The 55,856-nt window shown below is 49.7% G+C and overlaps 1 protein-coding gene across 1 annotated transcript; it reads right to left on the bottom strand.

Annotated features, from left to right (window-relative positions):
• Nucleotides 1-2,882: 2,882 nt before the first annotated feature.
• NTNG2 (netrin G2) lies at nt 2,883-46,933 on the bottom strand. The gene is made up of 8 exons (XM_008491508.2): nt 46,699-46,933; nt 42,956-44,017; nt 26,686-27,329; nt 17,532-17,704; nt 15,925-15,951; nt 4,950-5,117; nt 4,449-4,583; nt 2,883-4,044 (listed from the first exon to the last, which is right to left on the bottom strand). The coding sequence occupies exons 2-8, from the start codon at nt 43,166-43,168 to the stop codon at nt 3,821-3,823; spliced, it is 1,584 nt and encodes a 527-aa protein (XP_008489730.1). The 5' UTR covers nt 43,169-44,017; nt 46,699-46,933; the 3' UTR covers nt 2,883-3,820.
• Between the last annotated feature and the right edge of the window lie 8,923 nt (nt 46,934-55,856).

The following is a 55,856-nucleotide window of genomic DNA, read 5'->3' as shown; positions in this document are numbered from 1 at the left end:
CCCAGCTCTGCTTTTATTTCTGAGCAAGAGCACTCAAGCACTTCCTTTGTACTTTGTTTTATTTACATTTGGGACTTTTCATAAAAGCCAATTATAGAAGAGGATCTGTTGGTGAGACCATTAATTTTATTACCACTTAATTGTTGGTTCTCGTGCTGCTCCAGCCTTTGAAAGACTCAAGAATCCCTCCTGTAGCTGAGATGCCTGCTTCCTCATCTTTAGAAAACCAAATAATACAAATAATATACCTGGGAAGTGCCAGTGGAATATTTTTTCCCATTTCCTTCCTTCTCTACCTCCCAGGGACTGTGCAGGCTCAATGTTTTATCTGGCAGGTGAGCAAACAGGCAGAAAGCCAGAGTGCTGGTGAGTGCTCTGCAGACTCAGCCTCTCACACCAGGCAGATTTTTGTTGCTTTGGGACTTTCGGTTAGTTAGATTTGTTGCTACAGTGACTGGGTAAAATCAGAGCTGAATGTGAGGTAAATAAGAAATTTTTTACTTTTTTTTTTAGGAAGAAGTGTAATTTAAAAACTTTTTCAAATGAATCAAAATCCTGCTGCACGCTGGCGACAGGATACATGGGAAACCTCTTGAAAGAGCACAAGTGGCTTTTCTAGGAAAGAGAAGTGCCTTTTGGTTAATCTTTCCATTAGGCTCATTTGACAACTCTTCCTGCATTAACTGATGTACAAAGGTTTCTTAAAGAAGATGAGTTTTGGGGTCTGTGGGGGCTTGCTGTGATGGTTTCTTTCTGTATGATTTCAAAAAGACTTTTCTCTTTGTGCAGACAACTCTGAGCTAACAGATGCCTGCAGTGAATGGGTCTTCAGTGCTGAAGCTTTAAATCCAGTTTCTTAAATATCAATTTAAAGTTTTGTGTGAGAGGTTTTTTCCTGTCTTGCAGTGGTTTGTGTTGATGATTGCAAGGTCTCCAGCAGCACTGGACAGGTCAAGTGCCATCCTGAACAGGTCCAACTTTGTACCCCAGCCTGCAGCTGAGCTGGACAAAGCCATGGGATGGGAGTCTGAAACTGCTTCTTCTGGCCCTGCTCTTGTTCATAGCCCAAAGGTTTCTGCTGTGAGATGGGGCACGTTCTGTTTGTCCTTTGCAGTTACCATTTCACAGTGGGCTTTGCTTCTGCACAAGCAGTAACAGCCTAAGGACTGTGGGTGTAACATGGAGGGTGGACTTGTGGTTTGGTTTGGTTTTGTTCCCCACCCCTCATCTTCAGCATTTTTCAGGTGTCCTTTGGGGTAGCTGCAGGAGGATCAGCACAGTAACTTTCTGCTTCTGCTTGAAGTTACAGAATGATTCATTAGAATTTAGTTTAAAAAGGTCTGAACCTTGCTGGCATTCAGGGTCTGTAGGGAGGTGGTACCTCCTCTGGAGCTGAGTTAGGAAGCCAATGATATTTTGGCTTAAAAACAAACAAAACCCCAGGCTCAACCAACACCATATCAACCAAGAAAAAAATCTCCCAGACCAAAACATGTTGAGTGCAGTGGTGTTCTCCAGCTGTCCTGAGCTTTGCTGTGCTCTTTTGAGATCATTTTCTATGTGAATTCAGTGCTGCAGCTGCTGCTTGGGACATTCCTGCTTGATGACAATAAAAGTGTGTTTGCCAAGGGTCTGCTGGGTGCAGAGTTTGGATGGGGTGCAGCTTGATGAAGTAGTAGATTTTCTGTTTTTCTAATATTCTAGAGAAAAACACAAGTGCAGGGAAAAGAAGAATGTTTCTTCACCTTCCAGAAGTGCCATTAAAGATCTTGATCCTGTTACAGTCTGTTCTATTCTGTTGCTTGTAAGAACAGTAACATGAGGATTTTAAATTTATTGCAGTCAGAAAAAAAGAGCAAATATCAATAACAACAGACAACAACCAACTGCATTAAAGAAAGGGAAGCAAGGCCTGGGCCAGCCCAATCCCTTAAAGACCAGACCCAAGCAGGGTGAGTTTAACCCTTGTTTATTTTATGGTGGATTAACTCAGTCCTGTGACCTGCCTCTAGGATGTCAAATGCTGTTTGAAATACACCCCAGATTTCTTTCTATTCTTTTAATGATGTGACAGTGTCTGCCCTGCATCTTCACTCTTGTTTTCTTCTCCTTTGGTTTTCCCCCTCTGCGTTCTGGGGGCATTGGCTTGTGTGTGAGGTCTCTGCCAGGTTAGGCTGGGAGATGCTGCAGGCTCTGGCACTGCCTTAAAGCTGCTCCCAGCACAGCTCCCCTGATCAGGATGGGCTGTAGGGGCAGGATGAGGGAGAAACAGCACTGAAACAGAACAGATGTTGACAGAGAAGCTCTTGGAGCAGCACTTAGGCAAGGACACCAGCCCTGGAAATGCCAGGGGAGGCTCAGGGAGTGTCGGGATCCCAGCATCATTTCTTGTCTCTGCTTTCTTCTGCCTCAGTTCATGTGCTTGAATGCCACTGCTTGCTCTGACAGGGGCATGTTTATAAGCCTTAAATGAGTTGATCTACTCCCTGTAAGCTCTGTGCTGATGTCCCAGGCTGTGGCTGCTTAAAGATATTCCAGATAAGCAGCTTTTTCTGCAAAGATGCATCATGGCATCAGCTGAGGGGGGGGCTGCAGTGGGTCTGGGCAGTGAGGTCCCCCTGGAGAAGCATCCTTGGGCTATCCAGCCTTCTCCTGCCACAGCCTCACTTGGAAATGGCCTGTCAGCACCAGACCAGTGCTTAATATATCATTCAGGTTTTGTTCATTGTCTGCACTTAGTAGTCTAACCTAGGTTCAGCAAAGTAATTAGGAGAAATAATTAATGGCTCTCCATGCTGAGGCAACTTCTCCCTCCCCTCTCCCTCACCATGTGGTGCAGCTTGGTAGTGACTCAGAAAACACAGGAGGACGTTATGAATCAAAAAAATAAGTCTTTACCTGTAATTAACTGTGCACACAAAAAGGAAAACGTGGTGATCAAGCAGCAATTGGTAGTTGCTTTACTGGAGGAGGATACACCAGAATCAAATGCTCATGGCAAAATGTCCCTTTAAGTCGTGGTTCTTTTATAACATTTAACCCAAACAAAAATAAGTCTCTATGGAAAAAAAAAAAAGTATCTGAACCATACCCTCTATGGACACGTGTGGATAAGACACTGCACTCCTCAGGTACCATGTGCCTGGTGGCCCCTGCACTCTCTGGAAGTGCAAGAAAACAAAACCCAGCAATGGAAATACAAAAATCAATGCAGCAACTGGAGTTGTAGGCAACAGTATGTGCGTGGCCAGGAGGCTGATGGTGGGACATGGGACTATGCAGCAGGAATGGACCAGAGTCCCCTGTTCCCTCCCTCCCCTTCCCTTCCCCTGTTGTGTTTCACAGGACTCTGGAGCTGTTATGGAAAGCTCCTTTTGAAACAGGACACTAAGAAGAGGATAAAATAAAAAGAACGCCCCAGCCTATACCAAAGTAAATAAAGTAAGAATAAAAAAAATACCCCTTGGATCACGGCACTATTTCAGCAGGGCCCCAGTGGCCCAGTCCCCACATCCCCCTGTGCAGAGCAGGGAAGCAGAGTCCCTGTGGGGGGCGGGGGGGGATTTGCCCCACGTCCCCGTGTGGATGGTGGCCCCGGCACAGGTTGGTGCAGTCCCTCACAGCTGCTGCCAGGAGGGGTTAGTGGGCAAGAAGTCATCCCTGGATTTTTCTGCGTTCCTCTCTGCTTGGAAAGTGTCCCAGGAGATGCTGTGAAAGTCCGAGGCTGAAGGCAGGCAGAGGATTTGGGGGAGAGCCTCCTGCTGCCTCTGTGTCCCCAGGGCCCCCCAGGTGACGTGGCTGAGCTCCCTCCTCTGGGCCCTCAGAGGTCCACCCAGCCACACAGCTGGAGGGTGAGCACCCCGAGGAGGAGGGTGCTGAGGCTGCTGTGCAGGCTGGGGACACCATCACAGTCCTTTTTGTCAGCTTCACACCGGGACTGCTCGCAGAGGATGCCCTTGAAGCCCACGGGGCAGATGCAGCGCTGGTTCTGGTAGCAGGTGCCACCGTTCTGGCAGAGCAGGAGCTCATCATCACAGACATTGGCTGGGAGGTGGGAGGGAGGGAAGGATGGCAGGTTAATCTGGGGTATGTTCGACTCCTTGGCTGGAGCAGAAACTAGGGAGATTTTGGCTTTCTTCCCTAGCTCTGAGGGGTCAAAGGAACTGATCCTTGTAGCACTTGTGCAGCCCCAAGGCCACGGGAATGGAGGGGAGTCCGAAAGCTCCGGGGACAAAGCTCTCAGGACACTTTGTGTCTGGGGGGAATGGCTGGGACCTGCTCACCACACACCTCGAGTATCAAGGGGCACCCAAGTGGGCAGGACTGAAGTTCCCTCTCTTGTTTGGACCTACCCCAAACCTCCCGCTTGGTCAGGGGGCTTGGTCAGGTCCCGCTGTGGTTCTGAGGGGCTGTGGTTCTGGGGGGCTGTGGTTCTGGGGGGCACTTACGGAAGCAGCCCTGTCTCCAGTAGTAGTTGGGCAAGCAGTCATCACACTTGGGCCCCGTGGCTCCCTCCCTGCACTCGCAGTAGCCCGTCTCATTGCAGCGGTCGTGCATGGAGCCGATCTGGTTGCAGTTACATTCTGGGCAAAGAAAGGGCTGTGAGTGCCTGTCCTGCCAGGGGGCTTTGTGGTGCCCCGACAAAGGAGCCTTTGGAAAAGGTTGGTTGTGTGTTAGGGGGGGCTGAGGGGCCGTGGTTTCATGAGAGGTTCAAAGAGCTCTCAAAGCCCACCCTGCTTTGGGGCTGAGCAGCTCCTGGTAGAGCAAAGCATCTGAATTGGGTCGGAAAGATGAGATCTGAGGTTTGTTTTCAAGGAGAGAACACTTGGCAGGCTGCTGGGACTGTCCTTGTGGACCATGTGGGTGGACACACCACCCTCCAGAGAGAGCCTGAACTGAAATCCACCCCACGGATCCTGCACAAAGCATCCCGTGCCCCTGGGGCTCACCTATGCAGACGTTCTCATCATCCAGCTCGGCAGAGCTGTTGCGGTAGAAGCCGAGGCGGCAGTGCTGGCAGTGCTGACCCCTCGTGTTGTGCTTGCAGCTCACACAGGTCACCACGTTCAGGAAATCGATGTAGCTGCAGCGGTTGGAGTGTCCGTAGCACTCACAGTCTGTGGAGAGGAGGAAAAAGCTGAGGAGCCGGCCTAGGAGCATCTCCCTCATTCCGTATGGAGGAGAAGAACCCCAAGGCTTTGGAGGAGAGCAGTGCCTGGGTGAAATGCCACGGCCACTGCCAGCTGGGGTGGGATGGGCAGGATGAGGGCACCCAGCAGCTGCTGGCCTGGGGTGCCATGGGGGGATGGGGATGGGGAGAGCAGGGACAGGGGTCCTGTTCCCTTGGCTGGGGGGAGGACAGGCAGGAGCCATCCCCCAGCTGTCCCATGACACCATCTCTTTAAGGAAAGGCACAATCATGGGAGCAGTGAGGCAGGTGTTAATGAAAGGTGGTAATTATCTGCCTTCTTAAGGAGCAAGAACTCAGCTGGGGACCTGGGTTTGGCTCTGGGGGCGCTGCAGGACCCCCAGGGGAGCACATCCCCCGCTGAAGGATGGAGCAGGAGGGGACAGAGGGTGTAGTGTCACCCACTGCCTCCAGAACAGGAAAGCCCTGGATAAGGCTGGAGCTGCTGTGTGCCCAGGTAAAACTTTGCTGCTCCTCAGGTTTTTCTCCCTCTGTGTCCCTTCTCAACAAAAATGTTGCTGGTTCTGAAGCCTGGTGACTCTTGGGTTAAATGCTTAAAATGAGCTGATGCAAGGAAATGCTGCTTGTGTGGGGTCTTTCTAGAGGATGTGAACAAGTGTGTGACCGTTTGAAGCAGGGCTGCCTGGCACAGCACAGGAGCAGCTCCTGTCCCCAGCACTGACCTCTCCTGCCTGAGGGCACATGTTAAAAAAAAAAACAACCAAATAGGTTTGATTTGTAGCCAGGGGAATGTGATTACTTGCTGCTTGTGTTTGCTTTTCCTGACTTGGGCTGGTGGCTGCCCAGCAGCATGAAGTTCAGGGTGCTGGATCTTTCTGCATTAACAGTGTCATGCAGGAGGAGAGGTACCTTGGTTGGCTTGTGGTCTGACCACCATGGGCAAGGGATAACATGAGCATGGATCATGTCAGCCAGGTCTGAGCTTCCCCAGCTCTCAGGGAGGAGGAGGGAGGGTTAGAGCTGGGGTTTTGGCTCAAACTGTAGCATATAAAATGTCAAAGGGTGGTGGAGGGATGGGAGGGAAGGATGCAGGCTGGCATGCACATGTGATTGCAGGAGACTCATGTCAATGAAATGAAGATCAGAGATGATGGAGCAGGGCAGAGGTTTCCCCATGGTTCACAGCTGTCTGCCAAGGAGCTGAGAGTCTGCTGTAACCTTCACCCCCTTTGAAATGACTTTTGCCACTTTGACCAATAAGTTAAGAATTTCAGCTCAGATACTTCTGGCTGCTGCAATCCCCAAGCATTGCATCACCCTAGGGATGTATCCCTACATACAGATAACCACAGCCTGGACAGGCAAACCCTCCCCAGCTTCTCCACATCAGAGGCTGCTGCCTCCCATCACCCATACAAAAACCTGGAGCCCTGGAGCCCCGTGCTCCCTCCTCTTACCTTTGTATGTTTCAATAGGAACCACTGGGCCAGAGTCTGTTTTGAGCCGGATGAGTTTTGAGCTCTTTGAGGATGCTTAAAAAAAATCAGAGACACTTTTCCTCACTGCTGAGCACCACTCCACGTCCTACCCTCTGCTATGAGAACAATGCCAGGCCAAGAACACCACTCTGGCAGTGTCTATTTCCCAGACAGCTGGGAGCTGCTCAATTACTCCTCTTCTTCTCCCCTCCTCAAAGTCTGATGCACAAAAAACCCAACACAGGGCACTACCACACCCTGCAGAGCTGGGGGCTGAGGCAGAGGAGATCCTCACACATCCCCCTGTTACACATATTTGGTGCCATGAACTGGGTTCTTCAGGACCCCACTTCTGCAGGTTTAAGCAGCTTAAGCAAATCTACTGACTGTGGCCTCAGTTGGTGGCCTCCATCACACCTGATGGAGGTGACATCAACCTGCACCCAAAAAGCTGCTAGGAGGACAAACACTATGGAGGTGGCATCTGGCAGGGCTTGCTACGGGGTCCTGCAGAGCATGTGGTGCTCCAGCACAGCTTGTCCCCACCAGCACCTACCTGGCTTCTTCCCCTGCCTCTTGCCTGCAGAGTTTGCTGCTCTCCCTGCTTTCCTCTTCGGGGCTGCTGTGTGAGATGATAAAAAGATTTCTGAGTGCTGTGGTGGCAGGGGACTCCCAGGGCCATACATCCAAACCCTCAGAATAAGAGGGATGCCCTGGGATGGTGCTGCCAGCAGGAGCTCTGTCCCACAGGGAATGAGCAGGACAGGGGAGGTAAAGGCCATGGCTTCCAAACCAAGTGGATGGGGTTTGGTGCTTGGGTGGTTTTCTGCTTTGGTAACTCTGAGTAAGGGGCAAGGCTGAGAAGTGCTGAGATCCCACAGGGTGTTTAGAAATGGATCCCAGCAGTTTTTGTGGCATGCCATCCCTTGTCCGGTGCTGTAATTCCTGGTGGACATCACTGGGTACATCCCCCTGTGCTGGTCACCTCCCCACAGTGACAGCAATGGCAGGAGGTGGCCATGCTGCCACCCCCAGGGCTCAGCCATGCCCAGAGCAGGCTCCTTCCTCTCTGAGGCTGCTGGGGCACTGGGACCTTCTCAGGTCTCCATGGCTTCCTTCTCATGCTGGACTGGACTGGTGTGCACACCCTCTTTCACCAACATGATCTCTCCAGTCCGTGGCTGTGACTGGTGACCACGATGTCCTATGGGACCATGGCTGTGAGGATGCTCTGCAGAGGGTTAGGAGCAGGGCTAATGAGGATGAGCAGAACTGTGAGGCCCCTTTGAGCAGGAGAGCAGGTTGGATCATGGTAGAGCATGCCAAGGACTGGTGGATTGTCCTTGCAGGCACTGGGAGAGAAATCTGCCCCGGGGATGGGAATGGCCTTACCTCGAATGTTTTTGGGAGGATCTGGAGGCTTTGGCTTGGGTCCAGGTTCTGCTGTGTTTGGTGGGCTCTGAACAGCTTGTGGTGACATCAGTTAGAGAGAACATCAGATTTAATGGAGAACCCTCTACTGCTTTAAAAAAAGGTGACAAAGGGACACTGGAAGCTCTAGGCAGGTATCTGGGGTGCACTGGTCTAAACATATCTGGCTGAGGATGTGTTGAAGCAGGACTGAGAGACAAAGGCTCCAAGAAATTTGAATCTTTAAGCTAAATCTGCAGATCACTGTCAAGACTCAGGAGCCCCCCTTGTTTAGCAGAAACTTCTGGCATCATCTGGCACTGCTGCCCATGGGCTGGGCCTGTCCTGTGCTTCTGTATCAAATACAGGTTTGTTTCTGTGAGCCCAGAGACTGGTCCAGAAGCACAACAATTCCAAAGAGCCTCAACATCAGCATTTTCTTCTCCCTGGCTGAGTGTTTCCAAATGCTGGGTTGTGTCCTGGGCCCAGCTTCAACACTTGTTACGTTCTGCACTGGAAGGGATGTTCAGTGGATGGGAAAGGGGAGCTGAGCACCAAGGGGACACTGCTGAAGCACATGGGAACCCTGAGGAGGAGAAACTTCAGCCCCAACAGCCAGCATGAAGCCTCCAAAGGTTCTCTCCAGGAGCAGCTCATGTGGGAGACCTGAAGCAAGGAAATACACAAGGCAGCATCTATGCTACAGACAACAGAGCCCTATCTATTTACAGAGATTCTGCTCTACAAATTGACTCTGGTCTCAGGAGATGAGAGGATTTCCATGCTCCTCCCTGTACACCCCAGCAGCAAGCTGTGAACAATCTTTTCTACCACTCTACCAATCCTCATCTTTCATGTATATGACTCAACCCTGAGGCTCAATCCAGACTCACCAGGCTCCCAGCTGCAGGGCGGGCACAGACAATCCCTGAGCTTTTTCCCAGGTGGGAGAAGGGGAAGAGAGGGACACGGAAAGCAGAGCAGTGGAGCTAGAAACTAAAGCATCAGGAGCTGGTACTCACTGGCAGGACCCAGCCTCGTGTCTCCTACCTTCTGCTCCTGGCTCAGCCTTGGCTGGGGGAGAGCTCACTTGCAGTGGGGCAGCATCCGACAGGCTGGTGTAGTCTTGCAGGAATCAAAGGGGGAAAACTGTGTTATACTGGGGGAGCTGGGAACCAGCAGGGAGCCCTGCAGTGCCCTGATGGAGGGGGAGAGCTTGGGAGGACAAACCTCACCCAAGCCTGTGCTGCACTGGTGCCTGAGTCTGCTTGACACTGGGGACCTGGGACTGGGGACCTGGGACGCCCTGGGGTGCATGAGAGCCCAGGCAGCCCCTGCAATGCAAAGGGCAGGAGGCATTGGTGTGCTGAGCTGCCCATTCTCAGCCCCACTCAACACGTGGCATTTTGCTCATGTATCTGCATAAGGAGCCTGGGGACAGAGCTGTTGCCTGGGTCCCCCTTCCCACAGTGAAATAAGGGAACTAAACAACACGGGTGGCTTAGGATCGAGGCACGAAGTCCTGGTTTCTAACCTAAACTTCTAGGTCCTCCTTCAGGATCTGCTTTGCCCTCAGAAAAAAACAGTTTAAGAATTTCTAAGCCATGGCTGAGAAATGAAACCTGCAAGAAGTTTGTAGGTCAGTTGTTTGATTGCCCTCCAAGCCCTCTCCTCCCCTGGCTCCATACCCCTCCCCGTCTCCTCACTATTGGTGGCAGTCTTCAGGTTTGCTAGAAAACAAACCAAGGGATAAAATTTTAAAAGCCATATTATTAATTTCAAGCTCCAGTTGGGTAACATAAGGAGGAGGAAAAAAAAAAATACTCTCAATCCTTGCCAAGTTTCAAAGGACAAACCCGAGTAGGAGAGAAATGTGATTTCCCAGCCTCATCAAGGGGATGATAAACAATGCAGGATACAAAAGAAAAAAAAGAGGTTTTCTTTTCTTTTCTTTTTTTTTTTTTTTTTTTTAAATGACAAGCTCTAAGAGAAGGTGATAGACATTGTCCTTCTCAGCTGGAAAGTGGAAACCAATTGATATGAGTATAGTGTTAAAGAGAATATGAAAAAAGCCCTGCGCAAATTGGCAAGGGTTTAATTAGAGTCACAACAAAAAACAGCCCTGAAGGCATTTTGCTTTTTAGTCATTCACATACACCTCCACTCAGTCACATTTACAGAGCCAGGAAACTTATTAATGCTCATTATCCAGAGAACCTTTCCCTTGTAGCTCTGGGATGTTTATGGACAGGTTTACATTTCAGGAGGGGGAGAGATTTTTTTCCTCCCCAGACCCAGTTGAGACAAATGGGAAGCACTGGGCAGCCTTTATTTTGGGGGCTTGTATCAGCCCCTGCTGGTCTTGGTGGGGTTCTGGGGAAGGAGAATAAATGGTACCAAAAAGTCATGTTCCAGAGCAGGGCACTGGGGAAGCAGTGCTGGAGCAGTGGGAAAGGGACCTGAAAAAGTCCTTCTCAAAACATAAACTCAGGGCTCTGCAGGGCTTATACAAACCCAGGCTTTTGCTGCTTTCTGCTGCTCTCCTAACCAAGCAAGTGGGGCTCAAACTGGTGATTTTTATTCTTTTTTGCCCAGAGGTGAACTGTTGAAACTGCTACAAACTGGGAGAGTAAATGGAAGTAGAGGGGGAAAAACCAACCATGCTTTATTTCTGGTTTTTTTTTCTTATTTTGACCATAAAATGTTAAAAAAAAAAAAGTAACAAATGGCATGGAAGGATTTGAAAGGCTTCAAGGAAGGCTTTGGAATAACAAAGTGCTGAAGGCGAAAGAGAATAGCACTTAATCCATCCTCCTTCAGGCAACTCAGCAATTTCCCTTCCTTTTCCCCATTTTGGCAGCCGTGACTGCCTTCAGACCACAGACCTTAAACTTGATCTTCTCCCCCTCTCACCATACATCAGGCCACTGGGCACAGGAGCATCCTATGAACATGACCACAGCTCCACCTTGACCACGGAAAACACCAAAGGGAGGGGATGCTTGGCAGAGAAAACCCAAATCCCATCTACTCCTCTGTGCTGCTTTCTGCCCTGCTGCTACCACTGGTGTGCAGAGGCACAGAGAAGAAGGGAAAACACATTGGTCTGGCTTTAAATACCTGTTGTTTTCTGTGTTTCCCTCACGGGCAGAGAGGCAGTGACCTCAGAGGTGGCTCTCATGGTGCTTGCTTATGGTGGGAAGCAGAAATTCAGAGAGCAAAAGACAATGTGTAAATCAGAGAGTGAAACAGCACAGGGATCAGGCAGAGCCCTAACAGAACTCTAAAAAAATATCTAAGCTGGCTTTAAAGCAAGGAGGGATTAATTTAATGCTTCTAAAATGCAGAAAGGAGGTTATGATGGAGTACCTCACTTTGGGGCTCTGTTGCTTCTCCTGCAAATGGAGTGCCAGCAGGACCTCCAAGGGGCACCTCTCTACAGGTGTTTCAGTCCAAGTGTGTTACAGTCACAGCCCCTTGGGGCTATTGTGGGACTGCTTCATGAAGTACTTTGCATTTTGCAGGACTGGAGGGGGAGGAATGTCTCTAGTCCAAAGCAGATCAGGATTAGGCTGTGCATGGTTCCCTAGGGCTGGTGAAGGCACATCCCAGACCTTTGGCATCAAACCCAGTGTGATGCCCATGTAAAAGAGCAGGTCCTGGGGCTGCTGGGTGGCCCTAACTTCTTATTTTTAGCAGCCACTCCAGGGGCTGTCTCCATCCCTGACCACACCATTTTGAGGTGAGACCTGGCTGTAGAGAAATACGGATTGGGGTTTGGATGGGAATGAGGAGCTTCAAGTTCAACCCTGACCATATCAAGCCAGAGATGTGGCAGCTGGACTGCCATTTATTTATTGATTTTGTCCTGTGTCATCAGTGAATGAAAGCATTACACAAACATTTTCTCTGTCTAGGAAGCATGTTTTGGAGAAGGAATAAACCCTGAGGTGCATGAAGTCTCTCTCCCAGGTCTCTAAGAGCAGTTTGGCAGGAGACAATGCTGTCCCCACCACTGCCCAACCATACACAGATGCCATCCTGCCCACCCCAGATTTACGACACAAGCACAAGGCAGAGCACTGCAACTCATACACAAGACAGGCACTGAGCACACCACCCACACAGACACAGAGCCTACAAAAAAAAAAACCCAAAAACCAACAAAAAACAAACCCAAAACCCAAAACAAACAAAAAAACCCCTAAAATGGTGCTACAGGTGAGCATGGATAAAAATCAAATGACCCCAAGTGTGTGGTGCAGATGTAGCCCTGATCCCTGTCACTGCTGGGGTGACAGCCATGGGGGAGCTCAGGGCAGGGGTGGCTGAGGATGAGGAGGATGAGGATGGCTCCTCCTGCACACATACACCATGGAGCAGGCAATTCCCAACAGTCATGAGACTTGCACTTTTTTGCCCAGGGTCACTCCAGCTCCATGGAAATTGAAGCTGAACCTTTGGCTTCCTGATTAACTACTCAAGCAGGGCACTTCCATGAATATATCTCTATTTGCATAAACATGCAATCAAATGTCCTCATCCCTTTGACTGGCTGCTGGCAGCTCCCCCAGACAGACGGTTACTAACATGCTGTGGGTGTAAAACGTCCTCTTGGGAAATATCAGGCCCAGAAAGCAAGCGAGGGGAGGGATGCGTGTCTAATTCCCCCACGAGAAGCTTTAAAAAATGTCCTGCTGTTAAGTTTTATCTGCTCATTTCCAAGAAGACAAGTGAAAAACGTTGTCTCCTTGTTCATGGGAGGAGGGAAGGAGGAGCCCTCAGGAAAAGGACAGAAGTTTTCCTTCACGGGGTGATTTTTGAAATTAGGGAAAGGCGTTTCTGGCTCCAGCTCTGCAGGCTCCTTGGCTGCTCCTAGAGAGGCTGCCTGGGGGTTTCAAAGAGCAGCTCTGCCCCAGGAAAAACTGCTCCTGAGGTACAGCCAGCCTGCATCCTACCCCTGAGCCTGCCCCAGGGACAGACTCCTGCCAGCCAGGCAGTGGTGGGGATGGATGTGCTGTGGTTTTATGGTGGGACAAGAGAGGATTCAGTGCTTTCCTGCTCCACCTTGTGCTGGGAGCTGTCAGAGAGCATCTCCTGCTGATGCACCAGCCCTGTGTGGGAGAATGTGGCCAAGTGGCTCTGGGAGGGGTGGATTTTGAAAACCTTTTCTGTTTGAAAGGAACAAAATGAGGAAAAAAGGGAAAAGTGTTTTTTTCCCTGCATCCAGTCCTGCTTTCACTTCTTGCTGCCTGCTGGTAACAGAGCCACAGCAGAGTGAGCTCAGCCACCAAGGGGGATGTCAGCCCTTGGTGTGGCTGTCCCCTGGCTTCGAGGTGCACCTTGCAGGCTGACTTTGCTCATGGTGACCATAACACCTGGCTCGTGTTACACACATCAAAGTTTACTTGGACTGAATAGAGGAGAAAAAAACCCAACAAAAGAACCCCCACACCAGAACTGCCCAGAGGCTGAGGGACATGAGCTGAGTCAGGGTGATTTTTATCCATGTCTCTATCATCCTACGGAGCAGATCACCAGGGCCAGCAGCGTGGCAGCCCCAGGGGGCTGTCCAGCACCACCGGAGGAGCCAGGATGGGAAAAAGCTGAAAAGAGGAGGCAGGCAGCAGAGAGAGAGGCACCCACCTGGCTGGGTGGTGGTGGAAGGTTGGGGGGTGGTGGTGGTGGTTGTTGTGGTTGTTGTTGTGGTTGTTGTGGTTGTGGTGCTGACCCTCTGCGGCCGCTCATATGCTGGCAAGCAAAGAGAAGAGGTGGGAGGTGGGAGGCACTTACTGGAAGGGGGGGAATCAGGGGTTTCCTCAGATGCCCGTGAGGCTCCTGCTGGGGCTGAACTGGTGACTGAACTGGTGACGGATTTCTCGGCACAGCTACAACTGGGGCACCAGGAGGATTAAGGGGATGCAGCTCGGGGATGCTGGATACAGGGAGCACGTGTGTGCGTGTGTCTGTGTGTGTCTGTGTCGTGTGTAGTGTGTGTGTCTGTGTGTGTGTGTGCAGTGTGTGTGTTATGTGTGTGTGCTTGTGTCTGTGTGTGTGTCTGTGTGTGTGTGTGTGATGTGTGTGCTTGTGAGTGTGTGTCTGTGTGTGTCTGTGTGTGATGTGTGTGTGATGTGTGTTCTTGTGTGTGTGAGTGTGTGTGTCTGTGTCTGTGTGTGTCTATGTGTGTCTGTGTGTGTCTCTGTGTCTGTCTGCGTGTCTGTGTGTCTCTGTGTCTGTGTGTGCAGGGCTGGAGGCTCTACCAGCTTACTCTGGTGGTGCAGATATTGGCTTAAATACTTATAGCTCTCTCATAAACTAATTGCCAATTAAGCTGGAAAGAGGAACCAGAGCAGTGCTGATGGGGTGAGGAGCAGGGGGGGGGTGCAGAGGAGCCCTGGCCAGGAGCTGGGATTCCAGTGCCTGGAGTCTCCGCGCTGGCTGGCACAGCTGCTGCTCCCCCTCTTCGCCATCCCCCAGGTACTGAACACCCCAGAATCATCCCCAGCACCCCCTCTCTGCAGCAGGGCAGTGGAATTGATGGGTAAGGTCAGCAAACCCCAGCAGAGTTGAGGAGAAGCCACCCCAGCTCTGTGCCCACCCCACTCCTCGCAACCACTCAAACTAAAATAACACTTGGGACACAAATTCCTACTTAACTTACACCTCCTGCCCTCCTGTCCTTGTTTGTCCCACTGCTTCATGCAGATTATTGTGCTTAATTTCATAATAGCCCTGAGCTAGTTTAAATACTTAATTTAGGTCACTTCTAGTCTCCTGTGCCAGCTAAGTAATCTCTCCTTAACTGGCCTTGGACACAAATCCGCCCTGTCCACCTCCTGCACATTGCTCCCACCACCCTCCAGCTTCTCCCTAGCACTGAAATGTGGTGGGAAACATTTTCCAGTGAGACAAAGGTAGCACTGAGGATGCCGAGCTCTGTTAAGAGGGAAAAAAAAATGTTAGCAAAATAGTTTTGACCAGAAAAGCAAAGAACATTTTGGACTATTAAAACATTTAAATTTTTAAAATCCTAAATTAAGGGACTTTTTTTTTTTTTTTTAAATTTCTAACAATTTAAATTTAACTGCTTAAAATCTAAATATGGTTCATTTACCCAGAAAAACTGCCCTCTGCTTTTCAATTAGGTGCATTTCTGTAATTGCATTTGCATTGCCCTGAGACTATTTCACCTCCAATTCTTTCCACGTGCCTGCAAACCAAAGAATTCATTATTCATTCAGCTCTCCGATTTGTTTCTCCTGGAGGGTAATTCTGAGCCACAGAACTCCAGCCCAGGCTCCTGCTTACCCCAAAACTCAAGGCTCTTTGATATCAAACTACCTCCAGCTTTGTTAAATCAGGAGCCCTACCACCCCATCAATCTTTCAGCAGAAATCCCTGCTGAGCTCCACTCTCTGTGCTCTCAGCACCTCACAGACAAATATTCATATACATACACGTGTACATACAGATGTACACACTATATATATATGTTTTATTATCCATAGCCCAAGGTGACCCAGCCTGGATGCTATGCCTAATAATTCAAACCCAGCCCTTTCTGCAATACTTTGGGGGAAAAGTTCACAGCAAGCACTGGTGGTTTTGAAGAGACTTTTTTTTTTTTTAATTTCCTTTCCAGCTGCCATTCTAACGAACCTCATGGGGGGAAACCGTGCCAGAGGAAGAGGCAAAATGAGGCTACTGAAGTCAAAGGAAGAAAATATAAGACTCTTTGACAGGACAGAAATGAGGCACAATTAGGGAAGACTTATAGCCTGGAAAACGATAATGCACAGAAAATAACAAATTTTTCTTTTTTTTTCCGAGTGACATCCACAAGGACCATGCACCGGGTGCCAGCATTTCAGTTACGTTTTTACTTACTGCCAAAGGCCGAGCCTGCAGCTGCACCTGGAAAACACAAAACAGAAGCCTGGTGACTGGGAGTGGGGCTCTGACGCCAGCAGGAGATCAAACAAACCGCAGGTAATTACCAGGGGTCTTGCTCGCAGGACATCAGTTTGCTGCAGCATCCTAAAAGCTGCTTTTGTCAAACTACGGAGGCAACCAGACAGGGCTGTCTGGGGTCTTGGCACCTCAAGCTTTTCACCTTTTTCTGTTAAGCATTCTCTTGGTTACAGGGCAGCCAAGCACCTCTGGGGTGCCCTGGGCTCAGTATAAAATGTGGGGTCTGACCCAGGGTGCTGCACTTGGGTTGGACACCCATCCCCTACAGTGCTTGCTCAACCAGACAAAGCCCATGGCTACAGAGTCACTTTTCTACAAAGCCACTGGCTTCAACCTGCCAGCTGAAGGCCACCAAGGTTCTGGATTTGGGCACCCAATGGCCACATCCCTCCCTCCTGTAACCAGTCTGAGCTTTGCATAAACATAAAGCACAGGACCAGGGATGGAAGAGGGGAGGCCACAAGGAAGGGAAGCTTCAGCCTCTGTTGCTGAGGAAGAGGATGCTGTAGGGGAAGGAGAAAGCAACAGAGAGTAGGGGCTGTGGGGGAGGAAGAAGAGTGAGTGACAGATGGGAGGAGAGAGGAATGGGAGAATAAAGAGCAGAGGAGAAAGAGAAATAGGAAGAGACACAGGGAATGGAGGGGAGGGAAAGGGAGAGAACAGCATGTCTGTGCCTGTCAACACCAGAAATTCTCCCAGGCTCCTTTGAAGCAATGCAGCCTCGTGGTGGGAGCTGACAAGCTCGTTCCCTTTCAAAGAACCTGCTCCTCTACCAACCCTGGCACACACAAAACATTCCCGTCACGGCCTTCGAAGCCTGAATTTCAGCTTTGATCATCTTAAAGCACATAAATCTTTCAAAAAATTTAGGGGGAGGGAGGGAAAAGATTCTCTTTGGTAATGCTCAAAGCTGCTGCTTGAAAGGCTGGTGTGGCTCTGTGACATTTATACAAGTCTGCTAATGTGGACTGGACAGAAACCCAGTGGAAACTGGCCCAGCTGTGATGTTTTCTGCCCCAATTCCCCTGCTTGAATGATGGTGGGTATGCATCCTTCCCCTCCTCTGTGTCCTGTCACTGCCTTTCTCCAGCAGACAACGGGATTAGCCTGGAGCTGCGCAGAGGGACCGCAGCTCACAGCGCCTGCCCTGAAATGGCAGCACAGAGAAGAGGGCCCAGAAAGCAATCCAGAAAGCAATCCAGAAAGCAATCCAGAAAGCAACCTCTGCTATGGCCAGCACTCAGCCCATGGACTACTTGGAAGCCAGATCTCTACTGTGACCAGATGCTGCCTTCTGCAAGGCAGAGCCATCAGCAGTGCCACAGAGACCTCTCCCTGCCCCAAACTCACCCCGCCTGTTCCCAACCATCATTTGGGCTCAAACCACATCTGCACCAACTACCCTGGGTACCAGGACTGAGTATCCCGTGTACCCTGGTACTCCCCCTTCAAAGCTGAGCAACCTGCACTGATGGGGAAGGACACAGAGCTGCTCCCCCGTGGGTGCTGTGCAGAGGACTTACAGGCATTGGGGGAGCCATTGGGGAGGGGCAGGTAGGATCCTGCTCGCCAGGACCTGGAGCGAAAGTTCTTCTTGCACTTGCCACAGTCCTGCCCCGTGGTGTTGTGCTCACACTCACACTGCAGGCTGCCCTCCTTGAAGGTGCACAGGTTGGCGTGGAGGTTGCATTTACACCTAGAAGAGGAAGACAAGGAGAAGAGCTTTTTGTCAGGTCTTACTGCAGCTCCACCTCAGCCCTGGCGTAGTCCTGTCCATGGGTGTGAAAATGTAAAGGTGAGGCTGGGCCAGTTCCCCCTTTCCTCTTCCTTCTGCAGGATTTTTTCACTGAACTTAGCTGGCAGCTGGTGTTGGGGTTATGGTGTCCATGTCCTTGCCCCAGGTGGATCTGCACTCTCTGTTCCAAGATGAGGGATTCTTCACTCCCACCATCTGACTGCAGAAGCACAGATCATTTAATGGTAAGTCAACATCTCCAGCTGAGACCCCAGTAAGGATTAACACATGCAGATATTTTTTATTTTTTTTTTCAGAAATCTGAGTGATCAGCTCAGATGTAGACATTTACTTGGAGGCAGAGAGGACAGCTTTGAGGTTTAGATGCAGAAGGTAACACTGGTGGGATTCAGCCCCTTGGCCCTGCTAAAATCAAGAGTTTTCTCTTGTGATGGGGTTGCACAGCACAAACCCTTTTCCCTACACACAGCCTGCAGTGACCAAAATAACACGGAGACAGAGCCCTCCTCAGAACCTGCCTTTTAGTCCCCACCTCATCAGAGGCAGCAACAACAAAACCACTACTCAGCAATTTGCTAACATTAACAAACTTTTAATGAGCTGTAGTGCACTACACAGGGAATAATTATCTCTGTGCACATTAATTCCTGATCCTCAGGCTCAGGAGGTGTCTTATGCATGGAGCCTGAGACCATAACTCACATGTGGCTCTAGTGACTCCTGAACCTGAGCTGAGGCCACCAGACTGAGACTCTGGGGACCAAACCCCCTCATTTCATTCCAGAGACTGGATCCCTAGAACAGCCCACCAGTTTTTCAGTATTTCATGCAATAATTTACACTTTTAGAAGCAGACCCACTAGAAAACAGTCCTGCTGTGCCTGCTGTGCCTCGGGAGAAGTCTGGCTGGGCAGAGCTTTGTTTTACAGAATTAATTTCACAGAGGATGCAGAGCTGAGGGGAATGAACCACTTGCAGAGGAGATGGAGGAAACCTGGCCTGCTTCTTCTCGTGCTCTGTCTGCTCTGGGATAAACAACCTGGATTAGGGTGAGCCTGCTCCCTCCCTGCTGTGGGTGCCACGCATGCCCACCACCTCCTGGAGCCCCCAGAGATGCTCCCCAGCCTCCTGCCTGACCCTCTGAGGCTGCCTTTGCTCTGCTCCTCCTCACGCATGGCTCGATAAGCTGACCTCATGTATCATTTTTTTTATTTTTCTCCTCCCCCTCCCCTCCCTTGTCCTTAATTCTAGCAAACCCCACTCAGAGGCTAAGCATAAGCAGGATGAAAAGAGTCTCTCCCCATCTCTGGCCAAGCAGGGGAGGGAATATTTGCATTCTCTAAAAGGAAGGAAGAAAGCAAATGTGGTTCATGGAGCAGAGGCAGCCACACTCTGCACGCTCCAGTTCAGTCTGTGTGTTAGGGAGAGATGGAGATGCTGCATCATGGCACTTACAGCCTCTGAGGATCAGTGCTCTGGGAATGAGCTGTGAATCTCAGTGTCTGGGGGAAGGAAGAAGCTTTGGCTGGTACTTCTACAGGAGGGACACTGAATCCCAGCTGCCCCATGTCCCCTCTGCCTCTGCTAAGGAAGGATTTTGGTTGCACCATCCCAGCCCTTTGGCAGAGGTGATGCCCAGCCCTGGGATGCTGCTGACAATGACTTTGAATTATTCAGCATCCACCCAGTGTGGCCTCCTTCTCTCCCTTCAAAACAAGCATAGGGGAGCAAAGCAGGCAAGAAAAGAAGGTTAAAGCAGGTCAGAGCCTCCCTGCTGCTGCTCTGAGCCCAGCCTGAACCAGAGCAACAGCTTCTGGGAGCTGCAGCTCTCCTCCCTCTGACTGCTGACAGGAGCCATCTCCAGGGTGAAGCCATGAAATGCAACTGCAGGGGAGTTCGAGAGCCCCAGGGGAAGGGGGTACAAGGAAGGCAGGGCCTGGCATCCCCCTTATTTTCTCTGAAGTCTGTGATGACCTGGAGGGCAGTGCTTGGCTCCTGGGCACAACAGCCCTGGGTGACCAGCACCTGGTCCCCCGTGGTGGCCTGGGGCATCCCTGACCACCCTGCAGCACATCCTTGCTTCTGGCATCCCCCACCATGGGCCAAGCAGACAGGTCAGGGGGCTTCTGCCAGCTCCAAGCTGCTGCCATGCAGGAAGGTGAAACCCACTCACTTTTCTCTGAGCTCCAGCTGCAAAACCAAGCAGCAGAACTCAACTGGGAAACTGAGGCATGGGTACATGCAGGGGGCAGTGGGACGTGCCTGGTGGAATGCACACACCAGTCCTTTGCTGCTGAGCAGGGCTGGGAGCCCAGCACCAGCTCCCAGCACAGCCCCAGCAAAGGCACCCACACAGTGGGATGGGGACAGGATGGGTGTCATGGATGTCCCCAAGGCACTGCATGGAGGGGTGATGGGCACTGTCCTTCCCAGGGAAAAGCCTCACTTTCTCATTGCTGTAAAGAAGGAAAATTAAGTGAAGAAGAAAGCAGAGGTATTCAGTCACCTTGCCTGCCTGTGCCCAGGGCACTGATGGGCCCTTTGCCACTGTGCTGAAAGTTTTGTTATCCAAAAGATCAATTTTACCAGGGAATTGCTTTCTGAGCTCGACCTTTGAGGGCCATCAATCTAAGCAGAGAGCTCTAACCCCAGCCAGCTGACCCTGCAGCACTTTCCAGCCCTATCAGTCCTGTCCCATTACTTGCCCTCCAGCAGCCCAGCCCTTGGGGTGAAGGTTTCCCTGCTGCTGGAGCTCAGCAGTTTGGCTTTAATCCCTTCTCCAGGTTTCTCTGCCTCCTCCTTTGGGCCTCCAGCCCCAGGCCAGGTGCTCACTGGTGGTAACAGTGAGCCAAGATCCAACTGCTGGAGATTGGACTAAAGGACATCAGCCCAGTCCCCTGGGTGGGAGCTGCCAGCTCTGCTTGCTTTGCTTCTCTTCCTTGGGCTGCCAGCCATGGCTGGAAGGAGGATGAAGGGAAAGGTTAGGAGCTGCTTAGTAATTAGGAGCTGCTCAGTAATGAGGTTTAACTTAGCAAGCAGTGGGGCAGACATGCAGGAGGCAGCCATGGCCCTGCTCCAGCAAAGTCCTGGGGGCAATGTGATCTCGTTGGGCTTTGGGGGTGATCTGAGGAGCTGGGAGCATTTCTCCTCCCTAACTTCTGGGTCAAAGCTCAGAGACACACAGCTGTTTCTTGGAAAGCATTCAGAGCCAACATAGCATCCAGCTGGAGGACAGCAGCCCCAGCAGGAGCTACAGCACCCACAGGCACCCTCCATGGGCTGGGGACACCCAGGTCCTGTGCCAGGCTGTCGGGAGGTGCACACAGAAGTGTTTTGCATCCATCAGGAACCAGCTCCCACCATTCCTCAGCAAAAGTGGCTGGAGCAATACCTGGCCCAACATGTTCCAGTTAGCACAAGGGGTATTTATGAGTTGATTTTACTGCAGGTCCTGCAGCTGCTGCTTCCCTCAGAGTGGTGCAGTGTGGGCTGTGGTTGCCAATGCCTCCATCAGGGAACATCAGAGAGCTAGGAGAGCCAAGGAAAGTTTACAGGAAAGTGTCCTTTTCTACTCTCTTTTCCTCTGTTTCTTTTTTGTTTGGTTGGCTTTGGTTTTGTTTTTTTTCCCCAGCCATAAAGAAGAGTTTGCCATCCCTGCATTTCTCCAAGTCAGCATCCTGGAGGTCACAGCAGTGAGTGGTTGGAGAGGTGTCCAGTGCCAGGCCTGTGTGCAAGGGAAGGAGATGTCTGTGCACAGGCTTTGAAAGGGAAAGGTGAGTGCCACAAACCCTCAGGAGCTGCACTGGGAGTGGAAGAACAGCCTCAGTCCTAGAACTTTCATGAGTAATGACTTCTGAAAATTATTTCTACCCCAGCTCTTTGCTTTCTTCCCAAGGATCCTTATGTGTTTTACAACCTCTTTTCTGTCCATAAGCCCAATTTGTAGAGCAGGGAAATGAGGCAGAGAAAGGTTAAGAGCATCCTCAAGTATGCTCAGTCTCCATGCACCTCTCACCCAGCCTCCACCATGGGGTGAATCTTGCCTTGCCCCAGTCTCCTTAAAAAAAGAGCCTAGGTAAAGACACAGGGCAAAAAAAGTCCTGTGGAGAATCACCTCCCCTCCAACTCTCCTTCCAGTCCAGCCCAGGCTCTCATCTCCACCCCATGCTCACCATGAGGATGCTACTGCACAGGGATGCTCTGGGATCCTGGTCTCCTTCTCCTGCCTCCCGGGCCCCTTTCCTCTGCTTTCCCCCCACCATGGGCTGGGCAGGGATCCCCTCCTGCTCCCTCTTGGTGTCAGGGAGCAGCAGTACCCGGGGTAGAGCTGCTAATGACTGTCATCCAAGGGAAGGCTTATGATAGCTCCCTCTGAATTGTTTGCTCTCACTGTAATTGATGAGCCTTTAATGAGTCTCCTGGGACCAAGTGTTTGAAGGGAGCTCTTTCCTCTCCCTCCCCAAGGAAAACGATGTTTCAACTGATCTCAGCTCTCGGGGAAACATGAATAACTCTTCTCCATCTCTCTGTTGTCACCCCCAGCCCTTGCTCACAGCATGCTCTGGCAGCTGCCTGGCCATGACTTACCCACTTTTTGCCTGCTCCTTTGCAAGTGTTTTGGCAGCTCAGCACAAGCCGGGAGCAAATCTTTTGGGCAAAGCAGGACGGGTGCTGAGCTTGGATTGTTTCTGGCCCATCTGTGCATGCAGAAGCAGGTAAAAATAATTCCTAATGGATTGGCCATGGAAGTAGCACCATCCTTTTTGGGAGAGCAGTTATATTAGGATTTGCCTTGCTGGGCGCTCACTCTGCAAAGGTTTGATACCAGCAGTGAGCAGAGCAGGGCTGGAAGGGCTGAAGAAGGCAACCAGTTGCCTTCATCCCAGGAGCAGGGCTGGGAGTGCAGCTGAGCCTGTAGCCCAGGGGCTGGAAGGGGAAGAAAAGCCATTAAAATGCTGTTTCTTTCCACTCAGACAAAGGAGAGGGGCTTCTGGGTTTTGCTGCTTTTTGCAGAGCCAAAAAACTGAAAAATAAAATAAAATAAAAATCCCTGGGTTAAGTCAGAGGCACACGTGAGTCCCATCAGTGGGTTTTCACTTTTGGCTGTGTGGTAGGGATGGATGAGCCCTGCCTGTGGGGAACAACCCTCCTCACTGCCCTTCAAAATGATTTGAGGTTTGGGTTACAAAGAAGAGACAATTTAAAAGATGCCAAAGTGGAAAGCACACTAGCTCGCTGTTCCCATTCGAGAGGCTATTTATTTTAAATAAGTTGACACTCACCAGCTGTCAAGATCCTGCTGACTGGTGGAACATTATTTACATTCAAAGCTGTCTTAAAAAGCAAACACGAAACCAAACTTTCCCATTAGGGGGTCGGGCAACAGAAGGGAGGAAGGGTGAAGAGGACATCACACGGATCTGTGAACACCAATATTTGCCAAGTAATGTGTATAAATGCTCTTGGTTTTTCTCCTGGAATGCAATAATGCCTGCAATTGAGTTCATTGGCCAAATTGAATTTGGGCTCCTGTAGAAGTCTCTTTATATAAAGTGCTTTAACATACATCACCTTCTCAGTCTATTGACAAAATTCTATTATCTGTTCAGGGCTGGATGCAACTTGGCAACAAAATCAGAAGGGAAATAAAAACCTTTACAAACCAAAGCCAGGGGCAGATAATAGGACCTTGGGCATCTCTCTCCAGGTATTGATAGTGTCACAAGTGGCAGGGGGAAGGTGGAGCTCTGGGTTTCTTGCTAACTCCCTCCCTTCCAGCCCGGCAGGTTTCCCTCCATCTTCCCGCAGTGAGAGTGAAAACCTTCAGGAGACTCAAGGAAAGCCAAGTAAAGAGTTGCTGTGCATTATCCTAATTTAACTATCTGACCAAGAGCAAGGTTTTGCTTGAACTTGTGCTGATTCCAGCCTGGAGGAATGCCAGGGAAATTCAGGCATCCAGCTCTCAGGGGCTGCCCAGCATGGAGGTGAGGATGGGCTGAGGAACTTGGCTGTCCTTGACACGAGGATGCTGGCACCTCCTGGGACCCAGGGCCATTCTGGCAGGAGCTGCAGGGGAAGGAGCAGGGCCGGGCACAGGTGATGTTTGCCCTGTTTTTTGTGGTCTTCCCAAAGCTGCTGAGCAGGGCTGGAGGCTGCAGGGGCATTGGGATTGTTCTCAGGAAATGTTTGGGTGAGCCCATGGCTGGTTTGGAGGTGATGCTCCAGCACTGGGGCTCAACAAGCATGGCTGAGGAAGCCCACACTCACCCAGATTCTTTATCCCAGCTCCCTGCCTGTCCTCCTTTGCAAAACAGCTGTGGAGAAGCTGGAAGGTCCCACCCTGCTCCTCTGGGAAGGGCATCAGTCAGTACTTGAAATCTAAAACCTTCAACAAGAGACTCCAGGAAGCTGCCTCCCTTCCAGAGACAGCTCTGTGGAAGCTGGTGAACATCTGTGGCTGCAGCAGCTTCATCAGCAGAGCCAGGAAAGAGGAATGTCCACACAGGACAAAGCAGCTGGGGACAGCCAGGACACCCCTGGTTCCAGCTGAGGAGAAGCAGAGTGAGTTGTTGTCACTGCACTGCCCTGGGGGACAGGGGAGCATTAGATGGCTTTCCCCTTCAGTTCTTCTGAGTGAGTAAAAGAGGTGCCAAAAAAATCCTCTGAAAGGCAATTGGTGAAGAGAGGAAGGGAAATGCTATTGCAAAAGTGGAAACCTCATCTTCCTGTTGGTGCCTCTGGCCTGACCAAAGCCCCAGAAGAGGCTGCACAGAGCAGCATGGTCATCAGCACCACTCCCTCCTCCTGCTCCCTCCAGGGACTGCTCATCACTGGCAGGATGGACAGACAGACAGACAGACCAAGCACACACTGGGGCAATGGAGAAGAAAGAGAGAAATCTTAAAAATCAGCCTAAAACTGATTAACTTCTGCTCAATCTGATTTCTCCTAACTGGATCCACATGTCCTGGCCACGGCATATTAACTTCAATTACAGCTTATTAATGTCTCTGTGATGTGAAGTGCCTCACTGAGCTCCGTGGTGACTGGGCTGATGAAGGGGAAAAAATTACTCCAAAGAGACACGGTAGGTAATGGAAGGAGAACCAGCAGCTTTCAGCACACCAGCCATCAGTCCTGGCAGCCAGGAAAAGCTCATTCACCCATTCCTGAGGAGGTAACCCAGCTCCGTGCTGCAGCCAGGAGAAAATGAAGCAGTGAATAGAGATCTGCAGGGAAAAGTCTTTCCACTTCCCTTCCCCACCCTGCCTGGCACACACACAAGCACACAGGCCAAGGGCTTGCTCGTGTCTATTCCTGTCTTGACTCCTCTGCATCTCCAGTTACTCTGCAGATCAATAGAGACAGGATGGAAGAAGGGAAAAAAAAAAGAAAAAAAAAAAAGAAAAGAAAAGAAAATGATACCAAGAAGAAGAAAGTGAGTAAAAATAAACTGTCAGCCATGAACGGAGAAATGGACCTGGGTGAAGGTTGTGGGAGGAGACACAAAAGAAGCCAATAGAGGAGACCCTTAAGCACCAGCCCATTGCACCAGCCCTGGCTGCTCTTTTTTTCACTAAGTTTGTAGGGATTTTATCTTTTGAAACAAGCTCTGCTGCTGTTAAATGGTATTAAATCTGGCCAGTGAGTTCAAAACACACCATGGGGGCAGGTGGTGGGGAAGAAGCCAGCTGAGCAGCAGCAAGGTTTGTGGAGAATCCCACAGCACAGCCAGAATTCAAAAGTACTGAAGGGATGTGTCCTGCACAGGGCAGGCAACAGGCTCTGGGGAGGAAGGCACGGGTGGTTCACCAGGAGTGTTTTAAGGTGTAACTTAAAGCACCCCCAGGGGCTGTAGGTGCAGCAAGCCCCTGGTTCTCTGCACTGTCACCTCCCTGCTTGGAAGCCAAAGGTCATTGCACAAGGGCACCAAACATTAAATCCTAATTTACCACTTTCCAAACTGAAAACTCTGTTCCAGGAAAAAGCTGCCAGCTGAGCCTGGCAACTCATCCCAACCAGGTGGCCACGCCAAGAGAAAGACCAACCCAGCCTCTCTGTCTGCTGCTGCCTGCACCCCTGCCTGCCCCAGGGCAGTGAGGGCTCTGCCACCCTGAAGCTCCCTGGACCCTGTTCCAAATCAGCCTCACTGGCTCCTGGAAAACATTTTTTGCTTGAAAGTCTGAAGCCAAAGGTTTGGAACAGGTACAAATGGCTCCTCTGGGGCAGTGGTGAGTCTGGTCAGAGAGGGGTAGGTGAGATGGTTCCCCTCTCACCTCTAAGTCCCCCACAATCAGCCATCTCAGCATTTTTCCACCTGACTTTGCTTTTTTGGTTGTTGTCATACCCTAACATATGGCATTGTACACAGACATGAAAAAAAACCCAGAAAAAACCAGGAGAAACAAACCCCCTCCTGCCTGCCTCTGCCCCAGGGTATGGTGGGGCTAACCCTAACCCTGACCCCAGCCTTGTTCTGCTGGAGCCAAGGATGCCCCAGGTGTGCAGAGCTGACTGGGGACTGGCAGTGAGCTGAAGTTTGTTGGGATGCACCTCATTCCTCACCCCCCATCCCAGGCCCACCAGCACTGCCCCTGAGATTTCTGGGCAGTGTCTGGCTGTGTATGCATGGCCTGGGACAGGGTATCTGAGAGGGAATTCAGATTCCAGCTACCCACCCATACCATGTCCCAGCTCCCCCCAGCACCATCTCCAGCGGGACACAGCCCCTCCCTTAAACGCAGCCTTGGAGGTGCCCCGGCTGTTCCCTGCAAGAACACGTCTGGTTTATTACTGATGCTGCCCTGCCTGGGGAGAAAGAGTATTAGAGGTCAACAGCAAGGCTGGTGGCTTAGTTTTCTAGCAGCAACTCGTCTCATCCCTCTGAGAAGAGACACCCAAAGAAAAAGAGCAGCTGTTACCTGCCAGTGACTTCAATGTTGGAGACAGCATAGAAGTATTTGTACAGGTTCTCCCTCTGCACATAGGTGCCCCCCAGGGCCGGTCTCAGCAGTCTCATCCTCAGGTCAGTGATGGTGAAGAAGTCTTTGAGCCCCTTGGCACTCTCCAGCCGGGTGTACAAGTTGTCTGTGTTCTTGAGGTCAGGGCCAGCAAAGATGGCAAAGCGATCCCTCACCTCAAACCGGACGTTCTTCTCTTTTTTGGAGCCCGCCCAGCGGGAATACTCCTCAGTGCAGAGCACCCTGTTGGCACTGGTGGTGGAGAGGTCCCGGACCCTCCTTGCTGGCATGCTGAAGGCCTCCATGCAGTCATCTGCATAATACTGGTAGGGGTGCCAAGTCCTCCCGTTGTCCAGCGACTTCTCCAGCATCATGATGGTAGGGCGGCCGTACTCGAAGGTTATCACGATGTCATCTGTCAGCTCGATGCTCTTGTTCCAGGACAGGGTGATGTTGGCCAGCAGCGGCTCCGGGTACCGGCGCCACGTCACACTCTGCCAGTACGTGGCCAGCCCTTCGTCCTCGTTGTCAAACATGAGTTTGGGTGGGTGGGCCAGGTCTGGGTTGGAGGCATCGCACTCGTCGCTGCACAGGTAGGGGTTCTCCTGGAAGAACAACAAATGTCACCAGAGGAGAAGGTGATGCCCGGGCATGGTGTGGGCACGTGGCTGAGCTCACCCCATCACTGCACCCTGGTTTTAGCTGCTTGTGTCAACGTTAACTGCTGGGCTGGGGCTTGCCAGGGTCTGGCTCTGGATGATGCTACTTTCTGAGTATGAATTTAAGACAGAGAGACACAACTTTGCCTCTGCTCTGAGGATGGCTGAGCTGTTCCCTTTGAAAGGTCCTTTGGGAAAGGGCTTTTCAATTTGGCATGGGGGCAATTTTCATAGAAATTTCTTTCCCTGAGACTGTCTCTGGAAAGCTTTGCTTAAGCTTGGCCGAGGTCAAAGCTGTCTTCACCCCCAGTCCCTTGCAGGAATTGAATGGTTAAAACCCCCAAAACTCTTTTATGGTCCCAAATGCTGAACGGGCATCATCCCCCAGCACCTCTAAAAGAGGGAAACTCACCAGGTAAGTGGAGCAAAGCACTTCTCAGGCCACCCTACCTTCTCCAGCTGCAGCAGGAGGCGCAGTGGTTGTCAGCTGCCCCCAGGGACCACAGGCAACAATGTCTGCTCCTACATCATTGTCTACAGTCCCAAAAGATGGAATAAAGGTCCAACCATCCCATTCTGCCCACAAGTGACAGTGCATGGCCAAGCTTGCATGTTTTGCAGGGACACTCGCACACCTGCACGTGTGCTCAGCTTCACTGAAGACGTATTGTCAAGGTCATGGACCAAATGCTGAAGTTTTGGAGGTGGGCATCAGGGATAACTGTGCCCATAGATTCACTTCTCATCAGTATGTCTGTTAAAGCCCTACAGCTCCTGCCTCCAGGAATGTGTGGGTCAGCCTTGCCTTAGGGATGATGCGGTGCTGTGTTACAGTAGGTGCCATCTGCAAAAAAAACCCTGCAACACACTGCAGAGCTATTTTGTACATGAAGCATCTCTTTGCTGTCACTTTACCTCCCTCTTGGACTCCAAATCCAGAGGATGGAGGGGGGAGAGGGATGGGTAGGCCAGGGGGGTCAGCTGTAGTGGGGCCCTGACGAGGGAAACAGAGTCACCTGGCAGAGGGAGGAGGAGATAAAGCACTTGGAGCTGCTCAGGGCTGATGGTTGGAGACAAGAAGTCTGAAACTCAACCCCTCTGAGCACCTACCTCCAAGGTAAGACCCCACCGGGTTTTGTGGTTTGGTTTGTGACTGTTTTGTGTATGGTCTGTTTTGTGACCTGCTTTTTGGGTGCTGTGTGTATGTCCTGTGCAAAGCAGGGGATCTGACTTGCCCAAATGGATGCTCTCAGGTGCAAAGTGTGGCTGTGCTTTGGATGCAGAAAACAACATGTAACATGAGGTGCTTGGGAAAATCTGAGCTTTGCCACCTCCAGCTGGGCAACCAAAAGTCCTGGGAGCTGCTTAGAGCTTTTGTGGCTGTAGAATGGACCTTGGGTGCCTCCCCACAGCTTGGACACACGTGCTGAAAGTGAGCAACTGCTTGCACATTGAGTAGAGGCCACAGCTCCAAGGAGCCTGGGGAAGCTCAGGAGGCCATAAATAATTTGGTCTCCCAAGCAGGGTGTGAGTAGCAGGCTGTAAATAAGGCACGAGGCTGCTCTACCTGCAGCAGGGAGAAAACAAACCAGAAAGCAGCTGATCTGTGCGAGAGCATCAGGCTCCTGTGCAGGGGATGGAGTGGTGGCCTTGGGGAGGAAAGGGAACAGGGCACAGCCTGGCTTGTCCTGTAAGAGTGTGTGTGATGGGGAGCAGCAGGAGCTGGTTGATAAATCAGGGCAAAACTCACACCATTTTTTTGTGCTGGCTTGCTCTCAAACAGGCGCCTGCCATGAGCCCTGTGCTGGGATTTGCTTCTCTTGTTCCAGCCTGAACCTGAAGCCACGTGTGGCTTTTGCCATCCCTGCACGTGCTGGGAGGAAGGGCTGGAGCTGCTGAGCTCTGGTGCTGTGCCCATCCCTGGAGAGGGGAGGCTGCTAAATGGGTGCTCCAAGGGGTGGTTGATGGTGGAGCTGGCAGTGCTGGGTTAGCAGTCTGGCTTAAAGGTCTTGTCCAGCCCAAATGATTCCATGGTTCAAAGTGAGCTACGGTTTTGTAATTTCTCCCTTTCTTGCAGCTGTGCTGACAGAGCAAGGGAACTCAATGGAGTGCTCAGGCTTGCTTGGGTGGGTCAGGGGGAAGGCTGAGGGCATCTGCCCAGGTGTTCTCCCCCCCTCCAAAGAGGGGTAGATGTCTTGAGCAAGGGGTGATGCCAGCTGGGGTGCAGCAAGGCTCCAAGTTGTGCTGGGACTGGGGGGGGGGTCCTCTCTCGCTGCAACATGCTGTTCCGGAGCAGGAATTACAAACCCAAAGATATTGACATATTTAATATGCTCTCCTGACTCGTCACGTTCTGAGGAATTATGTACCTCTGCTAATGAGACCCAGCTTCCTGTGGGGGGATGTAGATGCCTCTTAGCACAGCTTTACAGCAGTGGCTGATGGAGAGAAAAAAAAAAAATCCCCCTCGGATGAAGCACTGGGGGCTCTGAGCACATTTCCTGGGCTGAGGAAACATATTGTGTTGCAGTACAGCCCTCCTGCCAATGTGGTCATACAGATGGCTTAATAGGATGGTCCTGAAAAGACCATCCCGGGGTCTGTTTTCACCTTTTGTCTGAAGGAGGGTGCAGCAGTGGGGATCTGGTGGGATCTTGGTGGGGATCTGGCTAGACGCAGAGGCAGAAAACTCCCTGGTAAACCCTCCTGGTTGCTCAGAGCAGCTCTGTGTGATCAGGAGCCTGGGTGCATGGAGCCATCCTGGCAAAAGCACTTTTGTTGTGTGGTTCCCTTGTGTGCAGCAGCCATGGGGGCTGCCAAACCCTTGAGCTGGTGTCAGATGAATCTCCACTGAGTCTTTGCTGCGAGAGTTGTCCCCAGCGTGGCCAGGCGGGCCAGCTTGTTTTCTTTGAAGGCTTCTTTAAACGGTGGCCAAACTACTCAAGGAAAGGACTCTGTGACCAAACCACAATAAGAAAATATTACCTGGACCTCTAAAGGGTGGCCAGGCTGGGAGGTGGAACAAGCTTCCCAGAAGCAATGAGGGAAGCAACCAAGTCTGACAGGCGCGATGCCACTCCTGGTGCCCCGTCTGGAGGGACAGAGCTGGCCAGGCACGTCCCTGGCAGGAGACCTGGCGGGTCAAGAGCAGGAATGAGCAGAGCCAGAACTCTGCTTGTGTCCCATCTGCTCGTCCCAGAGATCAGGGAATGGAGGTGCCCAATCTCTGCTGCTCCTGAACATCCCAACCTGTACATCCCCCAACCCATAAGGGTGCTCAGCTCAGCAGGCAGTGAGCCTACGGGTGTCTTTACCCTCCCTGATGCTCTGGGGTGGCACAAGGCTCCAGAGCTTTGTGTGAGCAGAACCTAGTGTGAGTTCCAAACACAAAAATCACCTCTAAGTGACAGTACTGAAAGGTGGGGGAGAGCCTCAAAAGCCACTGAGTGAGTCACATCACTACGGTTTCCTCTGCTAAAATGAAGTGTTCCTTTTTGGTTTTAGGTTTATTGAATTGTCCTTCCTCCACGGGATGCTCAATGCATTTTTGGCTGGTGGGGTGGTTTGAAGTCAGCCGGGAGGGCAGGGGGGAGCGGAAACAGATGGGCATGCTTTGGCTGCTCCCTGGGTCCTGGTAAGATCAGTTATAGCCCTGTTGAAACAATTCCAGGTATTATTTTTGAATCTGGTTTCCTCCTCCAAGCCGTGTGTTCTCCAAAGAATCTGTCCAAAGTCTCAATACTTACATCTTCAATCTAAAAGTCAGAATGCATTAGCCAGGCAAACCTTGGTCTCAGAGAGCTTAAAATAAACCAGCTCACTTTGAGGCTCACACTATTATATCAGTTGTGTGTCCTCACAGCAACCAGATGTTGCAGGTTTCCAGCTCCCTAGATTCATCTTCTGGTTGTTTGCTTCTTCAGGGTGCACCAAAGACCCCTGGAGCCTTGCTTGGCCCCAGCTCAGCCCAAAGGGGCAAAGCCCTGGGGACAAATTGCAAAAGCCTCACTAAGGACAAGTCATCCCAACAAAGGTTTTGCCTCCATGGGACATCCCTGGAGTTGTGTCCCACTGAGTGCAGACCGAGACCCTTGGGCAGAAATGCTGCAAAAGGGACTTTCTGAAGGTGACAATGGTGACTTGCTCTTGGAGAAGCATTTCTTAGGAAACAAGATATTTCTCTGACAAGGCACAATGACAGGGGTTCAGGATGCTGCAGGGAAGCTGCTTCCCACCTTACTGGGGAAGGGGGGACATTGGGAGAAAACAGCTGCAATAAAAAGGCCCTGGTTTTACAAAGCTCAGCTGGTTTCTAGGGCTCTTAATAAGCATACAGAATTATTCCTCCTCCCCCCCCCTTTTTTTCCTCCCTAGAAGATAATACCATTTTTTAAGCCTCACAGCATAAAATGATATTTTTGTAGGTGAAATTACTTGATTAATCATTAAGCTGCTGAATATTTTAAACAAACTAGACATCTGTTGTGAGTGGTGAAAGCTGCACAGAAAGAAAAAGAAAAACAACCCTACATCTTTTAGGAGATCTCCATGCCAAAGGGAAGCTGGAAAGCAATTGCAACCATTAGCTGCACAATGAATTATAACAACACCCCCAAGATCTGGGCAAGGAGAAGTACGTAGATGATGTGAAAGTTTATACTGCTCAGCTAAGAGTGCTCACCACAGCTCTCATAACCTGGTGTGATTTGTTTAATAGTGTCTTTGCCCAGGGAACCCCCTGGAATTGCTTTGTTTTCAGGGGCCTCTTCTGCTTGATGAAATTGTGTTAGTTAAGCCAAGGCCTTTGCTAAAACCTAGGCTGCCCTGGGATCAGCGTTTTTAATTACAATCAGCCTCTTACTCAGAGTAAAGGCAAGGTCTCAAAAACTCGTGCTGGTTTTGGAAAGCCAACCTTAGTATTTTTTGTGGTTGAGGAAGGAGGGTGGAGATCCTTGGCTTTTTTGGTTTTTCTCAAAGGGGAAAAAAGTTCAGGGCTCTTCTTTGGCACAAAAATCTGCCCAACAGCATAGACCTCTCTTAGGTCCTGTCTTCAGTAGAGGGGACCTTTTCCCCAAGAAGTGGCTCTCAAACTGAACAAAAGAGCTCTCAGATCTTGGGTGTCTCTGCAAGCACTGACAATAGTTGGGACTGGGGGCTGTTTGGTCAACTCCTCCACAGCCCTGAAGACCCAGGTCTGGCTCCCTCTGCTTCCTGCAGACTTTGAAGTAAGATCTGCTTGAAGACCAGAGCGGAAAGGAGAAGATCTGGTGGCCACCCAAAGCTCTCTCTCTGGGTCACCATGGGGCTGTTATCAACAGCTGGCACCCTGTGGGAGGTAGAGGGACCATGGGTGAGGAGGGTCTGCATGGTGCTATCACCCTTCTCTAGAGGTGTTCATCCAGTTTTGTTGAGTGGCACAAGTAATTTGGGAGGAAAAACCTGCCCCTGGGTGGGAGCAGCATTTTGCTGGCTAGTAAGCTGGGAGGCTGCTGAGTGACTTCAGTGGAGCAGGTGATGGTACAGACACCTCCTCCCCTCCTTGTCAGAAGTACTCATGGCTGAGGAAACCTCAGTCAGAACCTCAACCACCACCCAGGAAGGGACAATTGCCCCATCCAGCCATGATGCTTAAAGAGCTTCTGAGTGAATCCCAAGTCCCTTCTGCTTCTCAGAGGGCACCTACAGCCTTTAATTTTGTGCTTAAAGGTCACCTGGTGAGGTTCACAAAGTCCCTGTGTTGCCTGGCACAGCAAGAAAGTCCTTAAGTTGGTATCAAATTTCCTCCAGATCCTGCAAAACAACCACATCGGCAAAATCCCGGTGTGCACCTGATCCCTCCTGCCCCGACAATGTCCCTGCTGGGGGCTGATGCCACCACGGGTGTCCTGCAGTCTGCCCTTCCCCACACACCCTGTGTGGCAGTGGGAACAGGAGGGTGCCCATCCAGGGAGGGCAGCAGGGCCACCCCCCTCCATCCCTGCCTCCTCGGGGTGCTCTGGCTCATGTTCCTCCAGAGTTTCATCCTCTCCCCCTGCCTTTCCCTGCCCAGCACCCAGCTGGACCTGCTCACCCAGGAGCATGAAGGATAAAGTTCCAAGGATCATCTTGGTGTCTTTGCTTTCCTGCTCCTTCATACTCCTGGTTGACACTAGGGCTGGAACACAGGGCTTGGCTTTGCCTCCCTCCCAGCTCTGCTGGGGCTGGCAGGGATCTCCCATCCTGGGCAGACTCTGGGTTCACTTCACTGCCTGCCAGCTCCATGAAATGACCCCCAGAGCAGGAGAGATGCTGTCCCCAACCCTGGTGACAACACTCTTTATCCTCCCTACTGACAGCAAGTTAAATTATTTTCTGCAGCAAAAACCCTTAACAAGGACCACACCGAGCAATTGGTGTTTTGGGAAATGTCCTTGGTTTTTCTTCCAGTAAAAGCTCTAAGAGAAAATAGTGTTTATCCAGGAGAAAACACAGGCTCATCCTGACATCATTATGAGGTATTTTCACTCCTGCTGCCTCTGACATGAGGGGTCAGCTGCTCTCTCTGGATTTATGAAAAAACAAAGTGATTTTATGATCAAAAATAATATTTGTGGATAATTAAAATTCATGCTTCAGGGCATAAACCATAACCTGCGAGTGGCCATGATGGGACTCCCAAAGAACTGGAAAATACTCTCCAACAATTAATTTCCACTCTATTAGTGGACTGGGAGGGATCAGAGGGGTGAAACAACAGTAATTAATTCACAGTGATTGTTTCCAACAGCTGGCAAGTGGCATAACTCATGGGCAGAGATGCCTGGGAGCACGGGAATAACTGGGGAGGAATACAAAGCCCCTCTTGCACCAAAAAACCCCATGCTGACCCTTGGGTGAGCCTGCAGGAAGGTCTGTGCCCTCCTTGCTCAATGCTCAAGGAATGCCAGGAGCTGTTGCCTTCCATGCAACACAGATAGGACTTGAAAAACCTGGCAAACATCTTGGGAACAGCTTTGCCTGTGCCCCTTTGGGATGGTCTGCAAAGACACTGGGGGGGATCCGAATGCAAAATGGGCCTTTTGGAAATGAAACCTGCAGAGCTTTCTTCGAGGTGATGTGTGTTCTTCTATTTAATTTTTTTTTTTTAAGTAAGTACTACTCTGGTGAAATTATGTATGTTTTAAACAGTCCTGAAGTTCTCATCTCCCACTTTTCCCAGGGGCTGCCTGTGGGGCTGCTGCCCCACTCAGATCCTTGAGAATGCTTCAGCAAAGCCCTTCCCTGCACATCCCACAGGCAGGCACAGCCCCAAGCCATAGTCACAGCCCTTGCACATTGCTCCCTTCTTCATGGTAACCCTCCAAAGGGATGTTTGGAAACAATCCATGTGTGTAGGCAGGTTCTGACAAGAAATCCATGGTTTGGTGACAGATTAGAGAAGCTGTGGCTGCCCCATCCCTGGCAGTGTCTTAGCCCAGGTTGGATGGGGCTTGGAGCAACCTGGGTTGTGGGAGGTGTCTCTGACCATGGCAGGGGGGTTGGAACAAGATGAGCTTTAAGGTCCCTTCCAAGCCATTACCTGTCTGGGATTATTTCACAGCTTCATCTCTTCAGGTGCAGGGCAGCTCTGGCTGGGAGGCAGAGGGCTCCAGGGCAGGGAATCTTGCAGGGATGGGATGGGATGGGATGGGATGGGATGGGATGGGATGCCCAGGGTGGGCTACTGGGGTGATTTGATTAGTCGTGTGCCCTTCCCTTGCATCCTCCCTCCCCCAGCCATTTGCACGGGGCTCTTATTAGGGCAGCGACAGCAAAAGGGGAGAAAACCATCCTCGCTAACAAGCTGTTTGCTGTTTATGAGCAGGTAAAGGCAGAGCTGGAATGAATTATTAATAGGGTGGAAATGGGGTCCCTCTACAGATCTGCTCTATTTCTGGCTCAGCTGAATGTCACTCCCCCCTGGCCGTGGTTTGGGGGATTGATTGCTGCTCTGCTTCCTTCCCCTTCCTCCTGGGTGGGAGCTTGCCCGAGCCCAAGGTCACCCCTGGGCAGGGGTGTGAGGACACTCAGTGCCTGCCTGCGGGGTTCTGGAGAGTGTGAGTCAGCACAAAGCAGCTCTGGGTGAGCACACACCAGGATGTGCCCAGCCAGACATTTTACTTTGCTTTTTGCCTCTCCCCCTCAGCCCCAAACAGATCCTCACTCGCCAAACCCCCTGCTGCTTGTTTGAGGCTCTCAGGCTCCTTTGCAGGAGGGATTCAACTTGTAGCTGTTGCTCTTCCCCCTCTGTTCTGCTTCCAAATTCAAGAAGCATCTTGTTCATATTTCATCCTAGCTCAGGACTCTGCCCTTCTCCTCACCAGATGTGGGGAAACTGTGTCAGACAGGGTGGGAATGCAGTGTCCCACCTCCAGGTGTGGAAACTGAGGCAGGGAGGGACTCCAGGAGCAGGTCTAGGCTTCACCACGAGCATGGGAGGCTCCACCTTTCAGAAGACGGAGCTCCCCCCAGCCATCTGAAGTTGGGCAAAGTGGTGGGGGCTTCACCCAATCTTGATGTGAGAGTCAAGGCAAACCATGAGGGATAATTTCTCTGCCCTTCCTCTGCTTCGTTCCCTCCATGGAAAGGGTCTGAACTCATCTTTGTGCCATAGTGCAATCTCCGACATCCAGGAGGGAAGCAGCCTCTCCACCAAGGGAGGGTCTGGAGGGAGGTGCTGTTTGTCACGCACAGGATTGACCCAAGTCACCTGTGCACCCTGCAGCACAGCCAGCACTGCCTGTGCACAGACACAAATCCCCTCACGCCCACTCTGGCTAAGCCAGAAACAGCCAGAAAATCTGGTGCCATGATCATTGCAGGCTGGAGGTTAAAATTTATCCCTGACCACAGGTGACCTCCCCAGGAAGGGCCCTGAGCACCCCACTTGCAGGGTGACCTTGGGGCAGCACTTCCATTGCCAAAGCCCTGGGACAGCCCCATAGCAGCTCAGCTCCTGCTGCCTCACACCTTGTCCCAAAAACCTCATGTGGAGCCAATTTGTGTGCAGCACAAGGGTTAAATCCACCCGGAAAATTCCACTCCTAAGCAGATAATCTCATCTGTGCTGGGCACACACACACAGAGGCATCTCTGGCAGCCCAGCCTCCCATGCAATAATTTTTGAGCAGCTCTTTCTTTGTGAACTGCTAATCCCTGGTGAGCTGCTCTAACCCCTCCTGGCACCCAGGGCTCACCTCCCCGCCTGGGCTGCACCCCTCCAACTGCTCCTTTTGCAAGTTTGTGGATTACAGGGTGACCTACAGCCTGAGATCAGAGGCTGGTGACCCAACCACCCTGCACCCAGCAACCCCAGGCAGGCATTCAAACGTGCAGGCAGTTAATCCCACCCACTGCTGCTTCAGATCCACTCCAAACACGGATTTTCTGTACCCACGAGCTGCAAGTTTTCCTCTTCCCAGGACATTTCCCTGAAGCTCATCCACAAATTAAGCTGCATTCTGCCCCATCCCTCCTCACCCTTGCAGCTTGCTACAGCTAGGTACCTGCAGCAGTGACCGTGCTGCTGGGCTCTGGGTACATTATTGATTCAGGACTGAGAAAAATGCTTAGGAAGTAGGAAAAGTGTCCTGCTCTCTAAAAGCTTGTGCGCCTTGCAAGCTCAATACGTGCAGCCTTTGCAGAGAGACTCGCTACGCCACTATTAATATTTTATTCTCCAAGAGAGGCCCTGATAGTTTGAATGGGGGAGGGCAGGATGTGGAGGCTGGGAGTGGGAAAGGGGAGGGAGCAGAGGTTGCTGTGGTCCTCAGCTGGAGATGCAGATCGCCCCCAAAGCCTTTGTGAGGAGAGCAGGGTTGGGGGGATGGATGCCCCAGCACCCATCCTGGCCTCTGAGCAGGGCTGCTGGGGCTGCTGCAGGGAGCACACAGCACACAGCATGCCAGGGGTTTGGCTGCTCTGGCAGGATGGGAGCAGCTGCTGTGGCACCTCTGCACCTTTAGGGTGCTTAGAGGGAAGGGGCTGTGCTGCAGACAGGGAGTTTGGCACTGCTTGGCTTTGTTTCCTTTGTGGTTTCTCCAAAACCAATGGGGTGAGCTGGGTGCAAAGCTCAGATGGTCCCCGTTGAGGACATTGGGGTTGCCTGCTTGGGGCTGTGCTGGTCTGCAGCAGGGGTGCCCGTCCTGTGTCCCATGGGATTTTGCAACCCTACTTCTGCTTTTCCTGCCTGTTGCTGTGTGCAGTCCCACAGCCCAAGGCTCAGCCTGGCAGCTGCTGTAGGAGCAGAAGGCAAAGTGGTTTGGGTGGTTCTCTGGAGCTGATTTTCAGACGGATCAGTGAACTGATCTGACCCACCACAGTCCAGTGGTGGGTGCTGCCACCAGGGCACCAGCAGGGACGAGACTGTCACCTGCATGGGACAACAGAAAGGGTTATGGGGCTGGGACAGCCTAAACTAGAAAGATTTAGGCAGCCCTTAAATCCTGATGGTGAAAAGTTTATATTTGGAGTCTGCAACTGTAATCGGGGGCAACTAAAATTAAAATTGGACTTTGCTTTAGCCTTGTCTATAGGGAGAATTCTTCTTAAAGTTTGATGGGGGGTTGTATCAATGCTATAGAATAGAATATGGAGAAAAAAATTAATAGGAAGGACTTTCCCGAATCCCTTCAGCTTCAAAAATTGCCTATGGTAAACTCAAACGTGGAGCTGGTGAATGAATGGGTGTTAAGAGCTGTTCCTCTGGCTCTGGCCACACTACCCTGCAAGTCTTCAGAGTTAGTTCTCTCCAGCTTTTCCCATCTGGATGCTGTTCCCTTTGAAGAGCAAAGCTTTTCTTAAAAGCAGTTTATTCTTCCTCCTCTCTTTCAAGGTGGGGGTAAGCTTTCTGCTCACTGTACCAATTAAATCTCCTTGACAGCCTGAGTTTTATCACTGTGTCTTTCCCATCAGTGAGTAAAAATGATCCTTGTTAGAGGAGCAGCACCCCACCTTGCAACAAGATGAATCCCAACCTGGGCACTTAAGGAAATTGATACAGACTGTGAAGGGAAATCCTGTTTGCTCAGCACTCTCTAATTTAAAGCTGAATTGTATTCTTTCATTTTTCTGTAAAGTCTCGGCTTTTGTGACACTGAGATTCTGCCACACTCTGGGGTGGCCTCTGTGGCAGAAGGGGAGCAGGGTGTAATTGCTGAGCAGCAGACAACAACAACCCAAGGGGCTGGCCCCAAGGGCAAAGAGCTGTTGACCTTGACTTCAAATAGTGTTCTCTGCAGCAGCCCTGATGCTGAGAAATGTTTAAGGGTGGGAACAAAACTAAAAAGCTCCAGCCCTTTCTCCCATGCTCGAAAGCAATGGGTGCAAGGGGTGGATTAGAAAGCCTTTATCCAGGTGGAAATGGCAGGAGTTGCCTTTTTCAGACTCTCCTCAAAGGAAAGGGGAGTGTTTAATGTACCGGAGGGTTCAAGGAGGAAGGGAGGCTGTTGGCATGGTATAAATGTTAAAAGAAAGGTGTGGCTTTCTGTCCCCAAATCCCTGACTGAGCTGTCATGAGCAATTTGACAGCAGAGAGTTGGTTTACTTGTGCTGCTGAATTTTGGCATAACAGCAAAGTGAATGTCCTCAGTGCCACCAGGGAACAGTAAGTCCTAAAAGGAAGGGCAGAAGGGAGCTCTGACTCCCAGCCATCTCCTAAGGCCAAGGATAAGTTTGCAACCAACAGTGGGGAGTGAGGATTTATTCAGGAAGGAAGGAGAATATCCCCTTTTCTGGAAAAGGCTTTCCATTTGACTTGAATACGGGCTGTGCTCAGCTCAAAGGCTGCCTCTGAAAACTGGGGTGGTGGCAGGGCTGAGGACCTCATGCTTTGCCCCTCTGGTTCACCAAGGCATGGGAATGGGTTGGGGGAAGCTGTGGGTTTTGTCTCTGCTCAGAGCACCTGAAGGGATGAATCCATCCTCAACCACCAGGTCATCCTGTGTCTTTAAAAATTCTTTTGAAAAAGCACCTCTGAAGCTATTCCATTTTCCTTACTTTAAAAACTGACTTAAATTGAACAATTACAAGTGCACAATACTTTGTTTGCACCTAAACAGGGCATGGAGATACTGTTGGGTGGAGTTGTATGAGACAGGCTAAGAATGAAAGGGGTTTCTCTGCCTAAAAGTGTCTGTTTCTCCCAGTTTTAGCATCTGGTTTACTAAGAGAAAGTACAAGCCTTATAACCACATGTCATTCAGAAAACTTTAGCTAAGAATTAAACTCAACATCAAATTTGGCTGCATGTGTAATGAATAAATAAAGCCTTTTCCTTTCACATATCTGTGCCAAAATCCACAAGCTCTATTAGCTGATGAAACAATGCTGACTCCAAATAAAAATACCCCTGACCCATCAATAAGGGCTTAGAGCTCGGCCTTGCATCAAAGAGCATTGTCTGAACACGAGATATTGTCTTAACACCTCCGGGGGGGAAAAAAGGGCTCCCAGTCTGACAGCAAGCTGGGCTCCCTGTGCTGCCAGCCGGGTGCAGGAAGCTCTGCCAGGGGTGTCTGGAATTCTGCTCCAGACACCTTTCCTGTGCACGCTCCCTTGCTTTTGCTCAAATGGTTTGGAAACCCCTTAAGCTGCAAACCTGATTGTGGTTTGGTGTTTCCTTGTTCCCTGTCACCCTCCCTGTGTGTAAATTGCCCACAAAGCTGGCATTTTTTATTTTTTCTTTTTTATCATGGGTGCCAAACGCCAATGCTTGGTCCCTGCTTGGTATGAAAGAAGGGCTCCAGTATCTCTGGTATGTCAGTACTGGAGAGCACCCTGCCAGCTGAGCCCTCCTCCTCCTCCTCCCTGGAGGGTGGGATGGGGCAAGGTTGTGCCTCCCCTCTGCCCCATGCAGAGCTTTGCTGTTCCCTGGCTGTGCCTGTCCTGCAGCCTCCTCTCACTGGAAAGCTGCACTGAGTTGCTGAGTGACACAGCCTGGATGTGATCTTTGAAGCCTCACCCTTCCTTTAACATCCTTGGATAAAAGATCTGTTTCCTATTAATCTTCAGTCACGCTTTTGGATTCGTTCAGGCTTTTACTTCCCTACCCATCTGTCTTCCCACCACTCCCCCTGCCCTGCCAGGAAGGAAAGGACAATTCATTTTTCAGATGACCCTGCCAGGAAGGCATTGACATGAACAGGAGAAGGTTCAAAAACTGTGGCAAAACCAAAACCCTCTGACTTCAACAAGCAGCGAAACGCTTCCCAACCAGAAGGGAGCAGACAGAATTGGAGCAGCAACTTCAATTGTTGTCAAACAGAAAAGACATGGATAATTCCCTGGGTAATTCCTGCAACCCTCCTTTTGCAGAATTCTCCAGTGCTGCTGGAAGGTGTTTAAAGCAAAGGGAGGGATCCTGGGGCTGGACAATGCCCTTGGTGCTGGCACAGCTGGGTAGGAAACACTCAGAGTCCTTAATTTTCCCAGGACACTTCTCCTTTGCCTGCCATCAGCACGGGGATGTGGTCCTGCTCTCTTTCCTGGCTCTTTAAGCATGGAGGGATGTTTTTGGGGCTTTAATTTTGATTTCAGTTGGCTGAGCAGTGCATGCATCCTGCTGGGCTCTGCTTAATTCTGAGTAACATTGGTTTAAGTGCCTGGTCAGTACCCTGCTGTTTTGAAAGACACCTAAGAAAGCAATGTAGTCACCAGAAGAACTTCTCTGCTGGCAAGCTGTGCTTCTGTGAGAACCCACCTGTTAGATGATAATAATTAAAACCTGAAAAGAAAGGATAACAGGACACTGAAAGGCATCTGAGTAGGTTGGCTGTGTGTCATTCCCTGGGGCAGAGGTGGTGAAAATTTACCTCGATGGTGTCCCAGCACACACTGCCCAGTCCTGGGGCTGGACAAGAGCCTGCAGCTCTCCTGCAGCCACCTCTGTCATTCTGTCACCTTTTAACTCTGTGCACCCAGTACTGGGTGGGCTCTTTGCTCCCCTCAGCAGAGCTGAGCTACATTTGCTCTATTTTTTTTATTTTTTTTTTATCCTCTTGAGAGGACAGCACTGGTGCAAGATGGGTAAAAAGACCAAGAATTCAGTGGGATTTCATAAACCTATCAAAAAACCTAAAAGAAATAACTTGCAATATATTACTCCTCTTCTTAGCTTGATTCCTCATCAGGGAATTGCTTGGGGAATATTCCTGTGAATGCTGCTTTCTGTTCTGGGAATGCTGGGCCAGGCAGACACCATGGGGTGAGGCAGGGACAGGAAGGCAAATCCATGTTTTGCATTTGTGTCACTCCCATTCACGGCTGCACACGGGGTTTGCAAGTGCTACAGCACATGGCAGGAAACACTGCTAGTGCTCAGAACAGAAAGATTTTTAGCTCACTATTGACTGAATCAAGAGATGCAGAGAGCTGATTGTAGTTCGTGCATTTTGCTTCCTTGGAGGTCAGTGGAACTGAAGCCTGGAGCATCCTTCACCGGAAAGTGTTTGCAAATAGCTGGAGTGAATGGAGCAGAAAACAATCTGCTGTTCCTCTTTTAACCCTCCTGCAGCCAGTCAGATAAATGAACATCCAGACTGACCCATCAAGTGTTTTATTTGCAGTCTTTGACTTAGTCTTTCTTTTCAAATGATATTTTAAAAGGAAAAGCTGCTACTTGTCAGGAATTAGTGAAAATAACTTCCCTGGTACCAATCAGCCCCCTTAGGCTGGGGAGAATTAGATAAACAAATTGTGGTGGAGTGTTCTGATGCTCATGAATGTTTGGTATCAAAGCAACTTTTTTCTCTTGGATTTTCCAGGGATGCTCTGAGCTGGTTGGGTCTGGGTTGTTTTATTATGTGTATGTGGGGAACTGAGGAATTGGGGTGTCCGAGTCTGAGTGATGCTTGCAACAGAAATTGGGACTCCTGTCCCTTCTGCTAGTGATCTAAAGAGAGGAGAACTCCCTTTCTCATTACAGGGAACAGGCTCCTATGCTCCTTGTCTAGTGCTCACCTCAGTAGAAACCTCATGGACTGGCTTGGTCACTGTGCTTTAACTGTGCGCTCAGGGCACTCCTGGAGGACATTTGGGAGGGGATGTTACAGCCAGGCTGGTTTGCTCTTTGCGTTGACCCCCGAACTCTTTTTAACAATGTAAAGCCTTGTGAATTATAAATCAAGCATTCCTGCTGAGCTTTGTGGTGCACGGAATGAAATGCAATGATTAATATTTAAGAGAAAATAAGTTAAAGATTTTAAGTACAAGGGCAAATGACTGTCCAGAGAGGATTTTCTGTATGGAGGCAGGAGAGAGGGAGAGCTCTACTTACAGGGACATCAGTGAAACTGGTGGCCATCAGAGCAGCTTCCAGAGCTGCTGGTGTGGGTGGCTGTGGGGGATGTTTTGAGCACAGCAGCAGCAAGGGCAGGACATCTTCTCCCCCACCCCCCCCCCCATTGTAGTTAGGAAGATCAAGAGCTCAAGGCAGCAGCCACCACTGTCACCCTGAACCCAAACGTCCCTATAATGGCATCTCAGCAGGACACTGCCTCTGGCCACCTTCAAGCAGAGTCTGTCATAACCCATCAGACAAGAAGGGAAACACTTACGTGGGTGCAGAATCTCTCTGGTGGGTCCCCACAAGTGATTCCTGCCGGATCCACCCGTACGGTCACGTAATCCTTCATCCGCATGGCCTTGGGTTGACAAGCATAAAACTCCCACGAGGGGCCATCATCCGTGGTCACCCAGGACTTGCAAATGTCATACTGTCCCATTGCCACAGGGAGATAGTGCAAGAGGAAAGCAAGCAGGTAGAGCATGGCAGCTGCGGCCACGTGCGGGACCCCTGGGCGAGGGCAGTGCCGAGAGTCCCGAGGAAGGCAGCGACTGGGCTAGGGGTTGCTCTCAGGATCAGCATGGAAACTCCTCATCTAAAAATGATCCAGTAGAAGGAGATCCAGATGGTAACAGGAATGATCCGACACTGCACGTTGTCTTTGGATGTGGAAAGTTTCTCTTGGCACAGAAGCCAACTTTGCAAATCGCTTGATTGGGCAAGTTTTGGCTGGAGCTGCTGATCAGCGGTCAGAAGTCTTCCTTAACCTCATTTTTCCCTCTTTTATCGTATGACAGGGCTTCCAAATCAGCATGAAAATATCTAGAGGTGACTCCAGTCAATCAATAGAAAGATCAAGTTCTGAGTTGCTGATGAAATTTGATAGGAGTGAATTGCAGAGGCTGTGGGATGGTGCTGGATCAGGTTTTCCTGCACCTTCTTGTCTGCCTCAAATGTATCGCTGTGGAAAGTGCCTTAAGCTGTGGTTTGCCTTAAATAATTATTGCGGCTTTTGACCATTAATATGTAACATAAAGATAGCTTCTGCTCATCAGTACAACTCTGACAGAGACACTCTTTGGAGCTAGAATTCCTTTCTCCCAGTGGATGGTTGTGTCAATGTCCGTGTGGGTGGGCAGGAGCAGCACTGATTCTCCCTCTGGGGCTTGCAGCAGCAGTGAGGCACTGGCAGGCAAGGACTTCTCTTGAACTTGGCCTTTTGGCAACTGAGCATCAAGTTCCCTGAGCCTTCAGCTGCAAGTCATGCTGCTACCTGAGGTCTCCTCCCTCGTTCATGGTCAGGGCAGAGGGAGAGTTCATTAACAGGCTGTATCTGCAACAAATTGAAAGATAAATTAGACTGGGAGCAAGGAGGCAGGAGGAGCAGCTGGAGCAACAAGGCTTGGAGGAACAGGGATCCCTGAGGAGACACATCTCTCACCTGGGCTTCTTGAGCCACAGGCTGGGTTTTTGTAAAAGGGAGATATACAGCTTTAATAAAAAGAAATCCATAGTAAGATGCTTATAGCTCTTTGGCTGTTTGGGAGATGGGGGTAGTGCTGCCCCATTTGAGGTATCTGGTTTGTAACAGCAGCTGGACAATAGCTCTAATGGGTCTTCAAATATTAGCAAGAAGCAGCTATAGGTCATAAGAGGATGGAGGATACGCAGACACAAGGAAGGGACAGACAGACAAATTCATAGTCTTAAAAAGATCAGCAAATAAATAAGACAGCTGGGGAGACAGATACATTGTCCACCATCCCCACAGATGATTTATCTAAACAATAACATTTAATAAAAAACAATTTAAAGTCCTAATAACATTTAAGGTTCACCTAATACAAAGCGCAATGACCTTCCCAGTATTCATTATAGGCTAGAGCAACATTTCTGCAATTTTGTCATCTTTGCAGCAGAGCTATAAAAACCTTAAGTAATTACAAAACAACAACTCAGGAAAAAAAAAAAAAAAAGTAAAAAAAGAAGTCAAATCCTCTCTCAGCATTAGACCTAGGAGACAGATCTTATAAGAGAAGGTGGGAGGTACATATCTAGAACAGAAGTTTAGCTCTGGATAATTGTCTTTCTATTTGACTCCCCAACTTTTCTTCCTTCCTGAATTTAGGGATGTCTGCTTTAACAGCATACTTAGGCTTGGCTTTCTCACAAAGCTCAGTTACTGAAGCTCAGATTCCAGCTTAATAGATGCATTGATCCATGCTCAGGGGGCTTCACATCGCTGTGCTGCTATCTCCCTTTCCCCCCTTTTTGGGTGAAGGATTGCTGATGGAGATGAATGGGTTCAGAAAAGAGGAGCTCTCTTATGCTTGATCACCAGCTCTCAAAGAAGAGCCTATTATAGCTACGTTGGACCTGAATAAACTCCCAAAGAAAGAATAGACTGGCTGCTATTTTTACATTATGAGTAAACGTAGTAAAAATAATAAGCTGGTGTGACACGGTGTATATAAGTCCCGCTGACATCAGAGCTGTCTTTTCAGTTATAACAAGTCAGTTCCTAATTATTACATCAAATTGGTCGCAGCCAAGTGCTTAATAACCACGGAGAGAGTGTGACTCCTGTATTGTCTTGAAAACAAGCAGGGCAATTTTAATGAGGACTCCAGTTAAGTTTATGGATCTATTTTCATAGCCTTAACGAGTATGTTTTGCACTCGAATAGCTGTCAGGGAAAAAACCTGGGAAGAAAGGATCTATAATATCTATTAGTTTCTTGTTATGCTTGCTAAATGTCACAGATTCCCAGGGAAACAAACAAACAAAAAAAAATGCTGGCAAAATGTGCTTCTTGTCAGTCAATCAGCCAGGCGTGCGGGTTCCCTGCGAAGTCTGCGGGGCAACACTTCCCCGGTCCGCTCTCTCGGCAGAAATAGTTGCAGGGTGTTGCTATGAAATCGGGCAGCATATTCTACCAACAGGGGAGAGGGACTCTCTGAATTAAAGGTTTTGCCCTGCTTGATTTGGTTTGACCTCAGAAAATAAATCTTCACCTGATATTATTAAGAAACTGCAGTTCAGGGGAACAAATGGAATCAATGCTCTTTGTTTCTCTGAAGAGTGCTCAGTGAGCACTGGGGACTGATAGCCAGAGTATTAAAAACACAAAACTAGATTGTTTCTCGACTTAGCTGGTTTCATTTTTTTAATATATATATACACACACATATATATTTTATTATTGGCTTAGCACCCTACTGAAATAAAGAGACAACGCTGAGCAACAACTGAGCAGCTCTGGAATTAAGTGCAGAAAGTAAACTCAATAACGGAGTTTCCAGTTTTCTTTCTAAAGTGTTGCCGTCAACACAACCCCCAACCTCTATCCTCACCCCCAGTTCCAGGTGAGTTTTTCCTCTTTTCCACGCTGCCCATCCTTACAAGCAAAGTTAGGAACACCCGCTCTGCCTGCGGACGTGTAAGGAGATCGAACCCTGCGAATCCCGCTGAAAAGCTGCAAGGAGCCGCGGGTTCCCAGCAGAAAAACCTGTAAAGCTGCCTCCCATCCAGCCGCTCTCCTGCCTGCAGCTGCGCTTCCACGCAAACCCAGGAGCTGCCCCTCCCGCCTCCCCCTCCCGAAAAAAAAAACCAAACCAACAAACCAAAAAAAACCCCCAAAAACCTAAACCACCCCCAAGCCGATTTTTTAAAAAAATGTTGATTATTATTTTCCACTTAAGGACTTTCGGAGCACTGGGGGGCCATGGGGAAAGTAGGCACAAGGCGTGCGAGGAGCCGTCCCCGGGTGGGTGCATCCGTGCGCGCCCAGCCCGAAGCTGCCAACTCCGGAGAGGGGGGGGGGGAAAACCCCATAAATCACTCCTTCCCGTGGCACGGAGGGAACGGACACCATTGGGAGGCTCGGGGGGGGACACCCTGGTGTTTGGGAAGTGGGGACTGTGGGATTCTGCCGGCGCTGTCCCCTCTTCTCTAAGCTTCCCCCCCACACACACCCCTCTCCCATCCCCGGTGCTCAGCGGTGCGGGTCCTTACCGGAGAGCTCGGGTCCGTACCGGGAGGAGTTCGATTCCGTAGCCGGGGGGGGGAGCTCGGAGCTGTGCGGGGCTCCCCGTGGAGCGCTGAACTTCGGGGCCGGGGGGAACCCCCCCACGCTCCCCCCTCCAGCCGCTGCGGGGCCGGCCCCCAAGGGCAGATGGCCGGGGAAGCTTTGTGCAATCCCCGGCTCCCCTGGCAAGTTAATGCCGAGGCTGAAATCCCTTTTGCTCTCACTTTCAATCACAATCGGAGCTTTTATCTCCGTGCCTGATCCCGGCTGCGTAACTTCCTCTGTGCAGCTCCAGCACACACCATCCCACCGGCTAGCAATGTGCTTCTTAAAGGTGCAGGGTGGAAAAGCCGGCGGGGAGGGGTGGGAGGAAAGGGAGGGAGGAGGGAAGGGAAGCACCCGAGGAAGAGGAGGCTGCCAGCCGGGAGCCTTCAGCCCCGCCGGCTCCGGGTTTAGGGCGGCTGCAGCATCCCCGCCGTCCCGCTGCCTACCGGTAGGTAAGGGCAGGCCGGGAGTGCCACTCCTTAGTGGGTGTTTTTTCTTTTTATTTATTTTTTTTTCTCTAAGAGCTTAAAAAATAAATCAAAGCATGAGATCATGTAAAAAAAAAAAAAAAAAAAAAAAAAAAAAAAAGCTGTAGTCACGAGGGTTTCCCCACACGTGTAAGTTCGCTGCGGTGTGCCCTGAATATTTTGGGGGAGGTTTCTGCTGGTGAAGATGCTGTGTGTGCATGTTGGGGGAAGAGGGGGTGGTTGGAATTAATAGGATAAACAAAGCAAGAACTCAGCAATGGGGAAATCAGATGGCTGGGAAATGATTTGATAATGATGGGAATGTGTTTTGGGGTTTAAGCAAAGCTGGTTTTCTTTGGGAAGGTGTAGGGTTAGCATGCAGGGCTGGAGGGTGTGATAACTTTTAGCACGGGGATGCAGAAGCAATAAATGGTTCTTAGGTCAACTCTCCTGTGCCTGCACTGAGTGTCTGAGGAAGCTCCAGCTATGGACAGGGGGGATAAAACAGTGGCAGGTAAAGGGCCAGGTTTGCCCTGCAGCAGGCAGGTGCTGGAGGCAGGATCATTCCTGAGCAGTGACAAGTTTGTGACATGCACATGGAAAAATGACAGTCCATTTACAGGGAGGAAAACCATAGGATCTCCACTGCCCTCTAAATAGACGACCACCGAAAAATGACTGTTCCTTCCTAACCAATAATTCAATAATTTCTAAGCCAGAAAGTGCATTGTCCAACTTGCATGTGGTTTGCAAGCTCATTGACTCCGTGTTTTGTTATCTGGTTTCCTTTGGCCCATTGCTCTGAGGTCTCTATGTGGCTTCTCCCATCTAAGAGTCCCTGGAAAAGGCACGATCCATCCTGTGACTGGGCAGAGGTGATTTAGAGCTCCCCTGGGAAACGTTTCCCGTATACTGGAGCATAAGTGAGATTTATGAAATGCCAGCATGCAGCTTGACTCTGACCCAGCCTGATTGCTACTCTGATGCACAGGGTGGGCTTTACCTGAACGACTATCTGTGTGCCTTGATTCTCACTTCTCTGGCCAGGGCACAAAATGACACTTTCCATGTGGTAATTTTTTCTGTAAACACTTGTTTTGGGGCAGTTGTATTACTGAAGTGAGAAGCACTGGCTAGGAATTCCGGGGTAGCTAAATATTCCTGGATTTCACTTTGTGCCTTTAGGTCTTCTCTGTAGTAATGACTCTCCTGGAAATTCCCCATGTCTCACTTATTACTCCTTTATTGGTTATTATGGTAGAGTAACAGGATAAAAAGGAGTTGCTATTTCATTTTCATTCCCCCTAACAGCCATGGCAAAGACCAAGTGGTGTGCTGATTATTGACATCAGAGTTAAGTGATATGCACGCATCATTAGGTTTCAATTGGAAAGAATAACAGCACAGTATGAGTCGTCACACTTCTAAATGATGTGGCATTTAAAGAAAAACCAAAGTCCTTTCCCTCAGCCCTGGGAGCTCAAAAAGATCAGAAGCCAGAAGCCAGACTTGTACAGGCACAGGTAAAAGGCGCCAGCTCAGGGCAAAGCCCCAGAATTAACTAAGCAGCAAAACACCCTGGAGAGGCTGGCAGCAGCTGCTTGGTTGGCTCCTCCAAGGTTACACAGCGATTAAGGAGATTCAGGAACAAGCTCAGAGGGTGGGAAAGCACACTGTTCCCATTCCCAGGGTAAACAGGCAGGTCTGGCTCCCAGGGTCATTGTGCTGGGATGGAGGGAGATGCTCAGGGCCACTCCCAAACACGGCAGCCCAAAGGAAGCAACTGGAAAGCAGCTGGCGGGGCAGCTCTCAAGGGCAAGAAGGAATGGGCGAGAGTTGCAGCAAATGTTTCATTTTAGAGCACTCTTCTTCTGCCCAAGAACATTTTGCATATATTTAATGATGGATATTGTTTCCTTCTGGGTGAAATTTCTGCAAGAAGCAAAATGGGTGGGTTCTTCCTATCTTCTCATCCAAGGAGAGCATGGTTGAAAATCAATTGGTCTGCACTGAGATTTAATTATTACAACGTAGGCAGGGGTGGAGAATAAGGCCCTTAATATTGAATACATCCTCAGCTCCCAAAGGGATCCCCAGGGATCAAGGGCCAAATGTAAACCCATTATAAGCAGATGTAATCCTATTGACATATTCAGACTCGCACCTTTTTATGCTATGGCTATATTTTGCTCCCTAAATCTAAATGGCAAATGGTGCTGCTGACATGCACGGGAGAAGAGGGAAGTGTCTGCCTGACTTGGGATGCTAGAGGATAGACTGAAACAACAGAAGGCAGTCGTGACACCTCCAGTCCCCATTCTCGTTGGCAATGCGCTTGCTAACACTTGAGCTGAGTTGAGTCCGTGGAGAGGGATCTGAGACAACTGGCAGAATAATAACCAGGCTTATAAAGGATCTTTCATTTAAGGATACACATTGCTGTATCACCTATAAGAGCAAGACGTTCTTTTTATAGTCCTTATCTAGCACTGTGCGGCCAAGGATGTCAAAGTGCCTCCTGCCAGTGAGTAAGCATTTTATTAGGTGGAAACACAAGGCTCATAATTGTGCTCTGAGTGCAGGAGCTGGTGACAGACCCCTCTGTAAGGGAGGGTCTCAGTAATATTAACAAACACAGCTCAGTCTGACCCCTTGTTCCACCAGTGACTTTTTCCATCTTGCTGAGACCTCCAGGGAGAAGTTTGCAGAGGAAAAGGGAGAAAAAGGCTGAAGTTGCTTTTGTTGTAGGGATGATGGAGGGGAAGGCTGCTTGAACCTTGCACTTAGTGGGGGAGATTTGTCTCATCTCCCCACCCTTGCACTGTCCTTTTGTTCGTAGCAAGCTGGACGTGGAGAAAGCTTCCAGCCTGATCAGAATGGTGGGGTTTGTTCTTCCCAGTTCCTCGTGCCTGCTGCAAAAGCAAAACCCCTGAGTCTTATAAGGAAGGGAGACGTAATATTTTGTTAGTTAGCAGAAATGCTGGAAAACCCACACAAAGCCTGAGAAATTGTGCAACAGACAGCTTTGGTACATGCAGTCCAGGAGGGTGGGTGGGGGATATTTATTTTCTTGCCCTTCCCTCATGCTGCTGCTCTCAACTCAGGGCCCTATCAGGAGGTGCAATTGGTCCCCTGCTCTCAGGCACACACATACCCTGGGGACCAGGAGAGAGAAGAGCAGAATGTTTCTAGCCCTGGAGTACTCTACATTTTTTCTTTTTCTTTTTCTTTTTTTTTTTTTTTTTTCTTTCTTCCTTTGTGAAAGCTACCAGGGAGATGGCAGGGAGCATCTGCTCTGGGAGGGGAGGTTTCTCCTTGGCTTTCTGCCTCACACACTCCTGCACAAGACCTCGGATGCATTTTCTGCAGCTCAGATGGTTTTCCAGGGCCCTGGTTGAATTTTGCCCTCCCTGATTAGATAACCAAAGGAGCAGTGACTGTACTCTCTAGAGAGAAGATGCTGTCTCTTTCCTGCCAGAAGGACAGCTGGAGGGAGGGTGGGATTTTCAGCATGCAAGCACTTAGCCAGATCAAGGAAATGGGATGCAAAGCAGTTTAGGCTAGGAAAGGTTGCTGTGCAGGGAAACATGAGGCTGCTGTTCTGTTTGGGAGGTAATGCTTCTCAAAATGCTTCTGCTTGCCAAACTGCAAGCCTTAACCAAGGTTGGTCATTGCCTCTGTATGGAAAACAAGCATGAAAAGAAAAAAAAAAAAAAAAAACAACAACAAAAATCCCACAAAAAAACCCCAAAAAAACCCCCAAACCCCACATCACTGGCTTTGCTGAAAGAAACTTTGCTCGTTTAAATATTATTGATGCTCATTAACCCCAGCAGAGAAGGGCTGGGTGACTGGGAGTACTTCACCTTGACAAGAGGAAAATTTGTTGCTTTCTGTTTCCTTGTCTTTTGCCTTGTCTTTCATTTCATAAATCAAATCAGAGCTTAGCCAAGTGATTCAGCTCAGGAAGCATTTGAGATTTATTTGATTTTGGGGAAGGTAGAGCTTTCCTTATTTTTACTAGCTGTGGGGGAGTAAGTATGGATAAAAACAGGAGGACTGTCTAAAGGAGAGATCTATAATTAACAACCCCTCAGAAGGGGAAATTTCCTTTTAACTTACTATTAAAATGGAAGTGTTTGAGAATATACAGTTTTGGATCTGGGGATCTCCTCCGTATCCTTGACTGAGCCCTGTGAATTCCTCTAATCCCTGCCTGGGAGGGTGCTTGTGCTTTAAAAACAACTCCAGCCACCCCATGGCAGGCTCACCTCAACCCATGGATGAATTCCCATGGGAAGCCCCAGTGTTGTCCCCCTGGACACAATTGAGACAGGCAGCAATGAGGAGAGGAGCTCCCTCCTCAGCTCCTCAGCAGGCCCCAAGCCTCATGCTGGAAGGAGATGCCTTCCACAAACACTTTTTAACCTGAGGAAGGAATGTGTCACTTCTAGTGGAGCTGACAGCAGCAGGGTGGGTTTTTAGGTTAGTGGTTGAAGAACACACTTGTAATGAGTGAAGTAATTGAATAAATGCTGACAATTTGATATGGAAAATGCATAATCAGCTAGCTGGGGAAGGTTGACTTGTTCTTTTTTCCCCTCTTTCCTTAGCACTGGGATAAACACATTTCTTCTCTTCCAGGCAGGTGATGTGTGCAGCAGCACAAAGCCAGCAGACACATGCAGATGCTTCCCTCCCAGGCACATGTGCTGATTGCCACACAATTGACCCAGTTATGCTAATAAGCAATTCTCATCTCTGCAAGTTAATACAAATATAATCAAGCTCAACACTTAAAATCTTCTTGAGCCACATGCTGTTGCACACTCACTTGAGCAGAGCCACTGGCTGGAGCAGCTGTGGTTGTCCAGGAGAGAAAGGTGGCAATTCCTTGGGTAGCTGCAAGTGAGGCCACTTCAAGCCACACTGAGGGCTGATCATTAGGAAATAACTGGGAGTCTAATGGGCTTTCCAGATCCCAAACATAGATAATAAATTGTGGGTGGAGACAGTGGAGCTGACATATTCCAGTGCAGTGACTTGTCTTATCCAACCACCATCTCAGCTTTATGCAGGTGGAAACTCAGTGAGTTTCTTGTCATCAAGCCCCCAGTTTTAGGCTGACAATGGGAACAGCATCATCTATGTAATATATGTTGGAAGCAATGAATAGAGAGCTGAGCTCACTGATCTATTTGCATATTGAAGATATGGTAAAAAAACCCTCTCTTCTTGCTTACTCTCCTGTCTACTCAAATATCTATGAAGCAGGGAGGAGAATATGAGCCCTCGTTGTCCTTCAGATCCCTGTGCCCTTGAATAATGAGTGATTGCTCAATCCAGCCTTCTGAGATGATCGTGAGACTCAGAACTACAGTGGCAGAAGCTTTCCATATCTGCAGGGTGGTGGACAAAAGGCAGCTCCTGGATTAAGCATGCTCATTGGGACAGGCACTTTGACTTTATGTCCTGAGGACACCTTCTCCACTCCACATGGGAATCAGCACTTGCATACCCAGGGCACAGAGGTTTGACCTGCCAACTGTTAAATCAATTGCAGCCTGCTCCCCCCAAACTATCAGCATGGGATGGCACACATCCACAGGAGAGACAAGCTAAGGACACAGTGCCCCACAAGAATAATGAGCCACAGGAGCCTTCCTTTTTGGATACCATTTTGGATAGTGCTGAAAGAATTGTTTATTACAGAAAAAGTGAAACAGCAGCACGTAGCAGTTCATGCCTATCCTGTGGAGGCACAGTGCTGTGACTGCATTCAAGGCTGAGCTGAAGTTTTGTCTCGTGTCTTCATTCAGCAGCCCTGCATTATCTTCTTTTTAACTGGAACAGGGAGTTTTCCTCTAGGTTATAGTGATCTTAAGCAGCAGAAGTGAGATCCAGATCAGGCTTTAAAGGCTGGAATTCACATTCTTTTTCTTACGCTTCTGGTATTAATTTCATATGCAGTGGAACAGTAATATCCTGTCTGTCACCAGAGAGAGGGATGTGCGTGTGTGTGTACGCACAGGCAGGCAGTGCTCACTGTGGAGCCTCTTCACTCAAGTTGTGTTGTTGTGGAAATTTCTAAATTAAAATCAGCTGCAGGGATGATGACGGTGAACTACCAAGAAGGCAAAAGCATGAGATGTTTTCTCTTGTTTTTGTAACTTGAGGTCTTTGTGTGTAAGAGCGGATTGCATGGCAACTGCGTTCACACTTCTCTTTAATAAAAGCTCCCAGCAGATGGACCCACTATTAACGTGTATCCCCCAGATTTGCATATTTCATATGCATGCCAAGATGGCACTAAGCACACATGGGAGGAACAAGGCTGATGTAAACACAATTGCACCAGATTAATGTAGTGATCAAAGAGTATTGTCCTAGCACCCCCGATAGGAATCCAGTTAAATATTAGTTATTAATATTGTTAGACTCCTACTGGAGTCAAGGTCTGCCAAATACAGGAAGACAGGGCTCCTAGGTACTACAAGTTGATGAATATACTCTGAATCCCTGAGAGAAAGGGCGAAGAAACAGCATTTGCATCCAATCTATGAAGGATCCAACACTGGAAATGTGCAGAGCTCAAGGTTTGGTCCAGCATGTGGTGTCATTAAGGCTCTCTTGAAATTCAGACCTTACCCAAGACCTGTATCAGAGTTTCTCAGAATTCAAGTGCAATCACTTCTAGGCAGAAGACGAGCCTATCTGTACATTGTTAAGCATTACAAAGTGGTATTCTGGAGCCCAAAATACATTTGACCCTGTTTTTCTAGCCCATTAATCAGACACTACTCTGCACATACTGAAGAGGATCTAACATTAGGAAATGTTTATGAATGAGCATTGTTGTGACTGCAAAAATTAAACACAGCAGGTTTTAAAAACACGAGATCTCAAAAAGGAAAGCTTGATTATTTGCTATGTATCTGGTGCCAAATTCAGAGGGAATTTTAAGTGAATCTTAGGTAGTCTGCGCTTGAGTCATTGACACCTTCTCCCAGCTCCCTTCAGTGTGTAAATTACGCCGGCTTCCACCTATCTTGAGTCTGACCCCCTGCACCAAGGATACTAATGAAATCATGTCACACCAGTTAATGCCGTTTCAGGGATGCTGCTTGGGGTGTACAAAGCTCCAACCCAGGCATGACATCCAAGCACTGTGATCTGTAGCTCTCAGTGGCAATAAACCACAGGACCATTTGTGCAGTGGTATTTCCAGTGTGTTGGGACAGGGTGAAGTCCTTTTTGAATTCTGGGAGTTTTGTCCTGTGCTTCATCAGGGATAGAATTTTGCTTTCTAGATATTAAAGCAAGATGTGGCATTGGCATAAGGTACAGAGTAGCCCCACAAGCCATGGTTTTCTCAGGAATAACTCATGTCAAACCAATCTGATTTTCCTGTGGCAGGGCAAGCAGGTCTCCGGGAGGGGAGAAGCTGGAGATGTGATACATCTTGACTGCAGAAAGGTTTTTGACACTTTCATGCTGCATTCCCAGGAGCAAGGTGGGGGAATATGCTCTAGGAGAAACACTGTGAGGTACCAAACTGGCTGGGAAAGCAGACTGAAAAACTACCAGCTGTTTATTGTCAAAGTGGAAGGATGGCTTGAGTCCGGCACTGCAGGGGTCTGTGCAGGGTCTGGGATTACTCAATATTTTCATCAGTGACTTGGGTAATGGAATATGGAGTAGAGTTATTTCATCTGCTGACAATACCAAGCTGAGAGGGGCTACAAGTGCTCTCAGAGAGCAGAAGAAAAATTCAAAAACCTTCACAAGCTGAAGAAACAGGCTGGAAACAATTGAGTGATGTTTGCAAAGGACAAAAGCAAAGCAGAATGTAGGAGAACTGTTGAAACCTGTGTCAGGAACTGGCTGTGTAGGCAGCATTTCTAAGGAAAAGGGGTAATATGGTGGGCAGGAAATTAACCCTGAGCCAACTGTGGTACCCTGGAGTGAGGAAAGCAAAGCTGGCATCAGGGTGTGTCAAGACAGTGTGGTACCCTGCTCCCACCTGCACTGAGGGTTGGGGGGTGGTGGTGGTAGTTTGGGTGATCAGACTTCCAGAAAAAGATGGAAAACTGAAAGAATAGTCAGAGTTCTAGAAAACAAACCTAGTGGTAAGAAAAGGACCATGTTCGATTGCTTAGGGCTGGCAGAGATAGAGTAATTTTCTCCCACAATGTAAAAGATGCTGCAAAACTGTTGCCCACATCCACCAGGGTAGGGCAGAAGTAGTGGGCTTAAGCTGCAGCAAATGGAATTTGGATTAAGCTTTGGAGAAATCTGTAAGAATAGCTGACACCCAGAATAGACTGGCTGGGGAGCTTGAGGAATCTCCTTAAAAACCAGCAGAGATGAACACAGGGAAATTTCTGTCAAGACCGATTCAGGCAGGGTTGATTCTACCCTGAGGGAAGGATGTGGATGAGGTGACCTCTCAGAATCCCTTTCCCACATATTCTCTGTGGTTCTGTGTGTGTTTCAGGTGGCTGTGATGTTGTGAGAGCTTGATTCTGCAAATTGGGTAAACATTTTACATTTAAATTGGAAAGTTTTGTTTACTTGTCAGTCTGTTGTGTCTCAGTTTAAATCTCACTAATTTAAGTTGAATACTGAATTAT

This window comes from Calypte anna, chromosome 17 (assembly GCF_003957555.1).
Source record: "Calypte anna isolate BGI_N300 chromosome 17, bCalAnn1_v1.p, whole genome shotgun sequence".
In the NCBI taxonomy this organism is placed as follows: Eukaryota; Metazoa; Chordata; class Aves; order Apodiformes; family Trochilidae; genus Calypte; species Calypte anna.
Note: the sequence above shows the minus strand (reverse complement) of the source record. Positions and strands in the feature narration are given on the sequence as shown.

Bases quoted from the DNA above. Each gene is read 5' to 3' on its own strand.
- NTNG2 (XM_008491508.2), bottom strand. From the start codon at position 43,168: ATGCTCTACCTGCTTGCTTTCCTCTTGCACTATCTCCCTGTGGCAATG. The intron at 5,118-15,924 runs GTAAGTAAAAAC...TCCTCTCCACAG, and splicing joins TGCAGGCTCGGCCTTTGGCA to ACTGTGAGTGCTACGGACAC. The intron at 4,045-4,448 runs GTAAGTGCCCCC...CCCACCTCCCAG, and splicing joins CTGGAGACAGGGCTGCTTCC to CCAATGTCTGTGATGATGAG.